The sequence below is a fragment of the Lycium ferocissimum genome, chromosome 2 (genome assembly GCF_029784015.1).
Source record: "Lycium ferocissimum isolate CSIRO_LF1 chromosome 2, AGI_CSIRO_Lferr_CH_V1, whole genome shotgun sequence".
Taxonomy (NCBI): domain Eukaryota; kingdom Viridiplantae; phylum Streptophyta; class Magnoliopsida; order Solanales; family Solanaceae; genus Lycium; species Lycium ferocissimum.
In genome coordinates, this window is record NC_081343.1 from 7,408,722 (window position 1) to 7,480,810 (window position 72,089).

Here is a 72,089-nt window from a genome sequence, read left to right on the forward strand (position 1 = left end):
TCTTATACATTAATATTTAAATTTTATACTTACATTATTATTTATACCAGTATCAGTTAGCTATATTTTAGTACAGTCCGTCCGTGTAGAGAAAATCGGAGCAATTAATTTTTAAACGCAGAGCAAGAATTCGATCAAGTCAAGGTCTTGTCACTTTTAGAAAGGTGACACTTGAAGTGATGGGTTAGGTTCTTCATCCATTGATTAATACATTTTTACACATGGGTTAAAAGGGGTAAAGGGGACAAGGAGGTGTATTCTTTTATTTTTTGGACAAAACAAGGGGCCATTTTGTATTATGAAGGAAAAGGGAGGGGTTAATTTTATTTACAACCTTCTACACAATCTTCCACACACAAGACACACAAAAATTTTCAGATTTTTATTCTAAACAAAAGCCATAGCTATCATTCTCTTCCGTTCTCCATTTTCAGCCCCTACACCGCCCATCTCCCTCTGTTCTCCGCCATTTCGCCGCCGCCGGATTTGATCACCGGACGGACGGAGACAACGAGACAACAACAACCACCACACCACAGTCGCGCCTCTCACTCCCCACTTCGTCTCCCTCTCTCTCTCCCTTGACGCCGACCACTACCCCCACTGTCCAGCTCCGGCGAACCCACGGCGCTGGAGATATCAACGAACCACGGCGAAATAGCCACCACGACCCCCACAAACAGAAAACACTGCCTTTCATCTTCCTCACCACACCCCTCCGTCCAGCCAACCCACACCACCACTATGACGCGGCCAGCCACCACCGCTAAGCGCTGCCCGCCTCACTTTCTTCTCTTTCTTTCCTTTTCTTCGTTGTTTTATTTTTGATTTCATGGGCGTGCCTCCCTTTGTTTCTTTCTTTTCCAGATCTGGCCGGAGTCTTTGTGCTCCGGCGAATGGGTGTCTTTCGGCATCCGCCATGGCTAGTTTCCATGGCCTCGTCCTAAGCTTTTTTTTTTTTTTTTTTCGATACCCAGTTGTTCTTGTCTCTGTTTCGTATAGTTATTTGTGGTTTTCTACAGCTGATTCTTACATTTTTTGCTCGCTTACGGTTGTTTTGGTTGCTGGATTTTAAGCAAAGATTTGGCCGGAGATGCCATCGTGGCTCTGTATAGCTAAGAGCCCGTTTGGATTGGCTTATTTCTATAAGCTGTTTGCGTTTTATAGCTGAAAAAAATAAGTTGGGGTAGTCAACTTATTTTTTTTCCCAGGCTTATAAAAACATGTTTTCACATATGTTCGCTTTTAGATAAAGGTTTCAAGTCAAAATGGGGCAATTATTTTTTTTGAGCTTATTTTAAGACAAAAATGATTTTGTTCTTTACTAAGAAACACCAAAAGCTGAAAACAGCTTATAAGCCAACTTATAAGCCAATCCAAACGGGCTCTAAATGTGTTTTGTTTGTGTGTCTAATGATGGGCTGATTCTCGACTGGATTCACATTTTTGACTTGCTACTCACCCTTACATTTGCCATTTTCAGACTATTTTACATTACTCTTGTTGGTTTATACTCAGAACATACTTCTTCGGTGGCCAATGATGAATACTGGACTGTTTTTACATTTTGGTTCACTAATATCTGGCTTTTTTTTTTTTACTCTGTTACTAGTTTAAGTTGTTTCATTTTCGTTTGGTTTTGTCCCTCCACTAGTTGGACTATTTTGTCTTCTTTGAATTTGATAAAGAACTACTACACCCAATTGGCCGATGAAGAAATTTCTGTCGATTTTCAAGGCCTTCTATGTACAAAAGACGGTTTTTTTTTTTTTTTTTTAAATTTATTCATTATTTCTTTAATTCATTCTATAGTTATTTATTCTCTTAATAACACTTTTACTCAGTGTTTATACAGGTACTCGGAGATACATTCCCAAGACGACACTCGAAAGGAACCCGAAGACTTCATTAAATCACTATTTGTATTTACTTTTCGCATTTTTTTTTATAACTGTACAAAACATAAACTCATAGTATAGTGGAAACTTTATTTTTGGAATGACGGGTTGATATGTTTATTTACTTGTCGCCTTGTTTGTTAAACTTAAAATTGTCATTCGCTTTAGGCAAGACTTAGGCATGAATACTTTCATAACTAGATTAAATTGACTTGGTAAAAATACTTTGTTAAATAAATTCACACTTTTGACGTTTAGGCAAAAATACTAGTTCATCCTTTATTTTATATTCTTTATACACTCTTAATACATACAACTTACATTTTATTGTTTCGTGTACACTAATACATATTTTAATTAAGTTAAATCCACATTTTGACACTAGGCAAATATTAAGTCGTCCATTTACAAATCTTTTATTCTTTAGAGGCATTACACATTTTCACTCATTTTTTATCCACAATTCCTTATACTTATTTTTTACCAATACTTTTTACAATTATTTTGTTCCTTATTCTTTTGATAGGATATTCATTAAACAAACATTCTTTTTAACTAAATGGTAGAAACAAGTCGAATAAACTTCACTTTTCTGAATAATTTCGTTATATAAAATCTTTACACCAATGAATATTCGTAAATTATTTTTACATTCTTTATGCACTAATATACCTAGTTATACAATTCTTTATACATTTTAGGTTTGACGTACACTCTTTTACACTAGAAATATGTTCTTTATATGTTTAATACACATACATTCTTTTAATATACATAGACGCACATTACATAGACGCACCTTCTTTAATTCCTTGATATATATATTTTTTTAGTCTTACATTTTTTTTAATATTCTTAATATAGTTACACATTCTTTACACTAACATATATATACACTCTTTGTACTAACAGATATACTTTTATACTTACGAGGTACATTCTCTTTATACTCTTTTATATATTCTTTTTTTACTATACAATCTTTATGAATACTTGATATAAATACATTTTTTTTACACTGTATATACTTAGTATATTATCGCCTAGTGTAGCTTTTCATGAGGTCATAACATTTTGAAAACAGGTAATAATAATGATAAACACATAGATAATCCCCCTCTAGTGTTCAGTTAAACTAAATCTAAGGACTGTCTTCGGGTAGGCTCTGAGGGATGCTTAATACCTTCCCCTCGGGGTAAATAAAACCCTTATCTAGAATCTTATAGGTTTCATGGACTAAAAATGGAGTAGACACACAAATACATATAGGTTTCCTATTTTTCCTTAAAAAATTAGGTGGCGACTCTAACTTTTTTTAAACCAGTTAGAAGAACCGTGAAGTTGCAAACTATCTTGGACTCGTTCAAAATAGGGCGTAACAACATGTGGTGGAGCACCGGGTGCACCTTTCTCTTCATCTAATCCAACTCTACCATAGTTATTTTTCACCCTTTCACTGAGATACTCCCGAAGATGACCCCTGGCGAGCATGTTAGCCACTTCCTCCCGGAGGTGTCTGCAATCTATGGTTTTATGCTCTGGGGTCCCATGGAACTCGCACTAAACCGTCTGATCTCGAGTACTAGGATCCGACTGCAATGGTCTAGGAGGGCGTGATGCCGGATGGGACTTCAGTATGGACACCATTTGAGCTTCACAGATGGTGAAGTTGTAATCTGAGAGCTTAGGATACTCTATCCCCTTCGGAGCGGTCCTGGATTGATTATTCTTGGGCTGCAGCTCGAAACCGTTCTTCCCGTGGTTTTCCTTCTTGTTTACATTCGGTGCTTCCAACGATCCGGTAGCCTGGCCCGCCACTGGTCGTTTCAGGAGGTGGGTATGGTTGGAAATAATTCTTCGATGAATTTTGATCTGGGCCGAAGCCTTTGTCCGTCTTGGTAGGGGAATTTATTGAGGAAGCCCCCAGTAAATCATACTCGACTCGAATCTTTGACTCATATCTGTTGTACACGTCCCCCCAGGTAGTAGCCTGGAACTCCAGGAGGTTCTTTTTGAGCTTTCAAGAAGCAACCGAACTTGAGGGGTTTAATACCTTAGTGAAAGCTTGAGCTTCCCACTCGTCCGGTACAGCAGGCAAAAGCATACGTTCCTTCTGGAACCGTGTAAAGATGTCTCGGAGATGCTCAGATTCTTTCTGCGCGATATGAAAGATGTCCGCCTTCCTTGTTTTTACCTTTCTGGCACCGGCGTGAGCTTTGATGAATGTATCGGCCAACATGGCAAAGGAGGTACTTGAATGCTCCGGCAGTTGGGAGTACTATGTCATAGGCCCCCGAGCGAGGGTCTTGTCGAATTTTTTTGATTAAGACTGACTCGATCTCTTTCTCCTTCAAGTAGTTGCCTTTCACCGCCATTGTGTAAGCCATAATATGCTCTTGTGGATCTGTCATTTCGTCATACTTGGTAATGTGGGGCATCTTGAACCTCTTTGGGATCAATTCCGGAGTGGCTTCAGGTTTGTACGCTCGTTGAATATACTTTCTTGCCTCGGGGCCTTCTATGACTTGGGGAGCCTCAGGAATTTGACTCAAGCGCCTTTGGAAATCCTTGGCATTCTTCTAGGCCTCCTTGGAAGTTTGATCTATTTTCCCAGTGATTTCTCTCATGAACCGCTTGACTTCGGCTTGGAAAGGATCGTCGGGAGCGGACTCACTGCCGAAAGCATCTCTGTTCCTTCCTATGGTTTGTCCCCTACCTATGGTGGTGGTGTTTCCATTGGTAGGATTTGTCAGGACTCTGCCGGGAATCATGACTTTGACTGGCAGACCGGAAGCGAGGGACACGATGGTTTGTGTCATCTGATCCATCTCCTCCCTCATCGATAATATTGCTCCCTTAGGATCTGCATTGCCTCACCACCAGTCTCGTCGGTGGGAATGTTGCCTTCGGTGGTGCGGCTGTCCTGCCCCCCTCCTGTTGCATCCCCTTTTGGATCTTGAGGATGCAAACAATCCAATGGTACTTGGAGGGCACCCCTTCCAGACCTATCAAAAAGTTATCTGAATTATTTCTAATATTCGTCTTGTCGTTTGCTCCTGTCATACTTGAAATGGATACTTAGAAAAACACGAAACTCAAGAAAAATTAGTAAGACAAACGATGGTCACAATGACAACAACAACTGTCCTGGCTCCACAGTGGGCGCCAAACTGTTTACCCGAAAAACGGTTCAGTTGAATTTGTGTTCGTGGTCAAGGACACGTGGATCAAAATGACCCGTAAATTAGTACAATATGCAAATAAATTAGAATAACATGAAATAAATCAAAGCAAGGTTAAGAATAGCCTGAGCCTCGGTTGAACCCGATACTAGTTCCTCCGGTCAGGCTTGTGACAGATAGCTTAGCAAAATAGAAAAGAGCTTTAAAATAGAGCAATTGTATATGTGAGTATGAATTCTCTTCTATTTCATGTCCTTAATATGGGAATTATAATCTCTATTTATACTAAGATCTAGGGGCACACATTCCATGTATTATGCCCCTGCCAATTATGAACATTAACTGAGTAATAATAATAATAATAAGCAGGGACCATTAAGCCTAATAATACCAATAGATAACGTCCAACTCGATCCTTAACCCGCCGCCCTCGTCTACTCGTTACCCGGTATCTTAGAACTATGGTTGGACTCGTATCGTTAAGTTTTAGTGGAAAAACTAAAAGTTTGAACGTTTTTTGAAAATGGTTGATAGACCTACTTCGGGAAACCATAACCCTTGATTAGTTGGCAATTTGGGAAAGTACCCTTAATGAAAATTGTAGTACGTAGAAATACCTTTCCAACCATATAAGGAACAGGCCTATTAGAGATCGGAGTAGGGAGATATGATTGTCTCAAGATGGCTAATAGTAAGGCGCTTAAGATTCGATAGAATCGGCTAGTTTTCGATACATCTGCCTTCCAGCCCAATTTTGTGAAAATACATTAAGAATTTGAGAAAACTTAAAGCATGAAAGTTGTAGATATTTAAAATAACTTTCCAACGATATATTGTGGAGGCTAAACGGAGCTTTGTGCCAGGAGTTATTCTTATTTTAACGAACATCGTTAGAAATGGCCTAGGGAGACACCCCGGGCGCCGCGCCAGGCCAAAATCAAAGAAAAATATAAAATTCATCAGGTCTTGTAGTATAGGCCTAGTGCGTCGCCCCATGCGATGCTCGGGGCGATGCACCAGGCTAAATTATGACGACCTTTTTTCGAATTTTATATGTACCCAACTCCGAAAAACTTTTTCCACTTCATTCTAAACCGTCTTTTTGGAGAGAAAACACCCTAGGGCTTCCACAAAGCATCCAAGGTGACTTCCTACTCAAACCCCATTGATTATTACATCAATCTAACAAAGATTAACTCTAGAAGCATCATCTATTCCATAGATTATCGATTGAATCTTCGTCTTGGACAAAAGAATCCTAGAATCCGAATTCAAGAGGATTGAACTTCAAAAAGGTAATACTTCTACTGTCTAATCACTTATAGTTGTGAATTGATGAGTTCCTGGGAGAATCGTAAATATGTTTGATAGAGAATATCATATGAACTATGCTAGGATTTTTGGATTATTAACTTAGGATTCTTATGGTCATATGCGTGATGAAGAATGATAATACTTTCATCAAATTGAGATTGTAGAATCACCTAGAAGTAATAGAATGGGAATTGGGAGAAGAAAACACCATTAATGAAGGTTGTGGAGCATTATGCCCACTAAGTGTTTGATAAAATGCTTAGGTGACCAAAGCATGAATATTATTGCTAATATGGAATCCCTTTTAACTTGTGTTCAAAGCAACCCATATATATATACATAAGTCCTCACGGCTACTAAAATGATATACAAAAGTTCAATGTGATCATCATGGGACATCAACAACCCACACGTACGTATCTACTAGCTTCTATTAGAGTACTAGATATAAGGACGGGACAGGACCCCGTCGTGCCCAGAATATATATACACAAAAGAATATGATCATAAGTAGCACCTCCGGAATAATGGAGTGCTCCTATGAATCTGCTGATAAGCTCCTACGGATCCGCACCGTCTCCCTATCTACCTGTGGGCATGAACACAACGTCCAAAAAGAAAGGACGTCAGTACGAACATTGTACTGAGTATGTAAGGCATGAATAATAATAGCATAATAAAGAAAAAGAAACATCAGAAGATATAACCCGATTAACCTTCAAAAGAAACACATGTATACATATCATATACATTCATCATCGTTAACCCGCGTATATATAACCATATATAACGCCCACCATATAGTGGTGTCATGTCCGCGCCATCTAGGCATCCGGTGTAATCATCTCATGCCCGCCACTTAGCGGTGTCATATCCCGCCATCTAGGCATGGTGGAATCGTATGTACCCCGCCTTAGCGGTGAAATGTCCGGCCATCTAGGCACGGTGTAATATCATCATCATATACATATCATAAAGCATGCATAAGAACTCAAAGACAATCTATAACTCTATCGGGGTGACGTAAGGTCGAGAACCCCCGATTCCATTATGGAGTAATCATAATCATCATACCTCACCTCAAGGAACTAACATTATAAGGTGGGTCTAGAAACAATGAACAACATCAAAGAAACATATAAGGATCATTAACTTCATAGAAATATCATATCATGGGCTTTAGGAATCTTTAGACTTAGACTCATCATCATCATTATCATATATTCGTAACATAGCATCTCGTAAAAGCTCTTCATAAACATTGACTCATATTTTCCGGAATGTAAGAAGGTCATGGAGAATAAGGAAAATCATGTCATAAGAATCATGCCTTAGAAAAGAAGGGACTAGCCTTACATACCTTTTCGTTTAGCTACTTTATCACTTGAACGTTCCCCTCCAATATTCACGTTTCTACCTTCAAGAGAGTTCGTACTAATATTAGATAATCGATAACATAAGCATGCTTGAACTAAAGCTAGAGAAAATTGGGCAGCATCTCCTTTGTTTATACAACTTTCTCCATATCATATATCAACTCCCAAATGTCAATAACAATATTCATAATATCATACTCAACAATCTTCATCAACCATACATTATTCAATTCTCCTACTTCCATTTCAAGGGCATCCATAACCATGGTCATAATACAACATTACATTCATCCTCATATAATGTTTCTCCCATGTTCTTAATATCATTTATAACATAACTATACTCATAACATACAAAGAATCATGATTCATATTAAGCTACTACTCAAAATGTCACTATTCTCATATTTGTAACCCATTTTCTATTTCCTTCTATAATCCAAGTCTTTTAACCTCTCAATAATCTAAATAACATGAATTGATCATAAAACTTACCTTTGATAGTGTAGGAATAGCCTTTGGATGAAAATACTTCACTTGAGAAAAACCCTAGCTTCAATCCAAGAGATTTCTTGACTTGTATGAAACCCTAGCTGAGCTTCTTGCACTTGATTTCCTTGGTTTGATGAAGTTGATCCTTAATTTCTCTTGAATTCTTGTAAATGAAGTGTGGAGAAGTTCTAGAGACTTCTTGAGAGTGTGGAGAGTGAGAAAAATGAGAAATGAAATAATGAACTTGGGTCCCTTATTTATAAAACTTAAAAATCGTCCCGTACCAAGTTTATACGGACACACATACGGTCCGTATAATTTACGGTCCGTATGTGTGACCGTATAAGTGAATGTATATTTCCAATGGAGACCTTTCATCCCCCTGGATAGGTTATACGGTCACCCTTATACGGGACCGTATCTTTTATACGATCCGTGTAAAGGACTGTACAATCTACAATTCCCCGAAACTTGTCCTCGTCGACCCGTTTTGCCTCCAATCCTTATGGAACCTTCTTAACACTTGTTTAACACTTCATTAACAATCTAAGAGGCATTATAACTCTTCTTTAAGACATCATTAAGTCAACATTAACTCGGTACTTTGCAAATCCTTTCCGAAACACAATGTATACTTCGCCTTTCTTAATGAACTTTCTTCTCTTGCCTCAAATGTCTTTGGAATCTTAATTAGAACCATTAAGTACCTTTTTTACTTATAGAAACATCATGTACTTCTTACCCTACGTTAGTCTATTCATTGTGCAATGACATGAAATTTTTCGAGGTGTAACACTCTTCCCCCCTTTTAAACATTCGTCCTTGAATGTTAAGTTCTTGGGAATTCTACAAAAATTTCGCCAGAGTTTCCCCCGTAATATGGCTCTACCATCCTGTCACAACAGCCCACAATAACAATGCCTCACAGGGCTACAACACAATAGCAATAAATTATGGCCACACACGACCAAAAGCATGAAAAGAAAGCATACATACCTCATAATGTTGATGTCTCATCTTGGATCTCTTCCGGGGGTTGAAATAAGTGCGGGTACTTGGACTTCATATTTTCTTCCGCTTCCCAAGTCATTTCTTCTCGGTTATTATTTCTCCATAAGACTTTGACTGAAGCTACTTCTTTGTTTCTAAGTCTCCGTACTTGCCTATCTAGTATAGCAATAGGTACCTCTTCATAAGTCAACTTTTCTGTAACTTGAACATCATCTACCGGCACGATCCTAGTAGGATCTCCGACACATTTACGGAGCATTGATACATGAAAAACCGGATGGACTGATTCAAGTTCTGAGGGTAAGTCCAATTCATAAGCTACTTGGCCTACCTTGCGGACAATCTTATAAGGTCCAATGTATCGAGGACTCAACTTTCCTTTCTTACCAAATCTCATCACACCTTTCATCGGTGATACCTTTAAGAATACCCAATCATCAACTTGGAATTCTAAGTCTCGCCGACGGTTGTCCGCATAAGATTTCTAGCGACTTTGGGCTGTCAATAATCGATCTCGGATAACCTTGACCTTTTCCACCGCTTGTTGAATCAACTCAGGGCCTATTAGTTGTACCTCTCCTACTTCAAACCACCCAATTGGGGATCTACACTTTCTTCCATATAGAGCTTCATACGGGGCCATCTGAATACTGGAATGATAGCTATTGTTGTATGCAAACTCAATAAGAGGTAAGTGGTCATCCCAACTACCACCAAAATCTAGCACACATGCCCGTAACATATCTTCCAAGGTCTGAATAGTGCGTTCGGCTTGCCCATCAGTTTGTGGATGAAATGTTGTGCTAAGCCTTACCTGAGTACCCAAACCTTCTTGGAAAGACTTCCAAAATTTAGCTGTAAATTGTGCTCCTCGATCTGTGATAATAGATATCGGGACACCATGAAGTCGCACAATCTCTTTAAGATACAACCTTGCATAATCTTCTGCCGAATATGTGGTTCTGACTGGAAGAAAATGAGCTGATTTCGTGAGTCTGTCCACGATCACCCATATGGAGTCATACTTGCTTCGGGAACGAGGTAACCCTACAATGAAATCCATGTTAATCACTTCCCATTTCCAAGTTGGAATCTCCATTGCTTGCAATAATCCTCCTGGCTTTTGATGTTCAATTTTCACTTGTTGGCAATTTGGACATTGAGCTACAAATTCTGCTATGTCTTTCTTCATTCCATCCCACCAATACATTAGCTTAAGATCGTGATACATCTTTGTCGCTCCCGGGTGAATAGAATACCGAGAGAAATGAGCTTCTTCTAGAATTCGACGACGTAATTTCGCAACATTCGGAACACATAGCCTGTCTCGGTATCTAAGAACTCCATCTATAGAAATTTCAAATGGAGACTTCTCCTTCTCATGAAATGTATCTCTATAGTGGCTCAACTGAGGATCTTCATATTGACGCTCTTTCACCTCCATGTCCAAGGATGAAATAGTTGGATTATTAATATCAATTCCTGCATTGCCTGAATCAATTAGACGAACTCCGAGGCTGGCTAGCTGGTGGAGCTCACGGATTAATTCTTTCTTCTCCGGAGGAACCTCACATAGACTACCCATTGATTTGCGGCTAAGTGCATCAGCCACTACATTCGCCTTTCCGGGGTGGTATAAAATACTCACATCATAATCTTTCAATAATTCCAACCACCGTCTCTGTCGAAGATTCAACTCCTTCTGTTTGAAAATATATTGGAGACTCTTGTGATCTGTATAAATATCAACATGTACACCATACAAATAGTGTCTCCACATCTTTAATGCATGAATAACCGCAGCCAATTCAAGGTCATGGGTCGGATAATTCTTTTCATGTTTTCGCAACTGCCTTGAAGCATAGGCAATGACTTTACCGTGCTGCATCAACACACATCCTAACCCAACACCAGAGGCATCACAATATACAACATAACCATCTGGCCCTTTCCGGGAGTGTCGGATCGGGGAAGTTAATCTATCCTTCAATTCTTGAAACTACGCATTCACAAGCATCAGTCCATTGGAATCTTGCTGACTTCTGAGTTAGCTTTGTCAATGGTGCTGAAATAGAGGAAAACCCTTCCACAAATCTTCTATAGTAACCTGCCAATCCCAAAAAACTACGGACTTCTGTAGGCGTTGTAGGCCTTGGCCAAGTCTTCACAGCTTCAATTTTCTGAGTATCCACTCGAATGCCATCAGCTGAAATAATATGGCCCAGAAAAGTCACAGAATTTAACCAAAACTCATATTTCAAAAATTTTGCATACAATTCACGAGTCCGAAGAATCCCAAGGACAATACGCAAATGGTCTGCATGCTCGGATTCTGTCCGAGAGTATACAAGAATATCATCAATGAACACGATCACGAACAGATCTAAGAGAGGCCTGAATACATTATTCATCAAATTCATAAACACCGCCGAGCATTAGTCAACCCAAATGACATTACCCGAAATTCATAGTGGCCATATCTCGTTCTGAAAGCTATTTTAGGAATATCTTCTTCTCTAACTCTCACTTGATGATAACCTGACCTCAGATCTATTTTGGAAAACCACTTGGCACCCTGTAATTGGTCAAACAAATCATCGATTCTCGGGAGAGGATATTTATTCTTTATCGTCACCTTATTCAGCTGCCTATAATCAATACACATTCGTAAAGAACCATCTTTCTTTCTCACAAATAGAATAGGTGCTCCCCACGGTGATGAACTGGGCCTAATAAATCCTTTCTCAAGCAAATCTTTCAATTGTGCCTTTAGCTCTTTCAATTCTGCAGGAGCCATTCGGTAAGGAGGAATAGAGATTGGTTTAGTATCCGGTAACACATCAATAGCAAAATCAATCTCTCTTTCCGGAGGAAGACCTGGGAGTTCATCTGGAAATACATCCGAAAATTCATTCACTATCGGGACGGATTGAAAAGTCGGTGGCTTTGCTTCGGTGTCATGAACTCGGACTAAGTGATAAATATAGCCTTTAGCTATCATCTTTCTTGCCTTAAGGTAGGAAATAAACCTACCTTTGGGAGACGTTGTATTACCTTTCCATTCAAGCACGGGTTCTCCCGAAAATTGGAATCGAACAACTTTCATTCGGCAATCGACATTGGCATAACATGAGGCCAACCAATCCATACCCATAATCACATCAAAATCTAACATTTCCAATTCAACTAAATCAACTTTAGTCTGACGATCACATACCACAATTATACAATTCTTGTATACTTGTCTAGCTATCACGGGATCACCAACCGGAGTAGATACCTCAAAAGGTTTAATTGGCTCGGGTTTCACCCCAATACGACCAGCAATATAAGGAGTAATATAAGACAACGTAGAACCCGGATCTATCAATGCATAAACCTCATGAGAGAATATAGATAGTATACCTGTAACCACATCCGGGGAGGACTCAAGATCCTGTCGTCCGGCTAGAGCATAAATACGGGGCTGGGTACCACCTGAACTGGATGCTCCCCCTCTGCCTCTACCTCGACCTGCTGGAATCTGGGGAGTCTGCCCTATCGGGCGCACAGACGAAGAAGAACCAGCTGCTGATCCTGTGGGCTGAACCCCAACTCTACCACCTCGAGGGACAATCACGCATCACGTGCCCAGTCTGTCCACAAACATAACAAGCATCTGAACCTTGGCGACATGGGCCCGAATGTAACTTTACCGCACTGACTACATCGTGGGACCGGTGGTCTCCTCTGGCTATAATCACCTCCAAACTGGGAACCTGAGACCCTCGAACTCTGACCCTGTCCTGAATGAATGGAGCGGTCAAATCTCCTGCCTGCAAACCGGGGAGGTGCACTAGTCGCCGACTGGCCTGAGTATCTAGAATATGACTGCCTCGATCCCCCTCTATAGTCGCTACCGGCACCCATAGATCTGGCCCTCTTACTCTGCCCTCTATCAATATCGCGCTCACCCCTTTGCGGATGTTGCTGCTCTTCTAAGTTCTGGGCATGGGCCTGAATACGGAAAATATCCATCCCTTCTTGCAATGAAGCTGTCAAGCAATCTTTAAACAAATGTGGCCCTAAGCCACTCACAAACCTATGCACTCTATCTCCCATATCGGCCACCATAGTCGGAGCATATCTAGCCAATGAATTAAAGTGAAGGCTATACTCCCGGGCACTCATATTTCCTTGTTTTAAATTCAGAAACCTATCAGCTCGGCCTTCGAACCTCGGGTGGCAAATAGTGACGAAGGAAAGGCATCTACAAATTCTTGCCAAACCGGGGAGGTGCATTTTCCTTCCTTGAGGATATCCAATTATTATACCAAAGAACCGCCACATCCCGAAGTCTATAAGATGCCAACTCCACAGATTCGGTATCGGAGGCATGAATAATTTTTAATGTTCTCAACATCTCATCAATAAAACCTTGCGGGTCTTCATCCGGCTTTGACCCAAAAAACTCTGGAGGGTTTAAACTCATAAAATCCCGGGCTCGAGTACTAGTCGCCCTGTCACCTGAACCTGTACTCTGCCGCTGTGCCTGAGCGGCAACTAACTGTGTCAATAAATGAATAGCTTCGGTCATTTGTTGACCCGAAGCAGCCGGTGGAGGAACTGGAGGCATAGGAGCTGGAGCTGAAGCCCCCTCTTGTTCTTCTATAATAGGCGGAGTGTGAGAGGTATTAGATGGAGCCTCATTATGTGATTCACCTTCTTCTACATTAGTTGGCGGCTCCCTTTCTATCCGCCTTTCTGTCGTAGCCTTGCCCTTCTGGGCGGCTGTAGCTTTTCTCTTTACCGGCATTGCTGAAATCATAACACACAATTAGGGAGGAGAAAATCTTATAACATGGCTCTATCGCACGATCTAGTAAGAAGAAGAATGGTCATTTTTCCTAAATGCCCCGCAGCCTCTTGTTTATAAGTGTGGCGCGCTTCACACCCATAAACGAGACTCTACTGGACACGGCTCGTAGACACACCCTAGGACGGAACTGCTCTGATACCACTTTTGTCACGACCCGACTAGGGGCCATGACGGGTACCCGGAGCTGACTACCGAGCACCACTCATTAAGCTAATCATCATACTCAACCTGAACATATATATTCCCCAAAGCAACCCATATCTATACATAAGCCCTCACGGCCACAAAAATAATATACAAGAATATAATGAGATCATCGTGGGACATCAACAACCCACACGTACGTATCTACGAGCCTCTACTAGAGTACTAGATATAAGGATATATATACAGACCCCGTCGTGCCCAAATATATATACACAAAAGAATATGATCATAAGTAGCACCTCCGAATAATGGAGTGCTCCCCGTAAATCTGCCGATAGCTCCTATGGATCCGCACCGTCTCCCTCTCTACTTGTGGCATGAACACATCATCCAAAAGAAAGGACGTCGACGAACATTGTACCGAGTATGTAAGGCATGAATAATAATAATATAATAAAGAAATCAAGAAACATGAGATGAAGATATAACCTGCACTTAACCTTTAAAGCATGCTAACACATGTATAATATCATCATATACATCATCATATATACCCGCGTATAACCATATATATATATATATATATATGTCGCGTCCGGCCTCTAGGCGTGGTGTAATATATATGCCGCCCATTATCGCGGTGTCATCCCCGGCCATCTAGGCATGGTGTATATCGTATCAGCCCGCCTTAGCGGTGGTGTCCGGGCCATCTAGGCACGGTGTAATCTCATCATCATACATCTCATAAAGCATGCATAAGAACTTAAGAAAACTATAACTCTATCGGGGTGACGTAAGGTCGAGAACCCCCGATTCCATTATGGAGTAATCATAATCATCATACCTCACCTTGAAGGAACTAACATTATAAGGTGGGTCTAGCAACAATGAATAACATTAAAGAATCGTATAAGGATCATTAGCTTCATAGGAACATCATATCATGAGCTTTAGGATCTTTAGACTTAGACTCATCATCATCATTATCGTATTCATAACATATCTCTTAAGCTTTATCTCATAAAGCTCTTTATAACATTGACTCATATTTTCCGAAATGTAAGAAGGTCATGGAGAATAAGGATAGTCATGCCATAAGAATCATGCCTTAGAAAAGAAGGGACTAGCCTTACATACCTTTTCGTTTAGCTACTTTATCACTTGAACGTTCCCCTCCAATATTCACGTTTCTACCTTCAAGAGAGTTCGTACTAATATTAGATAATCGATAACATAAGCATGCTTGAACTAAAGCTAGAGAAAATTGGGCAGCATCTCCTTTGTTTATACAACTTTCTCCATATCATATATCAACTCCCAAACGTCAATAATAACAATATTCATAATATCATAATCAACAATCTTCATCAACCATACATTATTCAATTCTCCTACTTCCATTTCAAGGGCATCCATAACCATGGTCATAATACAACATTACCTTCATCCTCATATAATGTTTCTTCCATACTCTTAATATCATTTATAACATAACTATACTCGTAACATATAAAGAATCATGATTCATATTAAGCTACTACTCAAAAATGTCACTATTCTCATATTTGTAACCCATTTTCTATTTCCTTCCATAATCCAAGTCTTTCAACCTCTCAATACTCTAAATAACATGAATTGATCATAAAACTTACCTTTGATAGTGTAGGAATAGCCTTTGGATGAAAACACTTCACTTGAGAAAAACCCTAGCTTCAATCCAAGAAGATTTCTTGACTTGTACAAACCCTAGTGAGCTTCATGTTCTTGATTCCATTGTTTGATGTTTTGATCCTTAATTTCTCTTGGATTCTTGTTAAAATGGTGTGGAGAGAGTTCTAGAGACTTCTTTAGTGTGGAGAGAAAAATGGAAATGAAATAATGAACTTGGGTCCCTTTTTTAAAACTTAAAATCTGTCCCGAATATAAGAATTTACGGACACACATACGGTCCGTATGAATTATACGGTTCGTATGTGTGACCGTATACATTTACTCCAATAGATCCCCTTCTTTCCGGAAGGATTATACGGTCAGATATACGGGCCGTATCTTTTATACGGTCCGTATAAAGGACCGTACAATCCACAATTCCCCGAAACTTGTCCTCGTCGACCCGTTTTGCCTCCAATCCTTATGGAACCTTCTTAACACTTGTTTAACACTTTATTAAAAATATAAGGGGCATTATAACTCTTTTTTAAGACATCATTAAGTTCACGTTAACTCGGTGCTTTGCAAACCCACACGGCTTATACTTTACATTCTTCAATGAACTTTCTTCTCTTACCTCGAATGTCTTTGAAATCTCAATTAGATTCGTTGAGTAGCCTTTCTTACTTATAGGAACATCGTATACTTCTTACCCTGCGTTAGTCTAACTATCATACGATGACATGAAATTTTCCGAGGTGTAACACTAACTCTCTACGTTTGGGAATGTTAATGATTCTCCCTATGACACGTTCGTTTACGACGTTACTAATTGCCTCAGAAATATAGTTAAGCTTAGTTCCTTGAATGGTTGCAGAAATTCTATCCCCTAGTTTCATAATTCATTCATGACTTTCATTCCGAATGTTGTGAGCTCAGTATGTAATCGATATAGACTTGTGTTTGATACTCATGAGTCTCAGTCTAGAATCCTCAGCATGTTTATAAATAGTTAAAGCTTCAGTTCTCATAATCAGTTCATGAAAGCTTCAGTTCTCATAATCAGTTCATGAATACATGTCTGAGTGAATCATTGCCCAGTATGTTAGTGTTGTATCTTTCAGCGTGATTCTCAGTTCTTTTATGTAAATTGTTTAATGATGAACACCCGTGTTGTTAGGCCTAAGGCCGTAGTTATGTATACATATACTTGGGCCTGAGGCCGCAGCTTGTGCACATATATATTAGGCCTGAGGCTGCAAATTATTTACTCAGATAAACAGGTGGTTCCTCATTTAGAACATGGAGTATTCATATCTTTACTTCCTTATTTCAGTTATCAGTTCAATTTCAGTATTTACAGTTCTTTCTTTTAGTTGCTTTACATACCAGTGCAATTCAAATATGCTGACGTCCCTTTTGCCCTGGGCCTGCATCGCGATTTATAGGTTGACGATTCTTCTTGTTAGGATCTTCTTGTATCAGCTGCTTGGTGAGCCCAGTTCTCTCAGGGCGTTATCATACTTTCAGTCTTTATAGTAGTTCTGTTAGTGAGGTATGCCGGGGGCCTTGTCCCGATAAATAGTTAGTAGTTCAGTACTCTTTAGAGGCTTCGTAGACTATAGTCCAGTCAGTCAGATGTTTAGCAGCTTTTGTGTTAGCCTTGTCGGCTAATTATTCAAAAGATTTCAGCATTTATAATATTCCAGTCAGACTTTTAGTAGATCAGCATGTGTCAGTGTTATTTCTGCATTTAGTATGTTTGATATCACATGTTGATTCATCCAGCCAGTTGGTTCGTTCGGTCACATGCAGATAGGCACCGAGTGTCGTGTTACACCCAGGCCATGGTTCGGGGCGTGACACTCTCCTCTAGAGTTATTCCAATAGCCTTCCGAACCAAGCGGTACCTCCGGTACAATGAAATCACTTCCGGTGACATTAAGTGCTAAAATGGGTTTCAGATTTTTATTAAAAGCCATTTTTCCAGATTTATTTAAAAAAAATAATTTTTCAGATTGTTTTTAAAAAAATTACCACGTAGTCACCACTATATAATAAGTTAAATGTTCATGTTACCCAATTCAAATGACCAGGCTTGCTTATGTGGGAATATGTTAGAAATGAGGGGTATTTTTGAAATTTTACTAATGGTAGGGGTATATTTGGCCCTAACTTGTAACGGGAGGGGTAGATTTGGCCCCAACTTGTAACAGAGGGTGAAAGTAGCCAATTTATGAGAGTAGGAGGAGTATTTTTGAACCTTTTTGCCATATATTAATTAGTGAGAGCATTTTTGATCGAATAAAGTAATTGGAGGTAAGTGTTAACCAGAGGCACATTTTTTGGGGACTCTTGGTTAAAAGGCCCATTTAAGTCTTCTATCTAATTAAAAGGGTTTCAAGTTTTTTTTCTTAGTGAAATGACCCACTTTTTAGATTAGGTAAAAAACTCTAATTTAGTTGTGATTTAGAATTTAATTATTATGTCAGATTAGTACCCATCTTTTATGAACTACAAATTGGTCCAAAATCAATAATAAAAAACAAAAACAAGAAAACCCTCCAAAAATCTCTTTCAACGTCTTTTTTTCGTCTTTCTTCTATTGTTCTTCTTCCACTCTCAATCTACCCTCTATGCATATGATTGTGTGTTATTGAGGTCCTAAAACTCTTCTCTTTTTGGTGAAGTTGATTTCAACAAGCTATATTTGGAGAAAGATGGTGTTAAAGTTTTAAAGAAATAGTCAAGCTCAATTTAAATCCGATTAAAGACTGTTTTGGAGTAGCATTAGCCTGGGCTTCTGTTAAAACATTGTATCAAGACCTCAGTTTGAAGGTACACAAATGAATTTTATATATTTGTAGAGTTATTATGCAGATGGAATCTGGTCTGCAATGGACCGATTGTCGATCGATCTGACCGATTATATATCAGTCCTCTATGTTATTCAATAGCTGACCGATCATAGTAATTAGTCCGACAGATTCATTATAGATTTTTTTATTGTTTATTTCCATGTTTGCAATAATGTTTCATTTTACTAGTTTCTAATAACGTTACATTATTTATTGTAGGTAGGTACAAAATCATGACAGGAGTTGTCTTACTTGTTGATTATTTTGGAAAGTGGGTAGATGACAAGAAATCGTGGAGATGGAATTCTCAAAATGATACAGTTCGAACAATGCTTGTGAGCAGTGATGTTACCTTTGATAAATTCATGGAAACTATCATTAGAAGAGGTGAATTGAGTTGCGGACATGATCCTGTTTGTGTCAAGTATATGACTAATGCAGGTGCTTTTTCGAGGGAAAAAGCTCCGCCAGTTGAACTAAAGAATGATGAAGATGTCCAAATTTATTTGAATGATATAAATGGTGAAGGTGGCAGGCCAATGTTACGGGTTTCCTTGATTGAAATTTTTTTGGAAAGCGGCTGTGGTTTGAACAACCAGCAATTTGAGAATGAAAATGTCTGCACGCACAATGATGATTTTCATGGGGGAGGAGAGACAAATACTTTTATTGAAACTAATGAGCGTGTAATAGAAGATGTTCTCCCTTGTGAAGTGGAGAAATTTATGGAAACTAATGAGGGTATAATAGAAGATGTTCTCCACGCCAAGTTGAGAAAGAGGTTCCACTGGATAACGAAGATGATGATGTTCAGTTGCCTGTCCAAAAGCCTCTCCTAGTATAGGAATTGCTTCGAAAGCCCACACCTATATTGAAAACAAAAAAGTACTAAATAATATTAGTATATAAATTTCAGATCGATACATAACTTGTCATGACCAATTAAATTTCAGATCGATACATAATCTGTCATGACCAATTCAATATCTATCTCACCATAAAATTATTTAAGCTTACCATAAAAGCCCAAGGGAATCCTTGCAAGCTATAACCTTTAGATGTGGAATTATTTTCCTTCCATTCTGCAGACTTTTTCTTTAAGTTAACATTTAGAAGGAACTCAACTGTCATCTCAAAAGAACGCCTACCCCAAGGATATGCATTAAAGTAATCCAAGTTTGTCACCATTTTCATATTCTTTATATCAACAGTTCGCTTTTGATCACCAGCCCATAAAAAAGACTCAACAAACCACACCATAGCGATCTTCACTTTGTTTTGCGCATCAAATACTGTCACTCTTTAATATTTCCTTTAAATCATTTCCCGTTAGACTACTCTTTTTGTTCAACACTAGATCTAAAAAATCTTATAACGCCTACTTTACATCATATAAAGCCTTACCGGTGGGAATTTTTCCACGAATTCAGTCCGGTAATCATGTAAACTCCTTATTACCAAATCGAATTGGCTTACCATCAATTATGAACCAAACCTCCTTTTTCTTTAAGCTTACAACACGTCGTTGTAGAAGATAGTGTACGATTTGGCCACAAAAATTTTTGTTCCAATTCTCTAGGTTCACTTTTAATAAGCAGCCAAAACAACTATTCATAAATTGGTTGTACACTTTTTCCTTCTCCAAGTAATATTGTATAATTTTAACAACATCCCACCTTGATAAAATGCTCACAAGTCCATCAAAGTGATCCTCGTCCTCCCGATTCCTTACGCAAACCATATTGGGAGAGGTCTGCGAGGTTTCACGTTACGGTATCAATAATATATCATTCTCCTCGAGGATTCATCCCCATTACTAGATGTCTCGAGAAGACTCATCCATCGTCACTATTTGTTTTAGAAGCATTATCCCCGTCACTAACGGTTTAGAACTCGTCCCCCTCGCTAGATATATCGTGTTCACGAAGATATTGTAACAAATGTAATATCAATTAGACACATAAGGAAAACTAAAGATTGGTGTCAATATTTTAAAGGACTGATTGTAAATCGATCCGACCAACTATTAGTTGGTCCATTATATATTTAGAAAATCAGCCTGATTTTTAGATTGTTCAGATTGATGTACTATCAATCGCACGATTTGGTAAACAAAATATTTTAGCCTTTTGGATGATTTTATAAGCGGATCGATGGTTGATTGAGTAGACCAATTAATAATTGGTCACGTAAGTGTAATGATTTTTACTTGGTCGGATCGATTTATTATCGTCACGCAATTTTATAAAAATTGTGATTCCTTTCTCAACGATATGAGAAATTTAAGTTGAAAAGCTAAAAAATGAAGGTGCCTGATTCTCCTCTGGCTTCGCGACCAACGTTTTTAGGATCGACTCGCACTTCGCAAGAATTCTTCAAAGAACAAGTAAAAGTTATGATCAAGAAACAACACCCACAAAGAAAAAGCAATTACTTTAACTATAACTTCATATAAACTTTAATTGTATATCTATTACTACAATGGTTTTTTTTTACAAAATAAGATTGATGCTAGAGTTAAGGGAGAGTAGAAAACTTACAATTTAGAAATTCAAGAAGAATACTCAAAAAGAGAGTTCAAAAGATGAGTAAATTGAATAAGCAATCTGTCTTTAGCAAGAAGGGAGGAGAAAGAGAGAATTGCCTTCAATGGACATAGCAAATTTCTTTGAATGTGCCGTTGCAATGGAGAGAGGCATAGCAGATTTGAATTGTTGGAGGAAATATTAGGGATGTGCGTTGCAAATGGGGAGAGGCATAGCAGATTTGAATTGTTGGAGCAAAATATTAGGATTGTTGGAGGAAATATTAGGGATGTGCGTTGCAAATGGAGAGAGCCATGACAGATTTGAATTGTTGGAGCAAAATATTAGGTTTATATATTTAATTTATTTACAAATAAGTCCCTAGCTTGTCTAATATTTTAATTATAGTCCAATTATTCATTAAGTGCCTTTTCTCATTTATTTTGATATATTTTAAATTGAATAAATAATAGAAGGCCATTTTGTTAATTGAGGACTTGAATGCGTCTCTCAGCCAAATTTTCTCCATTTTTTGACCAAACTATTAAGGAGGAACATTTTTCCGTTGAACTAAAAGGATCTCGTTCCAATAAATGAAAGTAGAGTGAGGTGGTTGGGGAAATTTGGTCGGAAAATGAGGGATAATAGAATGGTTGTGCTTGTAGTGCTGCTATTGGCGTTTGTTGTAGTTGCGGATGGTGAGGAATGGGAGACGGTGTCGAAGCAGAACTACTCTTCCCACATTCGCCTCCATCCTCATCTCCTTCTTTTCGTTACTCTCCCTTGTAATCCCTCCTCCTTTCTTCTTTCCCTCAATCAGCTTTTTGTCTTTTTTCAAATATATATTCCTATAAATCACAATAATTAACAACTTAAAATATTAAGAAATTCCAACTGTGCCCCATAAATTGGGACAGAGGGAGTATCATTTATCGCTTGAAATGTTTGTATATCAACTATAGTTGTTATGGTAAGAAGAGGAGGTTCTTTAGCGTCCGTGTTTTGAGCTATTTTGTTAAATTTACTTTGTGAATGTAGAGTGCTGCAATGTTAAAATTGTGGGAAATGATCTCGTTAGATTAACCAAAGTTCATGGTGAAAAACTCAGGGTACATTCAGCATCTTTTGGTATAGAAAGTGGTTTTGCCATCAGATGTCCAACTTCTGCTAGGGTATTCACATTGCATAGTTGTAGTTCTTGTTTGACTGTGTTTTAGCGATTTTGAGGGGTTGCTAAAAGAAACAAGAAATAGAAAGAGAAAAAAGTAGTACTTGAGTGAGTTTTCAAAATAGTCATGGATTCGTCTAAATTCTTTGAAAAAAGATAGTAAGTGTGTGAGTTGAGTCCTCAAGGCTTCGGTTCTTTCATGAGATGTGTGGTAGGGCGTACATCATGAGTTCAAAGGAAAGAAAATTTGTGGAACACTACACTAACAACTAATGGTGGACTGTGTGGATGGAAAGAAGTTGGAGTACTTTGAAGGCAAAAAGTAAAATAGTTGTTCTTCAAGACATAGATATTAAGCTCTCTTAGCCTTTTGGTGTAAAAATTAGAATGTACAAGAAGTAGATAGGATGGCTAATTTCCTTACTTCTTTTCACGTGTAGTTAGTGTACTTCGATGCGTATTGCTGGGGGTTGTACTACTCATCTGTTGCACTCTCTGGATGCTACTCTGTAATAAAAAAAAAAATATTATTACATTTTCGAAGAAAATGATTGTGCAGAATACTATTCAGCTTTACTTCTGGGAATTAAAGGGACGTTGTCAACTCAAGCTTTATAGTTTCAGTTCAGTAAAGAGAAGAAGTTTTGAGTGGTGTGCAAGGTGGCTGCTGTGCAATGAAACTGGATATAGTGCTAGAAATTAGGTTGTCATTGTTCCTTAGTACTTTCTTTAATGGACTTCTGATTGTCACTTGAATCTAGCTATAGGTGCAAATATCTTGTATGCTTTCATCCTCTATTTCCTTAAAAGTGAAACTTAAGCTCAAGTTATCAGATAAAAGTCCCTAAAGAGCTATAAACCATTTGAATCATCCATCAGTATCAAATGTGGGCCGGAATGTAACATGATAACCTGTCAAATCCTTAATATCTTTTTGTAGGTTTAATCTGACATCACTAGACAATTTAAGGTTCTAAAGGGGGCACTCGGCATTAGCTGTGTAGAAGTTCATTACCTATCTGGCTTAGCACCCATGGTTCAGTTGGTTCTCACTGCTTTGATACTATTTTTTATGAGTTGATTTAAAATTAGTGAATGGCTCCTGTTTTAGACTAATTTTTATTACTTTTGTACAATTTTCCTCTTTCTATATTTTTAGTTTAATATTTGCTCCTCTACCCATCCTTTAGGTCTAATAATACATAAAGCTTTCTGTTGGAGACATGGTAAATGGGACAGCTGGGTGCAACCATATTTCATTAGATTCTTATGCATCTCTGTATATTGTCTGATGAGTTTGCTTATTGATCAGGGTCGGGTGAGTCTCGGTCCCTTATGAAGGAGTTGGCTGATGTAGTTTCTCATGATCAAGGGAGATTTGGTTCACTGAAGCTGATGGTTTTATATAGGAGCAGTGAGAGAATGCTGGCAGATGCAGTTGGAGCTGATGAGGGAATAACAATATTATATTATCATCACTCACACTCCTACAAGTATCAGGGAAGACTTCGCGTGCAGAATATATTGTCATCTGTCCATTATGTTATGTCTCTGTTGCCAGAACAGCTTCCCTTCAAAATTCTGAAGACACCCGAAGACTTAGAAATTTTCCTCGGTTCAACTGACAAGGCGTTGATTCTTTCTGAATTTTGTGGATGGACCCAGAAATTGCTAGCAAAAGGTGGCAGTAACAGCAGTAAACATGGTTTTGGTAACTTGTGAACTTCAATTCAGGTTTTTATTGCTTTATTTCCAGTAATGGAAAGGTGAATAATCCTTAATATTTAAAAAGTAGAAGAATAAAAAACAATTAAACTGTCTCATGGAAGATTAGTAGTAGAGTCATGCTCTGAAATGATTTCATTGACCTTTCTAATTCAATCAAAATTCTTACTTGACTTAACAATTTGTAGCACTTAACAAACCGGGTTCTTTGAAATTTCAACTGAATGATTGGTTCTGAACATATTAAGCATCCACAGAAAACTGTTCCTCAGTGACATAGTACGATTGACTGCTCCTAATTATACTTTAATAAAGGTGGGAAAGTCATTGACATCCTAGTGTAAAAGATACTTCTATCATCATTATTACTGTTGTTGCTATATCTTAAAAGTCTAGTAGTCATTACATATTTACGTATCAATAGGGGCTTAGTTGGTCATGGGTAACATAATTTGCTCTGCTTGAGCAATAAAGTAACATTCTAAATTGTATGCTATGCACTTCTATGTCTAAGCATTTAGGTTCCAAAAAGGACATGTGTCCGTGCTGGTGTTTTGAATCTGGGAAAGTTATTCATTTCCTGCAATGTTGTGATTGAAGTTGCTATCCTGTCTATCTACCACCTACTTATTAACATGCTAAAAATCTCCTGCTTCTAGAACTATTGCATGGGGGCCACCAGAAGGGTCCAACTACTTAGAGCGTTTACTATGCTAAGTCTTTGTGGGCCTTGAAGTGAAACGATGCTTTTGTCTTGGGTGGTACAAGACTTATACATAATCCATTGTTTCTAGTATCTTGTAGATGTCTGTGTGATTGTTTGTATCATTCTTGCTTAGTAACTAGAAATTGCTCCTGTGAAATGCAAATAATATGCGATTAAGCGGGGATTGCTCTATCATGTGGATAAACATTTAATAGTATGATAATTTCTCTTTGCATTTTCTTTCTTCTTCTATTTAGCGCTTGAATGATGGCTTGGAAGTTCTAAATTGATGTGCTTATTCTGAAACAGGATTTCATGAACAGTTCAATGGAACAATTGCAGCTAAAGAAAATGAAAATCAGGTGGCAGATGGTAGCTTCTTATTGCTTATGACTATGAAGCTATTGTTGGATTTGTGAAATCCATATTGCGTAATGAATTTGCCTTTATTCATTTCTAATAATAGGGGATGGAAAATGCGAAGATGGATTGTGGTGGTGACGATCTGTTTAGTGACATGCCTTGGCTCAGTGAGTTTACCTCAGCAAACAGTAACGCTTTCCTCGCGGCTGAGAATATGAGTCTTAATAGTGGGGCTTCCTGTAAAATTGATGAATTCCAACGTTTTGAATCATTCTTACCAAAGTTTTTGACGGTTTCGAGAGACTTATTTCTTCCCCCTGAAAGGCTAAGATTTGGTCTGGTTCCGGATAGAGCGTTGCTTTCATCATTGAACATTGAGGATTCTGGATCGTGGTTGGTGACATTGCATTTTGCTGGATGCCCCAGTTGTTTGAAGGCTCTCAGAGAAGGTGATGATCTCAAAGCTTTTGCCAAGATTCAAGCTTGGCCAGTTGCAGAGGCAAGTTTCTGCTGTTTCCTTTGTCCTTAAGTTGATCCAGCAATTTATGGGACCATTTGGCTATTGCATAAATTACTGGAAACTTGTGTTTTACATACTTGATAACCTTTGTGTGAAATATCACTCTAGAGTTTCCTAGTTACTGACATTTGAATTTTCTTGTAATGGGGGTATTACTGATGATAGTATAGGTAATTGTTTGCATTTTCCAGAGAATTGTATTTTTTGTCTACCTTTCTGCTACATCCTTTATGTAGGGTTTCCCTGCCAATCAATTAAATTTTCAAGATTTCATTGAGATCTTTTTTCCTTTCAATTGGGGAAGTATTTAAATTGCGCTGAAATTTGGCATATGAGTTTCATCTCTACTTTGTCCTTTGTCTTCTATTTTTACATGACAGTGTGCTTCATTGGCAGCCTTTTTAACACTTTTGTGAGATTGATTCGTCTGCTTGCCGAGTTTGGGAAATCTCTCCTTCTATCAAGTAATGTTTATATTTGTCGAAATGTGTGACCATCTCATTTAAAAGCTTAAGCTGTTACTTTTATTTATTTAATATATCTTCAACCCGGCCCTTCATGTGTGGGCCTAATTTTTGTTTGACCGAGCACATAAAAATTCTCTTGATGAAAGGTGGCGTTGAGATTTGAACCCAGGATCTCTACCATCTCTTCTATAAGCTTAAGCTGCTAGAGAATACACTCTTATGGACTTAATTATATCTTCAACAGTTTTCATTTAGAAAAGTCAAATCACAGATTTCCTTTCTTATCGTACTACGGATATGAAAGGCTTGGATTTTCATGGAGGATTGCTTGGGGAGATGGGACGGGGTTCTGGGGTTCGGAAACAGTGTTGTCTAAAGCAAAAAGCGTGAAAAAGCTCTCGAAGTCTATCGGGCTTTAAGAGCAAAGTGCAATTAAAGTGTGGAATAAGGCACAAAGAAGAAAAAAAAAAAAAAAACATAGAGCCCGTTTGGCTTAGCTTATAAGTGGCTGAAAACAGCTCATATAAGCTGTTTTCAGCTTTTTTGAGTGTTTGGCTGGCCAGCTTATAAGCCCAAAAAAATAAGTTGGCCCGTTTGGCTTAGCTTAAAAAAGGCAGTTTATAAGCTGTTTTCAGCTCATAAGCTGCTTTTTTTAAGCCCATCCAAACAGGCTCATAATATGTAATGGAAGAAAAAAGTACAACGTCATTCGTTTCCAGAATAATTAAAAAATCTATTTGCCAATCATATACTTATTGTTTAGTAATGTTCTATTCAAGATAGAACTTATGGGCAATAAGGCGCATGCCTTAGTTTCTTGCCGACACTGAAGCGCAACCTAAGTGACACGAAGCACCTACCCTGAGCTTCAGGGCTTAAACACGCCTCGAATGAGCCATTGACAATGCTGTTCGGGAAATGTGTGAGGGTGTAGTACGAGCAAGGTCACAAGAGTTTGGGGCTAGGGAGGGGTCACAGGGGTGGGCATGGAGGCAACTTTGGAGGCCAATTTTGTCAATATAATATTGGCTCATGTAAAAAACTCATTCTTGAAAGTATAGGGGGCTATATGCTACCTTTTTTGTTAGCTTTGTCAGAAAAGCTTTGACAGTTTCACTTTGGTCTGTAAGCTTTAATTTGTTTTGAGCATATTGAGAAACTTAGAGGACTTTTAATTGTTATAAACTGAAAAGTGGAACAGGTGAAGTTAATTTGAGTCAAGATAAGTGAATGAACAACTCTATCTTCATACAAGAGAAGGCTAAGTTGTGGACGTGTGAGTTGTCCTATAAGTACATCCTTTATCACTCTGTATCAAGAGAAGACTGAAAAAATTGTGGCTAAAAGAGATCCCAAATGTCAAGAAGCACTGTGTCATTTTGTGTAATCAACATGCCTTAATTTATAGAACGAAAGCAACTTGGTGTATGTTATCTTGGTGTTTAAACTTCTCCACTTGGGGATTCATAAGAAAATGAAAATAGAAAATAAGTCAGATATAATCACGCAAGTTGGTGTTGCAATGCTTGAAGCTGAAGATCAAAAAAATGAAAGTTGATGGTAAGAGATGGGTGATTATTGGTACAATCATATTATCATATGCTCTTGGTGAGGGAAGAATTGGATTTTCCTTACTTATCGGTTTGGATACTCAGAGCTTTTTCACTTTACTGGAGCAAAGGGAGCAATCTTGACAACTGAGACAAAAAGGAGGATTACAAATGTTAGCTGGTGCTTTGTGTGCAAATGTTTAGGTGAATATGTGGACCACCTCCTCCTTCATTGTCAGGTGGCAACTTGTTTGTGATGTGAGATTTGACATGGTTCGGGTTGTAATGGGCAATGCTAGGCTCAGTGAAGGAGGCACTCTGTAGTTGGAATTTAGAAGGAAGAGAAGTCGAACAATGTGGGATGTTGCGCCATTGGTACTTATGTGGATCTTGTTGAAGGAAAGAAATAAGAGAGCTTTGAAGGAGTAGAGAACTGACTATGTACAGTATCACTAAGTTTGTATAGAAGATTGGGTGTCGTTCTTCGAGAATCATATTGTTGTAGATTGTTTACTTTTGGTATATTGCTTGTACACAGAGATTTTCCCATAATTTACTAGTTATTCTCGTTATAGGAAAAGGAGACAATTCTGGGAAAGAACGGAGGACAATGTTGCAGAGAGATGAAGTTTTGACTAGCGAGGCTATAGTTGGCAGGGCAGATTGAGGGAAGCCAAACAAAAAACTAGGAACAATAGGACTTTGGATAGTCATTTCTTTTTTGATAGAACTATGGGTATTAATGACCTGTTGAATTGTAGTCAATCATCATAGCTAACAAATTGATGAAAGGAACCTACTTAAGTCATGGTCCTAGCATATAATGCTTGGCGTCAGTTTTTTTTTTTTTTTTTTTTTTAAATCATGGTCCAAGCAGATAAGTCATCAGTTTTAATATTTGTATACTGTATACATGATCACATATTTCTTTGTGCTGATGTGGTTGCTCTCTCAGTTCATTATTTATCATTCTGTATTGATTCATAGATATCCTACTATGCAGCTGGAGGATGATGTGGATGATCTTGAGAATGCTCTTCCAGCAAATAAGCCATCTGTTGTTCTTTTTATTGATAGATCATCTGACTCCTTGAAGATCAGAGAAAAGAGCAGGAAGGCTCTTGATTCTTTTAGAGAGTTTGCCCTGAAAATTCAGATGTCAAATGAAATGAGTGAACCAAAAGCATTCAAATCACAAGAGACATCTCTTAAGGGTTCCCAAGCATCAAGAAGTACTTCCAGACACCCTAAAGTGGGGCTGTTGCCAGCATCTCAAAAGATAAATATCAAAGACAAGATGTCAATTGTTGTAATGAATCAGGGGAAACAAGTCATCCTAGAAGATCTGGTTTCAGGTTTACATGGCAGTACATTGCATGAAATCTTGGCATATGCACTTCAGCAAAAGAAGGAAGTGAAATTGAGCTCACTTGCGAAAGATGCAGGATTTCAACTTTTATCTGAAGATCTTGACATCAAAACTGCCCAAGCTTTACCAGGTCAAACAGAATTTCAGTCAAACAAGGCTTCAGAGATCCTTCTGGAAGGTGTTTCTGAAGGTATTATTGATCCAGATAGGAAAACAATGTTACTTGAAGATACCATTTTGGAGAAGCAATACAATGAACAATCTGAATCAAATGAAGCCAAGTCTTCTCATGTTTGCCCAAAAGATGCTGAAACTGTACTGGCTCATACAGAACTTCAGTCAGATCAACTTTGTCGTGTAGAAGATGTTCCAGAAGGGCCTACTGATTTAGATAAGGATCAAATGCTGCACGTGGAGGACGGGAAGCAGATTGAAGAATCAAACCCCCTTAACGCTGACTTGCCTCAGCAAAATGATGAGAAGAATTTTCTTGAAGATGAAAGTTCACAAATATCTGTAAAATTTGGTCACGATGATGTGAAGAAGGTTGCTAATAGCCCTACTGCCGGGGAAACAATCAAGGAGCTGGATTCGCAGAAGGAAAAGAAAAACTTCAGAGGTTCCTTCTTCTTTCTCGATGGTCACTATAGACGTCTTAGAGCTCTAACATCAGGTTCAAAAATACCATCTGCGGTAATTATTGATCCCACTTCACAGCAACACTATGTTTTAAGCGAGCAAGCAGATTTCAGCTGCACTTTGCTATCTGAATTTCTTGATAGCTTTCTCAATGGAAGTCTTCTCCCATATCAACAGTCTGAGCATGTTGTTCCAAGCATTAGGGAGGCTCCAATTCCACCATTTGTTAATCTGGATTTTCATGAGGCTGATGCTATCCCTCGAGTGACAGGGCATATGTTCAATGAGCTGGTCCTTTATAATCAATCTGATTCCAAAAATTCTGGTAGTTCTCGAGATAGGGATATTTTAGTGCTTTTCAGCAATAGCTGGTGTGGTTTTTGCCAGAGGATGGAACTGGTTGTTCGTGAAGTATACCGTGCAATCAAGGGGTATAATAAAACCCTGAGGAATGGGTTTAAGAATGAGAAACTGTTGTTGAATGGGGGTAAGAAGTTCAGCCCATTTTGCTCTTCCTTGGGTTTCCAGCCAACTTATATACTAATTTATTTATAAGATACCCTATTTTTATATAAAAATAGGTCTGAGATTATGATTGTAAGCATGTATAATGGTTAAAGTCGTTTTTAAACTATCATATCATTTAAAACATAAAATCCTTATGATTTCATCTCATAGTAGAAAAGATCTATTTTCTGCTTGAAATTACTAAACAAATGTTCTAAATACTTTTTAAAAGTTGAGAAGCTATTTTATGTTATCCATGCCTATCCTTGCTCTGAGGCCATGTGAAAGAAAATAATAGACATAATAATATTCGGAACAAGCCAATTTCAGTTTGTTCTGTTGATATCCTGCATCAAATTAATCAAGTTAGTGCAAAAGCTTGGCTATATCTTGTCTTTTCAGTGATATTGTGCACATCTTTGCCGAAATCTTGGTTCTGGTAAAAAGTAATGTTGATTTACCATTGTGATTACATGCTTGGGGTTTGCTTTACTTTAGTATCCTTTTATTGACCAGTTGTTAAATTTGTGGCAGACGAGGTGAGAAATGAGATCCCGAAGTTTCCAGTGATTTACTTGATGGATTGTACATTAAATGACTGCAGCTTAATCCTGAAATCAGTGCTTCAGGTGTGAACTAGCCACAGATTAAAATTTTGTCATTTTGGCATTGGTATACTTGTTAGGTTTTGTGCTCCTGCTAATTACAAAGTATATCATCCTAAGGTCACATTTAGAGTAATTATGTTATGCTTCATTTCTTGAACACTCTGATTTCTTTTGAACAGTAAACAAGTGGTATAATTTGATAAGAACATATTAAGGAGATGCTGAAGCCACACAAAGGGTATGGGATGGAGGCAGAGAAATACGATAGCGTTTGAGGGTATTGAAAATGATTTTATACATTTGAAAACTGAAAGTTTTGGTATCAGAATAGTATGTTCTATTCATTAAAGAGTAAACAGTTTATAGGAGAAAACAAATCAATAAAAAAGGAAAGTAATCCCTTAAATCTAGATAGTCCAGAACTAAGGGATAATTCTAATCTATTAATCCCTAAAAATCTGAAACTTTCTTAGCTTATTTGATTTGAATTGATCCCATGCGATCATAATCAGATAATACAAATCAACACTCCCCCTCAAGTTGGCATGTAGATATCTAACATGCCTAACGTGAACAACCACTTAGTAAAAATATATGATGTTTGCTGATCAGTTGGCACAAATGGCAAGCACATGCTTCCACCTTCGGGCTTCTCCTTGATGAACTGTCTATCCACCCCAATGTGTTTTGTTCTATAATGTTGAACTGGATTGTGGGCAATGCTTATGGAAGCTTTTATCTCAGTATAGTTTCATCGATAGAGTTAGGTCTTCTTAGTTCCTCCATCATTTTCCTTAGCCAAATCATCTAACAGATTCCATGAGCCACGGATCTGTACTTTGCTTTTGCACTTTTCGTGCCTTAACACTTTACTTTTTACTCTTTCATGTCACTAGATTTCCCCAAATAATTGTACAATACGCAGAAGTAGACCTTCTGTCAGTAGAGGACCCTGCCCAATCTGCATCTTGTATGCCTCAAGGCTTCTTTGATCACTGATTTGAATAACATTCCTTTTTTTTTTTTTTTCTTCTGTGAGCCTTTCAAGTATCTCAAAACTCGTTAAACAGCCACTTGATGTCCTTTTTGGGGAGAATGCATAAACTGACTGACCTATCTTACTGCAAAAGTTATGTCAGGATGAATGTGCAATAGGAAGATGATTAACATCCCTACCAATCTCTAATATTGGCCTTTGCCGGTGGATCTTCTTTATTCACGAACTTTATGTTTGGATCAAGAGGAATTTCTGCTGGTCAGCACCCCCTCATCCCTGTTTCTTTCAACAGAACCAATACATATTTCTTTGAGACACCATTATTCCCTCCTTTGGTCAAGCCACTTCCATGCTTAGAAAGTACCTCAAAGGTCCCAAGCCTTTGATTTCGAGTATTGATGCTAACTCATCCTTCAGGTTTTTCATCACAGTTGAGTCTTCTCCCGCAAATATAATGTCATCAACGTACACTGATTTTTATTTATCCTTGTAGTGAATGACGACTTAATATGGTGTGATCTGCTTGTCCTTGGAAGTATCCTATCCCTTTAACAAATTTGAGTAAATCTTTCAAATCAGGCTCTAGGAAATTGCTTTAATCTATGTCATAAAAAAAAATTGCTTCAATCTATATAGAGACCTTTTAAGTCTATATACCTTTGTTCCGAATCAGTTTTTGAAGCTTGGTGAAGGATCCATATAGACTTCCTCTTCAAGTTTCCATTGAGGAATGCATTCTTTACATCTGACTGTTGAAGGGTCTAGTCAAGATTAGCAACAATTGTAAGGACTCTGATAGAATTCAGCTTGGCTACCGGAGGAAATGTTTCAAGGTAGTCGATGGTGCAGGTTTGAGTAAAACCCTTAGCTACCAAGGGGCGCCTTATACCTTTCCAATGACTCATCTGACTTGAATTTGGTGGTGAAACCCATTTACAACCCACAATTTTCTTTCCCCGTGGTAAATCCATCATTTCCCAAGTTCCATTCTTCTCTAGGGCCCTCATCTCATGTAGAATTGCCTCTCTCCATTCAGGAACATTTAAAGCAACCTGCACATTTTTTGGCATCTTCAAACCAGATAATCAAGATAGAAAGCTGAACAGGAAGGGGACAACTTTTTATATGACACACAGTTTGACATAAGGTGTTTACCGGCTTCTCTCACACCTTTTCTTTTAGCTGTAGGAAGATCAAGATCTGAGAGAACACGAGATGTATCAAAACAATAGTCGTTTTTAAGGAATTACCTGGAAGTTTATTCTGGCCTTGTGGAGGGGATGACTGACCATGTGGAGAGTTCTCGGCCTCTTTTCCCAGAATCAGTTTCTCCTTGTGCAAACACGCAACTCTTTTGTATATTCACCATTCTCATTACTGATACGCTCAAATTACACCTTTTAATAGCGTAAAGCGGACGATGTCAAATCTAGTAACCCAACAAGGTTGGGGTCGAATCCCACAGAGAATATGGTGTGAAAAGTTTACTAAATAAATATTATACTAATCTTGCCGTCCTGGTGTATTCCCAAAAAAGGGTTTTATAGGAGTTTTGGTTTGTGAACTAATTTAAAGTGACTAGAAATTTAGAGTTGTAAATATATGGGTAAAAAGAACCAAGGTTGTGTCCCCGTCAGATAAAGTGTATGATCATGGGTATCGATCTTGATATACTTCTAATGGATCGTTTGTATGGATGCACACCTCTATGTGACTCTAGACTATTTCCCAATAAGAAAAGATTATTCCTTTCTATGCTTTTTCCAAAGATAAGAAAGTATGCACGAAGAACGGTTAACTATGCCAAGTAAATTCCTCCTATTCCTAAGTGGATTTATTAAACAAGGTTTAAAGCCTTGAGTTCTTATTATTTGTTCTTACCTAACCCTAGTTATTTTCCCAAATAAACCAAAGTTTATGGCGTTAGCTAATGTTTGCAACCACTAACTATATGATGAAAACGAAGAACAAATAAACCCTAACAATCCATTATGCGTATATCAATCACAATCCCCAATCACAAAACACCCATCCTTGGGTTCACAACCTTAGTAAAGGTGTTTAGCTACTCATGGCAACAAGAAAACAATAAAAGATTGAAGGTTGCATAATTGAATTTTTTATTAAACTTACGAATAAACTTGAAAGTAAACGAATGTAATTGTCTGGAAAATCTTCAATTGTACTAAAAACCCAAAAGTAATTACTACAAGTCTAAAACTCCAGATGTCTGAAAAATAAAACCTAAACAGGTATTTGGTATTTATACAAGTTAAACTCGGAATAATTAATCCCAATCCAGTTCCAGGTCGGCTTGCAACTCGACGGACCGTCTTTGCACATTGACGGTACCGTCGAATGTCAACGATGCACTTCGACAATCTGATGACAATTTTCATGCTACAGAAACTCCACCGTCCTTGTACATCGACGGACCGTCGATCATGTTGACGGTCCGTTGACCTTCTCGTTGTTTTACATCAATATATGGCAGTCTCTGATATTTCACTCAGTGCAATTCGACGACCAACTTGACGGACCGTCGAGCATGTTGACGGTCCGTACAAGTGCAACACAGTGCCTTGTCTTCAAAATTCCTTGTTTTCAACTGTTTTTGCAATTCCGCTTCTAAATACCTGCACATACACAAAACACATCAAACTAACACAAACTTACTTGAAAACAAGTAAAGCGTAGAGTCAAAAAGCATTAGATGTGCCATAATTTCACGGCACATCAATTACTAAATCAAATCATGCTTTGATTTTACATGCCTAGAATCAGAGCCTTTATTATCTATAGCATTTTCATTCATTATCTTTGCTAGATCACTATCACCCACATTTAGCTCACCCTTGTTTATCAGGTAATTTGGATCTCTTTGATTTTGACTCATTTCCTCATTATTGCAAAACGAATCTTCTTCTACAAAATTTCCCCCTTGAAGATGAGTTCCAAAGAAAGGCTGGGACCCAAAAAAAGTAACAACCATTGTAACCACAATCTTTTGTGTATTCGGATCATAATACTTATAGCCTTTTTGACTTGGGAGCATAGCCTACAAATACACTCTTTCTTGCATGAGGTTGTAGTTTGCTCCTTTTGTGATCATGGTTGTGATAAAAACACTACACCTGAACGTTTTTAATCAAATTAGCAGTTAGCCTAGATGTAGTAAATTTCTCGTTGAATAGGTTAAAGAGAGTTCTAAAACTATGAACCTTATATGGCATCCTATTTACCAGATAGGTGGTACTGTGTTAGTCAAGGGAGCTTCTCCCATAAATTTTGTGGTACTCTGCTAGTAAGAATACAAGCCTTAATTTACTTTTAATAAATGCCTATTCTTTCTCTCGGCAACCCCATTTTGTTGGGGTGCGTTAAAGCATGAACTTCGATGAATTATCCCCTTATTTTGAAAGAAAGTTCCTAATTGCTTATTGAAAAACTACCTACCATTGCCACTCCTACCTATTTGGAATTTCTCTTGAAATTGTGTTTCAATCTTAGCATAAAAGACCGCACACATTTTTTACCTATGTTTTATCTTTCAACAGATAAACTCAGCTTAGCCTAGTGTGATCATCAATAAAACTCACAAACCACCATTTTCCGTTATTTGTCAAAACCCTAGATGCCCCTGAAACGTCACTATGGATAAGCTTAGATGGTTTTGAGGCATGATATTGATGAGGGAAAATGATAGAATGTCGATGTTTTTCGAATTTACAAAATTCACTCCAAAAAATAGATGGGCTTCTATTCATGAACAATTGAGGTAACAAAAGCTTTAGATAATAAAAACTAGGATGACCATTCCTATACTGCCAAAACGTAACCTTATTCTCAATAAAAATAGAGTTCAAACAAATAAAATTATTGTTTACTGAATTGTTGCCATCCTCAAGAAAATAGAGACCTCCGACTCTTTAGCATTGCCAATCCTCCTCCTCGAGACCTTGTTCTGAAATTCACAAGAAAACGGGTCAAATGTTGCACGATAATTGAGCGATTGGGTTAATTTGGTAACAAACACAAGATTGCTAGTCAATTTCGGAACATGAAGGACATCAAAGCTTGCTGGGACTCTTCACTTTCGGTGCCGCACCCGTGTCGACCCGAGATTGGTGTGGGATCCATACCCGATCTGGTCAACCAATTTTGGGTACTTTGACCAAAATCGAGGGAGAAATATCAAAGCAAAAGCTATGGTCAAGTCGAAGAAAATGGAATAACTTGTATATAGAAATTTCTATGTCACTCCTTTTTCTTTTATCTCCTTTCGAGATTCTCCTCAAGTTTTCCACATAATATCTCATAATATAGGTTTTATAACTCTATTTTTAGAATTTTGAATTATTTTTTGCCGAATCCCTGCACCTGTATTCGAACCTGGATCCGTACCCACGAATCTTAAAATTTAGATCATGACGAATCCGACCTATAGATCCACACACGTATTCCACACCCACACCCGAGTCCGAGCAACATAGCATCAAAGAGGGTCAAGGAAGGTGTCAGTTTGATAGTTCCTTTTCTAATCATTGCTGAAAAAGATCCATCAGCAATTCCATTTCTTTTGTTCCCTAGGTGACTAAGTAGAGAACAAATGGGTATTTCCCGTCATGTGGTCACTAGCTCCTGAATTGATGATCCAGGAGTTTGCACCATTTGAATGAGTACTCAAAAAAGCGGAGGGCACACAATACCTAAAAAGAAGAAGAGGGATTGAAACAACTTGGTTTACTGGGTTGGAGTTGATTTTGGAGAAGCTTGTGCAAGAGTTCTAATTGCTCCTTAGTGAACGGAGACACCTCTGAAGTTCAACCGGTGCCCCTGCTCTTTGTTGGTTATTCGGAATGCTTGGCTGCCATGATGTCAGCATCTCCTTTTGCAGCCACCATTGCAGAAGAATCTTTTCATTTTGAATCTTGATTAGGATCTGATTTCAACATGCCATCTCCTGGCTTCTTCTCTTCTTCTTTCTGAGTATGTCTTGCGCAAAGAAGGTAAGGGTTTTTTTCCAAGCAGTGGCGTACGCAGGATTTTTCGTAAGCAGTGTCGACATTTAAAGAAGTGAATAAATGAATAGATCAATGTAACAACACCATGATTTAGAAAAACACAATTCAAGTATAATATTATAACTCTCCTCGACGAGTTTTGCATCCATAATAGAATCATTCAAAATATTACTAAATACTTCGTTTTCTATATAAGACAACAAACAACCACTCAAAAGCTTATTATCCATTAAATTCCGTAAGTCAATCTTAATCAACTTCATCGCCGAGAAAACATCTCAACATTTAGATACTCTGAGGTAAAGAGCAAAATAAAGTATCTGGCAGTCAAACTAATGTAAGAGATGCTGGTCCATTTGGTTTTGCTACTCCATTTTAGGCAGAGTCGAGGGATCGAAACCTACTGGCTACAATAACTTTTCTTCCGAAGAAAGCTAAAAATGATAAAATAGATGACCTTAACCAGCGCGCCAGCAGAGCCCGTGTTGACAAGCAGTGTCACTTATATTTTATTATTACTGTTTCGATGCGCAGGCTATATTTATATATAATAATAAAAGTTTCTCGGCAAACGGTGTTGGATGACACCACTTGCCCCGACGTGCGTCTGCCCCTGTTTCCAAGGATCCGGATCTTCATCGAATTCTCGGTTTAGTCTTGCTAGGAATAGATAAACTTTTTGATTTTCTTTTTTCTCTTCATTGCTTTTACACTATCCGTCGGACATCCTCATTCATCATTGTAGCATTGATCTAGCTCTTGCCGTAATGAAACTATTTCATTGTAATAGATGGTCACCTCTCTCTCTCTCACTACCTAGCCTTTCAAATCTTAATTTTTAATTTAAAAATTTGAGAAGCATTTTCTACATCAGAATATGTTTCTTTAACAAACTCCATACATCTCTTGCAGTAGGCAAAAATAAATAGGGTTTACCTATTGTTTGGTTCCGTACAGTTTAGAAGCCACACAATCTCACCAATGAGTTCTCGGACCTCTAGGCGTTTATCTTTGGATCTCCAGTTCAGGTTTCCTGATTTCACCAGTCAAGTGCCCAAGTTTTCCTCGGACGTCAATCGCTAACCGGTGACATATTGTGCCCTCTACAGATACTTTTTTGGCCATTCAACCTATGGGACGCTAGTCAAAAGGATAAATGAGATGAATTGCTGCTTTAAATCATGGTTGTTTCGCTAGGGACTGCACTAACAGAACTCTCGGCTTCTGTTGTTGCCGCTGGGGTTCATGCTCATAAAGGCTGCCTTAGCCATGAACAGATGAAAAAAGGCTACTGCCCTGATACCATGAAAGTGTTGGTGGCGGAATAGTATATTCTATTAACTCAAAGTGTATGGAGAAAACAAATCACTAAAAAAGAAAAATGATTGCTTGATTCTATATAGTCCAGAATTAAAGGGATAAGTCTAATTTAAATCTGAAAGGGGCATCCCGGTGCACAAAGCATCCCGTGTTAGCAGGGTCCGGGGAAGGGCCGCATCCCAAGGGTGTGATGTAGACAGCGTAACTTAATGCAAGCATTAGTGGCTCTGCTTTCACGGCTCTAACCCGTGACCTATAGGTCATACGGAGATAACTTTACAGTCGTCTAATTTGAACCTAATCTCTAAAAAGCTGAAACTCTCCTAACTTATTTGATTTGATCCCATCTGATCAAAATCGGATAATACAAATCAACAAAAACCTTTATCATTTGAATTTCTTTTTTATATCTGAGGAATAACCTGGTTGTCTTTGATTGCTTTTTGGTGCTCCCATGAGATTCCTATTTGTATAGATGATTGGGTGTCTTTTGTAGAGAATCATGTTTTGATGAGCTTTTCCAATATTACTAAAATTATTTACCTTATGAAAAAAAAGGGATGCATAAGCACAGAAGATGAAAATTAAAGTTTGAAAAGAAAAATTAAAGGAACAAAGAAAAAAAAGAAGAGGGATAAGATCTTGAAGGGATCCTCATTTAGACAAAAGGAAATCTAGGAACTGACATGATTTCGTGAAATTTCTACAGTTTTTGGTTGTCCCCCTTCACTTGGTTAGGCTCTTACATTAATCTGCAAATTATCTTAGACTAAAAAGGTCTGGCTTTAGTAGTGTTGATACTCAATTAGTCACCATCTGAATATTTCCGTCCTTACTAACTTTTAAAAGTTACTTTAAACACTTTGAATGCTAGTTGATAAGTACTTTTTTAGTATTCATGGACCTAGAAAAGGGGAAAAAAGGATTCCCATATATAATCCAAGAACTTTCCCTGTATACAATGCATTTTGACTTCCCAAGATAGCTTTTTCAGCTGATTACATGTAGAAGTATTATATTCCATTGTTAGCAACATACTTAGGTGGCTGCCAAATGGTTGGCCCAAAGGCACCCAGATAATAACTATCTGCAATTTGGATTCTCATCCTTCTTTTCACCCTTTTGCCAAGAGATGCCACTACTTTTACTATTTCACACGGCTGGGCTGAGGTCTTCTTTGTATAGTTAGAGATCTGCCAAGAATAAGTGCTTCCCATGCTCAGATGTTCTGAAATAAAATTAACCTAATTCAAAAAGAGCTTTGCTGTTGGGTGATCCTGTTAATCAAATAAAATTAATGGCTGAAAATCATGCACTTTTGTGCCTTCTAAACAAAATCTTGCACTTTTGCGGCGAAATCTTGTTACAAATTTCTTCCTGTCATGTGAAATGCAGGTGGAAAATTATAAGCTTCTTTAGTCTCTAAACTCTAATGCTTCCTAACTAAACTTAAGCAGTCCACAGTCATGCATCCACTTGTGTTTGAGTGTTAATCTTGTGCTTGTTCATTGCAATTTTGCAGAGGGAACTTTATCCATCTCTACTCTTATTTCCCGCTGGAAGGAAGAAAGCTATCCCTTATGGTGGAGATATGGCAGTATCTAATATCATTAACTTTCTTGCTCACCATGGGAGCCACTTTTACTATCTTCTTCAGGAGGAAGGTGAGTTTCCTGATTTACTGTTGCTCACCACCCATCTGAGTGAAGGAGGAAAAACGGAGGAAAGAGGGAATTATTGATTTTCCATATTATTCATCAAAAACTTTGATACGTGTTTTCTATCATTGGTATAATACACTTAGGGCTTAATCTGATTAACTAAACATATCTTTTATATGTCCAGGATATTGTGCTTGTTTCGTTTTTTTAACTCTTTTGAAGTAAGATAATTGTTGATAGTCAAGATTCACTGATATACCTATCAGTTTGTTTATTTGCAAGTTTGATAACCTTACATAAATCGCTATTGTCTCAATCGGCCAATATCATTTTAGATGTTACGTGCCTTGCTCTTAGAATTATCTCACTGGATAGTTCCTATAAATCTATAATGGAACTAGGTGATTGTAAGCCCGTGCTAGCACAGACCTAACATGACCAGAAAAATGGACCACTGAGGGAGAAGTTGTCCTTTCAAAAGCTGACACAAGGTTTTGGAGAGCGAGAAGTGGAAAAAAGCGACGAGGCCTCCCTTCACCAAAGCGTGAAGCGAAGCGCGCGCTTTTTTCATGTGAAGCGCAATGTAATACAAAAATAAAAAATATTAAGTAGGCATAGATAAAGAACCAAGAACTCAATAAAAATAACATATTGGCTTGATGCCATTAAATAAAAAAACAGAATTTACTACAATCACAACAAAAAAATAAGTCAGAACAGTGAAACAATTGCAGAACAGTCAACAGAGATGAAAAAAACAGAACAAAACAGAGAAAAACATTACAAAATAGAGAGAAATCGAAGAACATAGACAAAAAAAAAGAAGGGCAAAATAGTGAAAGAAATTACAAAACAGAGAAAAAACAATTGCAGCCCAGTCTAAGAACTGAAACAAGTAGAAAAGAAAAAGAGAAAAAAGAGCAATCCAGTGAGAAAAAAAAAAAAAAGAGAGAAAAACTGGCAGTCCAGTCGAGTAGCAGCAGGTAAAACAGAGAAAAGAAGAAGAGGAAAAGAAGAGAAAACTTACCTTGAAACTTGAAAGAGGCAGTAAAGAGATGAGGAGAAGCAGTCACAGCAGTAAAAAGAAGTCCCAAGTCGTAAGAGTCCAAATAGAAGAGGAAGAGTGTTTTAACAAATTCTTTTGAAAAAAAACCTAGGTGCACCATGCTTAAGCGAGCTTTTATCGCTTTTGTCGCTTCTCGCTTCTCGGCCTAAAGCGTGCGCTTTTTAACCCATGCCTCGCTTTAGGGCAGGGAAGCGCAAAGGCTGCGCCTCGCCTCGCTTCTCGCTTAAAGCGCAGAAGCGAGCGCTTTTCACAACATTGAGCTGACACTTCAAATATTATTGGGCTTCGTGTAAACAATAAATCCGGCTAGGTATTTATATGAAGATCCTATTGTTTTTTCTATACTTGCTTATGAGGGAGGAATTCCGGGGGATTTGCCTTCTGGGTCGAGCTTGTCACACGGGGCTTGCCTAGTGGGGGTTATCTCTCCTGTGTAGTTTGCAAGCTATTACACAAGAGCTGGTTTTACCCTGTGCGCACCCGAAGGGTAGCGGTTGCGGGTTTCCATGTCATCAAAAATATGAGGAAGGAGTTCCATCGAATTGAATATATAACAACATTATCCACTTCAATATCAGAATGATTCATGGATGGGTAGTTTTTATTTTATTGCGTCAAAATTGTTAAACTACTTTTTGTAGCAAACTTTACCTAGGTATTACGGAAATTGTAATTTAGACAATATTCAGCGACCTTTCGAATACAAAAAAATTGTTTAGTAACTTTGACGCAATAAATTGACAGTTAAGTAGCTTAATCTCATCATAATTTCTTACTTCCTTGCAGTCTTTAATGTATTCGCGTGATATTCTTTAAAACTTAATTCAAACATTACCTTATGGTACATTTTACAATTACAAGGGAATGACATAATCTAAAACTTAGTAAGAACGTGTTTATTGGAGGCTTAGAGTCAAAGAAGAAGACCGATTTAATTGACTTTCCATAACCCTCACTGTGTTACCACTTACCACTAATCCTTATTTAAAACATAATTAAGAATCCAAAGCTATAGGAAACATCAAAATGAAATACAATCTTCCACATCTAAGTATATAGGTTATTGAATTACATAATCGAAAAACCTTCTAATGAAACATTCAGTTGTTTTTTTTTTTGAGTTTTCTCTGAGAAAATCCTAACAGAACTTTTAGTAAAGATCCCTTTAAGATCCACTTTTTTTTAATAACTTTATTTTTTGGATAATTTATTAAAGCTACAACAAACCAAAACTACATGTTTATTAGCCATAAAACTTTCCCAAACCCTATACAAAATACTTCTCTATATAGACTTTTTAAAGAGTTTACCAAAACAATCTGCAAATGAAATGTGGTTAGAATTAGCTTTTGTTAAACAAGTGAGAAAATCAAATGAAAACATAAAGCATCAAACATGGAAATTATCGTTTTTAATTACTAAGCATGCCTTTCTAAGTAATCCGAATGTAACTGATATAAATAGAGTAATGAAAAACAGAGGAAGAGTCCATCTAGGAATATTTTGGCTTTGTGGATTTTTTTTTTTTCATCTGGATTGTGTTTTACTATGTATATTTAGTACAACATCTATACAAAGAATTTTCTAGAATCAAATTAGCTGTAGTAAAAGGTTACTATATGCAAAAACTTGTCAGCCTCAATCACAAAGAGAAGTGAGCCCACTGAGAAATACATTTATGGACACATGTAAGCTTGAATGAAGGAGATTGGACGTAAAAGGAATTCTTTCAAAAGGGTTTGGTTTTCTTGGTAAACTGAATCAAATGTACACAGCCAGAAGATGCTGCATGTACCATCGAAGAAATCTGAAATTCCAATATTGTCCTTGGTCGTCATGCTCTTCACATTTCTATATAGTTGAAATGAAATGTATGGCTGGTGTAATGAAACAGTGGTGAGGAAAATGCAATTTGGCCGTAAATTTACTAATAAGATTTATGCACAATTATTTAGACAGGAGGAATTTCTAGGGGCAAAACTTAAAAAGTGAAGGTGTTTGAAAAAATTTGACGTGCTTCATAAATGATCACACATGTAAAACGAGGGGGAGAGAGAAAAATATGTGTGGGGGGGCAGGGGTTGGTAAGATGCATAAAGAAGTGTGTAAAGGGGGTTGTTTTGGGGGGGGAGGGGGGTTTGGTGGTGGTAAGATGCATAAAGAAGTGTGTAAAGGGGATGAATGAACCGAGTAAAAGAGAGTTGAAGGATGTGGAATTGGTGTGTCTACAAGGAATAAAAAAGGACGACATACTAAAATCTATTATTAGTAAGTGTGTTGGGATGGAGGTCATACAGAAGCGATATACTTCCGGCCAGAGAGAGAGCGGGAAGGATTTTAGAACTTTGGGATGAGAGAAAATTAAAAGCTCGAGAGGTGAGAGGGGTATTACTCTATACCCAAAATATTCAAAGACACTAGTAATAAGAGTTCAATTTTATGGGAGTTTACAATCATGTAGGTGAGAGATCAAAAAGGGAGTTTTACAGGAAATTAGAGTGGATGAGAACTACAGAGCCACCTTGGTAATAGGGGAGATTTTAACGCTATTTGGTTTCCGGAAGAGAAAGTGGGATGTGACCTTCTAAAGGGACATGGAGGGATTCTTGGACATCATCACAGCTCGTCAGTTGATTGATCTTCCACTATATTGTGCTTCCGTACACTTGGTCTAGAGTTGAGAGTTGAGATCGAAATCAAGGCTCAACAAGTCCCTTATCTTCACTGAATGGGAGGAAAGCTCATTCATTTTCCTATCCTTAGGTTGGCGTTTGATCATTCACCTATGTTTACTGGATAGCAGTAGGAAGAGAAGACGAGCACATTATTAATAAACGCACAACTTCAAGGAGTTATCAAATCATAGGTGCACCATCTCTTTGCTTGACAAAAAAGCTCAAAATTGTGAAAAAATGATTTGAAAATATGGTGTAAAGATGTATTCTGGAGGATGGAAATAGAATTGAAAAACGCATGAATGAACTTGGGCCATTAGAAAAGAAAGAAGGGTAGGATGGTTTAACCGAGGGAGAAAAAAATATGACAAATGACGATTTTGTTTGTTGGGGGGGGTGGGGGTGGGGGGGAGTTATCAAATACAATAATTGCCTAAGGCATTAATAGAGAGCGAAATGTAGGGTGTTGTGCCTTAAATAAAGGATTATAATACAAACTTCTTCCATTTTTTTTCTGTTGTGCTCAAGTATATCCAAAATATCCCAATGGGTAACACCTAGAGAAATCTTTTGAAGAGGATGGCACAGGGGCCACTTAAGTTTTTGCAGTTGTATAATGACTATGTGGAGTGAGGCCGAGGCTAGAGAAGTGAAGTTCAACAATATTGGAGGGAGGAGGATGTGAAATAGCTGGAGAGAGTTTGAGAAGGAAGAAGTTTGGGAGGTGGTTAGGAGTATAGGAGATAAAGTGCTGGGTTGGAAATTGCTTCACAATGGCATTCGACATCAATGCCGCAACAGAGTTAAAGAAGATGTCATGACTGCTATAGACTATGTCTGTTCCACGAGGAATTTCGAGAAGTACCTCAATGCATCTTTCTTAGCACTGCTGCCAAAAAAAGTAGAGGCGAGAATATCAAAGATTTTTTTAGAAGGTAACATATGTTGTATATATGTAAAACAGACTGCACTAAAAACATGTGCAATCACCCATAATTACAGTTTGGAGTACATGAAGGATTCCCAGTGCTTTGTCTTCTTACAAGGATTGTAGACGTAAAAAATAGATTCAAGATCTTCTAGGTACCTTGTTTACACCAAAAAATAAAAAGGACTAGACACTTCATCTCTAGCTTATGTAAAGCACCTTTGAGTTCTTTCTTTCCAAGTTGTTCACCAAATACAAGCTGAGAAAATCCTCCGCCTCTCTATCTGACCGAAGAGGTTACCATATATGTTTCAACAGGCTAGAATTTCAGGTATTCTCCTTGGCATAGCCCACATAATTCCCCTCAGGTTGATAAATATCTTCCATAGTTGATCTGTCTTCTTACAATGCATCAATAGATGATGGATTGTCTCTGCCTCCTCTCCGCTTAAGTAACATAACATATTTGGTGTCCCCTCTTAATAAGATCGTCCTTTGCCAATATTACCTCTCTTGCCAAACCAATCTGATTATTTGATGTGTTGTATTCTTTATATGCTGACTTAACAGAGAACTTGCCTTGCTTATTTCCTTGTCACTTCATATAGTCTTCAGTAGCAGAGGTCCTTTTGAATTGTTCTAGGATATTGTAGAAATTTACCAACCTGCCCATCTTCCAATCAGTTAATATTCTTCTGAAGCTGAGGTTCGATCCCTGTTTTGTCCATACCTCTCCCCAATTTCTCCTGCGGACTCAACTTATAGACATCAGGAAATAACTGCTTCATTGGTCTTCGACCTAGCCAGTGTCTTCCCAAAACATATTTTCATTCCATTTGCTACTTTGAATCTGGACTTATTTATGAACTCAGGCCATAAATTTCTGATGGACTTTAGCCCGATTATATTCTTCCACAATGAGCAAGCCTCCATAGCTACTTCATCATCAAACCTTGGTTCTGAGCTGTCAGGTTTCTAATTCTAAGTCCCCCTTCTTTCTGTGCTAGTTGTTAGAGAATTTATTGCTGTTACGTGGCCAGAAGATGTTCCTCCTTGGTATATTTATTCTTTCACTATATTTGCAGGAATTGAAAATAAATACATCATATAGGTAGGCATAAGTACACCAATAATTAGAACTAAGCAACCCAACCCCCCCCCCCCCCCCCCCCCCCCCGGCTCCGTGTATTGACTCTCAGTTTGCTAATTTTTTTTTTTTTTCCACATTTCTCCAAAACACCATGCTGCAATTCGTCTATTCTTCCTCCAAGAATTAAAGTCAGACTCTACATCTCATTTACCTCATTAGTTGGATACATGTGGCTCTTGTTCCATGTATAATCATTTCCATGGAAGGATTAAATGACACGCTGAAAACGCCACATACAATAGCTTGATGTTTAAGTCAGTGTTGTCAAAGGCGCGCTTAAGCCCTGAAGCGAGGCTCAAAACATGATGAGCGCTTCGCTTGCTTTATGTGCGCTTAAGTGTCATCATCCAGGCTCTAAGACATACTTTTCCTTGCCAATGAGCCTCTCTTGAAGAGATGACACTAGATAATTGATATTTCACTTTATCGTTTCTTTGTCCATATATTTGTTATTCATGCTTATTATTATTACTCTTGGACTAAACATATATATGTTTGTATTTTTGTGCTATTGCGCCTTTTTTTTTTTTAAATTAAAGCCCACACTTTATTTGCGCTTAAAGCCCCAGCTGACCTTAGAGCTTTTTTGCGCTTTTTGCTTTTGATAACACTGGTTTAAGTGGAGAAGGGAAGAGTGGTGGGCCCATTATCCACTGAGTTTCGAACCGTGCACCATTGAGTCTCGGGGATTTCTCAGTTATAAAAAAACTGTAAATGGATTGGATTATTTCGTTGATTGAAGGTTCCAAAAATCTACAGAATTTGAAATTCTAAAAGAAAAAAAGGAAGTTGAAAAAGTCACCTATCTGGTATACATAACTGCCTCTTAGTACACCAAAATAACCTTTAAGTAAATTAAATGCATCATTACCATCTAAAATTCCAGTGAACCTAAAAAATACACGCCTTTTTAAATGTCAGCTGTATCAGTACAAAATTAGATCTTAAAATGGAAATAATATTAGGGTGATAGAACAAGCATATTATTTGGCTATCAAATGAAAAAGGTCCGAAATCATTGGATGCACTATAATAGGATTTCCGGTGCTGATTTTAAAACCGTTAAAAGCTTTCAAAACTCGGAGATAATGGGCTGGCTGCTCTATGCTTTGCAACTTAAATACCAAGTTCCGTTATCATGGGGCAGGGCTCTAACCTATGACCTAAGTCACAAGTCCCTCAACCTTTGTCACTTGAACCAAGCCCTGGGAGCATATAGTAGAATAGATTCTTAAAATAGTTAACTACCACTTACCAGAGCTACAAGAATATTATTGAAAACTGCCGACCATGTTTAGGAAAGAAAGTTAGTAGCACCTGTAGTAAATTTGGCATTGTTTTCTCTTATGCTTGAAAAGTATATATGCTTAATCCTCTATTGTTCTTATTCCTTAGGTCGCTGGTTTGCATTTCATGTCAAACATTAATAAGACTATTCCTATAGTATCTGGTGGAATAAATTAAAGGAAAACTCCTATAGCATCCAGTTGAAACCTATCGTCAATAAGTTTTTTCTATTGATTTGCTTTTTCAGTGCAGTTAGCCTATATAGTTGCATATCACTAGTTCTTTTTATATGTTTTCAAGTTTGTCTTTCCCTTTTCCTACATCAGGTATACTGTGGACTGGAGGTGAACCAGGCATAATTCATAACATGAATTCAGAGGCTTCTCCATTTAAGAACTCGCCACATGAAATTATACTTCAAGGAGGACCGCCAACATTAGATGCTCAGTTCAACCAAATTAGAGCTCCTCTTAGTAGCTCCGCGAAAGCAGCCCCTCATGTGATTGTTGGCTCCGTCCTTGTTGCTACAGACAAGCTTCAAAATGTTCATCCTTTCGATGGATCCAAAGTAGTTATTGTGAAAGTGGATCAAAGCACAGGATTTCAAGGTCTGATTGTCAACAAACATATCCGCTGGGACTCTCTTGATGAACTTGAAGACGGAGTAGTACAGCTCCTGAAGGAGGCTCCTCTATCTTTTGGTGGCCCTGTCATGAAACGTGGAATGCCATTTGCTGCGTTTTCCAGAAAGTATATAGTTAACCAGTCCATGGAAGTGCTGCCAAATGTATTTTTTCTTGACCAAAGGGCCACAGTAGGTATCGTAGAAGAGCTAAGGTTAGGAAACCAGTCTATCCATGACTTCTGGTTCTTTTTGGGATATTCGAGTTGGGGTTGGGGCCAGCTATTTGATGAAATTGCTGAAGGAGCTTGGATTGTAAGAAATCATGATGAGGACCAAATAGATTGGCCTTGGAGATGACCTAGATCGGATTAAATTTCTGAATCTATTATTAGGTATTTATTTCATTTAAGAGCCAGCCAGAGTACAAAAACTATTAGTTCAACAATAGAATTTGATTTTCAATAGGCAGTGTATAACATTTTTGTTGGATAAAGCGACATTCATATCCTAATGCAGCCTGTTTATGTACCATATACCCTTCATTTAACTATGACATCTCAGTGAGTCTCGTCTGTCTTCCGTCCTTACCCCCCCTCTGTATACCCCTTCACACATATGAAGTTGGGGGTTGTTTGGTTCGCGGACAAAGTTTTACATAGATTATAGTACATGATAAAAAATTGCTGGATTACTTAGTGTATATGATCTTTTTTGGCAAATGCTTGGTTTATTGGTTAAAATTGGATACTCTCTGAACGATATAAAATCTTACAGTTTTACCTTTCCTTTTAAAGTAAATAAGAAATAGGAGGATGATATCAGGGTTTTTTTTTTTTTTTTTTTTTTTGATCTTTTAAGAGTCTCATCTCTGAAAAACTAATCCTTGATACTGTTGCCAGCAACAAAATGAGCCATATAGTACTCAAATCAACTTGCAACTGATTTTCAGTTGAACTAACATTCAATTTCGAAGACTATAGTATAGTGTATGAAAACTAGGAGTTTCAACAAAAGGAGAAAGTAATATGTTTATTTTATTCCTAATATATTCTTTTTACAGTGATACATTTGCCTTGCCTTCTATTGCTATTGAGATTTCATGACTTCTTGAGCTCCAATAATCTGGACCACCTCCTATCAATTGAAGCAGTATTCTGTTTACCCAAAGCTGCAATTATCCAATTAAAAAAGTAAAGGATGTTAATATTACATGAATTGTTATAGAAAATATATTTCTTTTTGCCAAATTGATTTCCTAAAAATTATACCAATCAAGTTTAAGTCTCGGATACGCTCTGCTCTAAAAGCTAAACTATTTAAGAACAGGAGTAACAGTGTTTCTTACGCAGTAATTTAGGTTCAGATTTCTCACATGATTCTGAACAAGTCTCCTGCAAAAATTAAGCAATGTCGATCAAATTATGCCATTTTTTTTCTCCTTTTCCCTATAAAGAAAATGGAGGGAGTATAAAGAGAACTTGTGTACTTTTACAGAGGTAGCAAGTCTAATGGTATCTTGTATTAAAGAATCAAGGTCAGCTTCAAATCCTGGTTTCACATAGATAACCTGCAAAGTGCCAAAAGGATAATTCTTATAACTTTCTTAGTTCATTAGCAAGAGAATAGAAGAGTCTTAATTTGTATAAATTCTTACAGATGGATCATCCCCACCAAGCACTGGAAGTTCATCTGTAGATCCTTTCTGTCTGCTTGATGGTAATACCCAAACTTTAAAGCTTGTATCAATCTGATCAAAGTGGAACAAATTGTTCAGATTGATCAAGGAAAAAATACGAGAAATCAAGCACAAGAATTACGGTATTTGGAATGGGGAAAAATGTTAAATTTGTCCCTGTATTATTCAAATTTGAGTAACTTTGCAATTCATTAGACTGTTGGCCTAATATCAATAAAATTGGACCTTTTATTTCTCGAACAATTTGGACACATAAAGTCTATCCATTTTGTACTGAGCACCATCAATGACAAGAACAAATACAAAATGATTTACTAATGGCAAGGTATAGATTGACCAAAAGTGTAACGGAAGAAAAAAAAAATTAAGCTTTTCGAGTAGTACAGCAACAAATTTGGAGTCCGGAGCCTAAAGGGTATAAAAATACACGGTATTTACCAAAAGGGGGTGCCCAAAAATTTATATACCAAAAGGGGTATATCGTGGGCTGATCCACGATATACCCCAAAATTTTTTTTTCGGCTGACACAAGTCAACGAAAAATTAAAAAAAAAAAAATTTAATTGTATAACGTGGACTGATCCACGTTTTACCTCTAAATTTTTTTTTTTTTTTTTTTTTTGGCGAGCACTAAAAAAAAAAATTTAGTAAACTTTTTTTTTTTGTAACACTTAGTGTGTTTTTTCATACTTTGACCAATGATTAATCGTGTGTGAAGACTCGAAACGTCAATATTTTATATAGAACGATATTTTTTTTCGCGTACAATAATGTAGGCTCAATACATCAAGGATACGTAGACGTTCGGATCGTCATTTTAGGGGTTGAAAAGGTGCCCGAAGTAAGTTTTGTTTTCTCAACATATAAAGTTGACTAAAATAACCTTACAGTCAAACACTAAGTTTTTCAAACAAAACTTACTTCGGCACCTTTTCAACCCCTAAAATGACGATCCGAACGTCTACGTATCCTTGATGTATCGAGCCTACATTATTGTACGCAAAAAAAATATCGTGTTCTATATAAAATATTGACGTTTAGAGTCTTCACACACGATTAATCATTGGTCAAAGTATGAAAAAACACACTAAGTGTTACCAAAAAAAAAAAGTTTACTAAATTTTTTTTTAGTGCTCGCAAAAAAAAAAAAAAAAAAAAAAATTAGAGGTAAAACGTGGATCAGTCCACGTTATACAATTAAATTTTTTTTTTTTAATTTTTCGTTGACTTGTGTCAGCCAAAAAAAATTTTGGGGTATATCGTGGATCAGCCCACGATATACCCCTTTTTGTATATAAATTTTTGGGCACCCCCTTTTGGTAAATACCGTGTATTTTTATACCCTTTAGGCTCCGGACTCAACAAATTTGGACCTTTATCCTTATTTACTTAAAACAACCATTCTAGTTATAACAAAGTGAAAAACAATTTCAAAATATTAAAAAGTTACGTACAAGAACGTGATAGAATACAGAGCCAGAGCTTATAAGATTTAGAGTAGTAGAAATACCTCTCTGCAGTATGGGGAAGAGCAGTTGCTACATTTTCTGGTGAAAGATGTCATAATTCTTCCATCCACCGATAGGCCGAAGCCTGCATGCTGCTCATGGATAAAGAGTTCTTGTATCAAATGCTGGTGAAACAATAATTTCATTTACCGAAACTTAAATTTCTTGAAAAAGTCAAATTTATTTTCAAACTCGATTGCAATATTAAGATACTCCTTTTTCGACTTCAAATACCTTTTTTTTTTTAACCTCAGCCATTGTCTAAACGCCTATGAAGTACATATATCTCTGAGTAATATCATCAACATAACAATGCCACTATTGGCCATGAAAATAGGATTTGACGGTATATATCAGCTTTATGAATCTTCACTGATCATATTACTTCATTGAAGCTCATCTCATGTTAATATTATGCACGTAGTCACTGTATGCATCCTCACTGTATATATTGATAGTGTAGAAAAAATTTACACTATCAGTATGCTTTAACTTGGTGTAGCATATAACCAACAACCTTTATTTTTCAGATTACTAATCCTATTATTTGTTGACGGTTGATTACTTGTAATTATTTTATAGCAATAATTCCGTTTATAAAAACTAAACTCAATTTATATATGATCAGCCTATATTTATTGAACCTCTCGTAGTTGTGGTCACAAGGGTCAGTATGTATGGTTGACATAATCAAATGGACCAATCTTTGGTGTTATTTCATGTGATAAAAAATGAGCAAAGAATAGTATGGATGAGACCTTGTGGATAGAGAGATTAATTGAAACTTGAGTATCTCTATGAACATCTTCAGCTAAATCTTCAAGTTGAAGATCTCTAAGAGAGAAAATGTAGTCACTGTTCCATTCCCCATGCCATCTGCCTTCTGAAGTAGAAATCCTCACCAAACGCTTAGAACCCCTTTGGCTTCTTTTTGTTATCTTCAACAATTGGAAATATGTAACCCAATTAAAGAAGAAAAACCACCACTTGAAGTCCATATAGAGTATAGCTTATATATCGATAACGTACTTTTTTTCTTTTACATATCAAGTTACTTTTATTTGCTGTAATGGGTGATTTATCATTTTTTATAGGTTACCAATTAATAGAGGTTTGCTACAAGAAGTTGGAAGTACCTAACTTTCGAGTGACATGATCCGAATAGTGTAAAGATTGCTTACTCTATCAGTGTATATAACAAAATAAGAAAAAGAAATACTTTATAGCTTCATTACTAGCTAGAATTACTAGAATAATAATAATAATTTACCAATGAGTAGTCATTTCCTTTTAATGAAGCTTTGGTGTTGTTGGTGGCCCTTGGGGGAAAATAGACGAAAGGTTTAGTAGGTTCTCCTCTTGGTATAGTGTTTATGCAGCTTCTTGATGATGATATCCAACTTCCAGCTTTTGCCATGTCCTTAATTCCCCTTTCTCTTACCTTATCTTCTATAGTGCTTCTTAACTCTTATGGTCTGCGTGGCCTTATTCTCACAACAGGTTGGGTAGGCAAAATAGGTGGAGATAAGATATATATTTCTTTTTCTTATTCTTTCTGGATTTTTAACTTTGATAATTTGCAAAGATATTTCTATTTCTGTAAGAATCCTAATACTCCTTTTGTTCAATTTGTTTGTTTTATTTTCCGTATAATCTATTTAAAAAATAATGGCTCATTTCTAATTTGATAACTCTTTAATTTAATATTCGGCCGGCACATTTAAGACCAAAAGATTTCCGGGCATTTTTATATCTTATGTATATCTTTTATTTAAGACAACCTAATTCAAAAATCTTTTTTACTTTCTGAAACTTTATGACAAGTCAGACTAAGACAAACAAATTGAAACGAAGGAAGTGCGTGTCTTGACTCAAACAAAAACGTACATGCGCGCATATTATACACGCTTATCTCAAATACAAACGTACGTGATCAACACGTAATAGATAGGAAATTTTTCAAGAATATACAACCCACGTAGTTATACGTCTAGTTTACACCAGTTCTTTTTTCACAACAATGGTTATACATACATATACATTATCACGGAGTATATAATATTTATACACATGTATAAGCAATTATCTACTTTGTATAAAGGTATATAATATTGTATGAAAATATATCAACATTGTATAAAACTGTATGACAGTGTATAACACGGCACTAGTTACCGCAATGATTTGTTTTTTACGATTTTCAATTGCAATTTTTGTCCAAACCTTGCCCAAATGACTTCAAATTTTGTCAACAACATCTGTAGACTATTTCCAACGAGTCTAAGTAACACCTACTCTATAGTTACACAAAATAAAATTCATATTTCAAACCCACTTTTTTAAGCTAGTTCAACAATGGTGAGTTACTTTTCTAATATAATTTTCACCATTCAAATCCAGCAAAACCAATTTCTAACCACGATTTGAGCTCTAAATTCAATAATAAATTCAAGCTTGTCAATTAACAATCAATAGGATTTGCAACTTTTGGATTCAACTTTAAAGAAATAAACTCAAAAATCTCAATAATGGAGATTCTGACATTTTCTCCTCCTAATCCTAATCCAATATATTTTTTTTTTTTTTTAAACACGGATGAATTCGTTTCTTGTATACAAAAATAAGGTAATATTTGCAAAGAAAAGAATAGAATAGAAGAGAAAAGAGGAGGAAAGAAAAGAAAAGGAGTACGCAATTATGTTTCTTAATGCCTTGTCAATTATAAGTGAAAACATATTTTAAATTGTATACAAAATGGGCTGAATCGGGTAAGATCTAAGAATATGGGTCCATTTTTGTTTAGGCCGAATAATACCTGGGGTAAAAATCTATTCTATATACTAGGATTTGGAGATGTGCATTGCGCACGTGTACTCTACTTCAATGATTTTTTTACAGAAAATTACATAGATATCAGGGAAAATTTCGTAAATACTCCTTTCATTCCAAAATAAGTGTTATTTTATGCTTTTTATTTTGTTCCAAAATAAGTGACACTTTAGGATTTCAAGGGGAAATTAATTCTATTATTTCAAACTTACCTTTATTTATTATCAAGAATCATTAAATAACTTTTCTTTTTCTAAGCATTAATTAGGGGTAAGTTGGTAAAAACACTCATAATTTTCTAGGAATGAGCAATTTTTTAAGGGGTGTGTATGAGCTAAAAGAGACACTTATTTTGGAATAGAGGGAGTATAGGAAAATAGGCCGGTAGTTACGTAAAGTAGCTGTAGAATTCAATTTTCAAAAAGTAGCAACATAAGCACAACAGATTCTATACAACACAATGAAAAAGGATTGGATATGCAATTTATGGTAAAATCAAATAACACAAATCAGGGGTGAAATATGTATCTCCCATGATTCAATGCTAAAAAGTACATGATCATCCTCCCGTGATTCCTTTATTTATTCCACAAACTTATCTACATGAAAGTCCTCCGAAAATTTTGTTGGTTTTTAACAAAGAAACGTAGAAAATAACAGAGAAAAAATACTAAGAGAAAAATATACTGCAATGCAATCAAAGGGAATTATATTATTTAGCTATGTTTAGCTCTGCATTTATAGGAAAAAAATAACTAAAAGATAATCATAAACTAACCTAAAATATCTCTGCAGAGTATATCTTTAACTAATCAACATAGCCTAGAATATCTCTGCAGAATATATTTCTAACTAACTAATTAAAACAAAGTTACTGTAGTCCAAAAGCAAATATTCTAACACTCCTCCTTGGTTTTGGAACCGCAAACCTGCATTTGGGAATTGACTTCGTGAACAAATCTGTCAATTCATCTTTGGTCTTGAAGTTTTCTAGCACGTGTTCATCTTCTGTTGGATTAAATGAGAAGTTTTTACCCCTCATTTTAACTCGTAAAATCTCCTGCTTAGTGGCATCAAAGATTCGATAGTACTTATCATCGAATAATAATTTAGATCCTTTTCCACTACCGGCCAACACTTACCGTATTTTGATCAATATCGCACGTAAAGAACATCCGAAATTATTTTTGTACCCGAACGTGTTTTGATTGCGTAGTCCCTTTTCCTTTTGGCAGAATATAGTCACTATTCCCGATTCTGACTTTCTTATTTTCCATTGACATAAACTCTTTAAAAATATTTCTATCATATGTCATGTTGTTTGTAGAACCACTGTCAATCATCCAAAAATCAAATTTCTTGGTTGAAAAATATGTTGCCACAAACAAGTGGTCTTCTTCTTCTTCATTGGCGACTTGTGCATCTGCTTCAAATTTTGGAGAATTATTTTTGCAAATCACTGCTTCAAATTTTGGAGAATTATTTTTGTAAATCACTGCTTCATGACCAAGTTGGTTGCAAATCTTACATTGTGCATCTGATCTCTTCCAACATTTAAATGGAGGATGACCTTTTTTGCTACAATGCCGGTAAGGTAGGTAATTTTTCTTTGAATTATCATCTTTGCTTTGAGTCTTGTGGTTGGCTATCAAGGCTCCTTCAGCCATAACATCTTGCCTCATAAGTCTCCTTTACTCTTGTGCCTGCAATGTATTTAGCAATTCTACCAAAGTAATCTTGGACAGATCTTTTGTGTTTTCCAAGATAGTTATGGATACTTCGTATCTTTCAGGCATCGTAACAAGAATTTTTTCAACGATTCTTGAATCTTTAAACTTAGTGCCAAGCAACCTTAGCTTGTTAACAATGCCAAGAAGTTCGGTCCGAGTACTCTTGACTGGCCTCGCATTCTTTATCTTTTGCAATTCGAATTCCCTTATTAAATGCAACACCTTCATGCCTTGTATTCTTTTTCATCTCCTGTGTATTCTTCCATCAGATAGTCCCAAATTTCTTTTGCTGTATTGAGAGCCATAACGCTTGCGAAAATTGTTGCAGATACACCAGCAAACGAAGTTGCTTTCGCCTTTGATTTTCTGATTTTCGTTTCTTTTTGGCTTTTGATCTGGGCCAGGGTAGGATTATTTGGCAGCGGAAGAACATCATACTCCTCTTCCACGGCCTCCCAAAGATCTAAAGCCTCAAGATAAGGCTCCATTCTTACTGCCCATAGATGATGATTTTCACCATCAAAGAGAGGAGAAGCTATTTGAGAAAAGCTATTTTTAGAATCCATCTCACTCACAGGTCCGTCAAGAAAATGGCTCTAGATACCAATTGTTGGTTTTTAACAAAGAAACGTAGGAAATAACAGAGAAAAAATACTGAGAGAAAAATATACTACAATGCAGTCAAGGGGAATTATATTATTTAGCTATATTTAGCTCTGCATTTATAGGAAAAAAACAATAAAAAGATAATCATAAACTCACCTAAAATATCTCTGCAGAATATATCTTTAACTAACCAACATAGCCTAGAATATCTCTGCAGAATATATTGCTAACTAACTAATCACTAACAAGAAACAAAATTTATTCAAAAACAGTAAAACAAAGTTAGTGCAGTCCAAAAGCAAATACTCTGACGGATTTAAATTAAACGACAACAATCACGACGTGGTTGGATTTTCTTTTTTGATAACTGAGTTTACTTGTGATAATAGTTGCTGGAAACCATTAAGTGACTATTGTTTTGGTGAATTCAAAAACGTGGAGAACTAAACCCCCATTGATGATGCTTTGAAGCCCGAATCTGAAATTTGGGTTTGCAAAAACGAAATCATTTTTGATTGAGTATTGTTCCAAGAGTTTGAGAGCATCTTCAGGAGCGTATATCTCATGTGGGATGATATGATGTTTTAGTGAGGTTTTTAATCGAATTTCAGATTAAACTTTGAGGTTGAAGAAGAACAATCTCATGTATGTTGCTTGTATATCATACGTATGTCACTATATACATAAGACATACACTTGACATACATATGTATACAGTGGGGTGTGTGTGTGTGTATCACTTGTCTTTCGTATTGTGTCATGTGTATGTCATGTAGACGTGACGTACCTAGGACATATACATGAGATACAATAATATACATGTGACATACACTCTTTCCCAGAATAAGAACCTTGATCATAACATTTTCGATTTTCAATTTTCTTTCCCCAAGGCAGAACCTTGACCATATCATTTTAAAATAACTCTTAACCAACTACATATACTCTTTTACGTATTTGTTGAATATTAAACATATAGTATTTGTAGACGAACTAATTATCCATGTTATTATGTCAAAAGTTAAACAAGTTGATAATCAAATAGTACAAAGCGACAAGATATTTGAAATGAAGGAATTTTTATTTTTCCGTAATTATTCTCTTCATTACTTTCAATTATCAATTCCACTATTGTTCCTTTTTTGTTGCACCAACACGGTTGCTAATGTTGGAATTTAGTGTATTTCTGTCTTTCCCTTCTTCTTGAGGATCTTGTTATAAAACTAATAAGATCTTGTTAGTGTATTTCTGTCTTTCCCTTCTTCTTGAGGATCTTGTTATAAAACTAATAAGATCTTGTCAGTTGGAACTAAACCCTGACAAGTTTTCATAGTTAAATCAAAATTAAATGGTTTGGTGAAGTTGAATATATTTAGTTCAGTAAAATCAGTTACATGAGTTGTACAAATCTAATAAATAAAAAATTTATGGAAAATGATGGAAAGAAGATGGCTGATTTGAACTAGGGAAAATAAATATTGGACTTTGAATGTAGTGGATGTCAATTTTTACTTGTGCACTATACTAGATGGATGTCAATGTTTACTTGTCCAGGTTGAAACACCAACAGATATTTATCACTTAATTCCTAATTTACCCTTATTATTAATTATAATCATTTCGTAATGCAATTCCCACCACATTGAATTTATTATGTTTAAAGGGTAAAGTAAATTGGTCATTTTATTAATTATTTCTTAAGGGGTGTGTCAAGTCAAATATGAACAAATAAAAATGAACGAAGAGATACATATATGATTTTTTGATAAGAGAGTAGGCCGGTGAGAGAAGTGCCACAATTTTTCTTTTCCAAATGTAAAATTGATTAAATGCCTTCCACCACAAAAAGTATCTGCAACTATATACTCCCTTCAAAGCAAGAAGAGTGTCCACTTAGCCTTTTCTTCTTGGGTAAAAAGAGTGCACACTTATCAAATTAAAAAAGAATTAACCTTATTTTTTCAAATTTGTCCTTATTAAGTGTTATATGATCAAATCCCAATACTTATTTAATTAGGGGCATTTTAGTCAAATTACCTATTTTTGTTTAAGAGTTAGTTTTTTATTTTTTAAGGGGCGTGCAAATGACTAATGAACTATCTTTTTTTATCCGGAATGAGTAATAGACATAGCTAATAACTCTTCATTTATGATTCTTTTGTATTTTGAAGGGAAAACAGCAAAGACCCCCCAAGGATTTGAACTTGCACCACATACATTTCTTTTTATTTTGAATATTACTTACATCTCTCTTCTTATATCTCATATCATATACTAACAAAACTATACATATTAGTAATATGAAAGAGACAAATTTATGCTTTATTAGTTAAATGCGTTTTTTTTGTTTTTTTCTCTTTTATTCAACATTTCTACGTGTCATTCAATAAATTCATACTGCCTCTGGATCGAGTTGGATCGAGTATCCACTTAGCCATTTGCACATCCTTTAAGAAAAATATTAATTGCCAGACAAAAATAGGTAATCTGATCAAACTGTCCCTAATTAAATAGATATTGAGATTTGATCACATAACACTTAATAGAGGCAAATTTGAAAAAATAAGGTTAATTCTTTCTTGATTTGATAAGTGGACACCCTTTTTGATCCGGAGGGAGTACTACATTTCTATATATGTCATTCAAGTAAGGGAAAAGGGTCAAAGTGTACCTCTACTTTGGGAAAAGGGCTAAAAATATCCTCCGAACTAATTTTAGGTCAAAAATACCCTTCCCGTTATTAAAGTTTTCAAATATATCCCAGTCGTAACGGAAATCCGCAACATAACCGGATTTCATTTTTAAATCCGCTCCATTTAAAACCGGCCCAACTACATAAAAAATGCATATGGGTTGCCCGCTCCTGTGCCTAGTGGCTCCAGATGTAGGACTCGGGAACAAGTTGGTCGCATATGAATTTTTTATGCAGTTGGGTCCGTTTTAAATGGAGTGGGTTTAAAAATGAAATCGGGTTATATTGCGCATTTCCGTTAAGACAGGGGTATATATGAAAACTTTAATCACGGGAGGGGTATTTTTGACCCAAAATTCATTCGGAGGATATTTTTAGCCCTTTTCCCAAAGTAGAGGGGCATTTTTGACCCTTTTCCCTTCAATTAATTCATACTACTCAATTTCGTACAGTTATATCCAAGTCCTTGGCATTTTGCACCCCTAATGTGTATTTTTTTTTTGTGATTTGCACCCTATCCTATTTTTTTTAGTGGCCCTAATCTCTTTATTTTCTTGCAAAACAATAAAAACTCTCTATCTTTAGTTATCCATGAGGACAAGATAGGAGAAATACAAATAAGAACAAAAAAAGATATGATTTATAATTATAAAGAACTCAAGTTTTTTCTTAAAAGATATCTTGCCCCTTTTCCCTCGAATCCACCCCATCAATAGGAATAATCTGTTCAATTTAAGACATTTGTGGTCTGTTGTGTTTAATTCTTTTTTTTTTTTTTTTAAATGGTGTTTTGTTTACATCTTAAGAAAAGCATCTATTTGTATTTGTACTTCACCGGCGTTACAATTAGAGTAGAGAACACTGTAACTTGTGAGAGAGTAGGAGAAAGAAGAATTTTTCTTTCCCCTCATGGTAAGAAGAATTTTTCTTTCCTGTCATGGTTTTACACATGTAGGCAGATCACTATAACTTTTAATTTTTAAGTATTATTATTTTTAATTAGTATTACAACGATAAAACACCATTACTGTCAAACAAAAGAAAAAATAAAATTTTCAAAACTTTAAAACCAATTAACGAACTAAAAATCATCCAAATAGAGTCTGATGTTTGCACAAGAGATATTAACTTTCAATTTTTTCGTTCTTCATTTTACCTTTCAGTTAGGTTTCAACTTAATCTTATGTTTCCATTTTGGTTAAGTTTACTGCTTAAGTAGTTTAAATTTGATTTCACCAGAGAACAACGGTAGATGACAGGAAAGATTTTACCCAACTTTCTTCACATAAGCAAAAACTTTAGGAATTTGTTAATTGTATTTTTCCTATATTGCCCTCATGGATAACTAAAAAAAGAGAGTTTTAATTGTATTGCAAGGAAATGAAGAGATTAGGGTGTAAATAGTTTTAAAAAAATAGAATAGGGTGCAAATCACAATAAAAAAATAAAAAAATACACGTTAGGGGTGCAAAATGCCAAGCACTAGTTATATCCCAAATAAAGAAACAATGAATTGAAATTTTCACTATTGGCAGGTCGGCTATGGAAAATGAGAATTTGCAGGATTGCCCTTCGCTGGTGGTGGTCTTTAATTTTTGCCCCTCAAATTGGTGGTCTTTAATTTTTGCCTTCTGACTTTGCAATTCTGCCTTAAGGCAGAATTTTGCAAGGCAGAATTTTGTCCATGCAAAATTCTGTCTTAAGAGCCTTAAGGCAGAATTCTACCCATGCAAATTCTGTCTTAAGGAGTGCGGGGGGTAAAGGCAGAGGGTAAAAGTTAAAGACCACCAATTTGAGGGGAAAAACTTAAAGACCACCAATTTGAGGGGCAAAAATTATGGGGGATTTGGCACACTGTGTTAAGTGTTAGACTTAATTGGCATATATTAGCCAATCTGTAATAAGTTGGCACAAAAAGGCCAATATACATGTTTTGGGTCAAATAGTTTAGCACACAATGACCCATAATTTTTTGAGAAAAAATAGCTCCCACCTTCTCATTCTCTCTCCACATTTGTTTTCTTTATACGATATTTTCTGTCATTTCTCCAAAACCCTAACCATTTTGAACTAAAACTGCAAAACTGTAATGAAATATTTCTTCAAAAGCTTCGGAATAAACATTAGAAAAGACCCAAAACCGTAGGTTGAACAAGTCTTCTTGGTTTGAATTGAAGAAACAAACATGGAGTATCAAAAGAAAGTGGTATGTCCTGGGAACGAAGAGTTAGCATTATACATGTGGAACAAGAAGGAAGAAATGGCTCAAAGCCCTAAAGGGATTTCGGATAATATCTTAAAGACTCTTCACAAAGCCTATACTAATCTCTGAAAATCCAAGACCCCTAATAAGACTCTCGAAGAGTTTAATAGATTCTATTTTTTCTTGTGATTTCAATATTTTCTCATTCTCTCTCCATTTCAACTCTCACCACTTTTTTCTCCTAAAATCAATCAATTAGAACTCCTACTACAAGAATCTCTCACAATAAACTCTCATAATAGCCGTAAATTTTCAAAAAAATTATTGGGGTTAGTAGAGTTCAAAATAGGGATACACATTCGGATCAATTTTGGAGGCTTTTGTTGATTTATACTACAAATATATGGGGAAGAAAAGTTCTTCAAAGAACTTTAGCAAGAATCGAGCTTCTGTTTCTGATTTTGAACATTCCAATTTCGAAAATTCTGATTTCAAAAATTCTGATAGGGATAATTCTGAATTTGAAGATTCTGATTTCAAAGATTCTGATATGGATAATTCTGATTCTGAATTTGTTTCATCAAATTCATGCATTGGATGATGAATGCAGTTTTGAGTTGTATACACCTAATGTATACAAAACAAGTTCTTGTTTTTTTAGTGATGCTGTATTTTTATACATATATTGTATACACCTTCTGGGTTTTTTTTTCAGGTTGTTATAGTCACCTAGTGTATACATGTGTTTGGTTATTGTTTTTTCTTGAATCTGTACAAAACATATATTGTCTACACCTTTTGGTTATATAAACGAAATGTATACACATGCTGGGTTTTATTGCATATGTTTTGTCTACATCTATTGTATACACGTGCTTGTTTGTTGAATACAGTTGGTTTATTGTTTGATTTTAGTTGGGTTTGCATAGACATATTGTATACACCTTCTGATTTGGATACATATGGTTGTGCACATAACAAATTGAACTCATTTTTCTAAATTATAAAAGAATACATCAATTAAATGTATACATCAAGTATTTTCTTGCGATGACTACATGTATACATAAACTATTCTTGAAGAAGGGAAAAAAAATATTTTTTATTTTATACATCAAATGTATACACAAACTATTCTCTGTAATCAAATACATGTTACTTCACAATATATGTCAGAATGTATACATGATACTTCATAGTATACCTCAATATGTATACATGGTACTTCACAATATACATATCAGAATGTATATATGGTACTTCATAATATATACATATCAGGATGTATACATGGTACTTCATATTATATACCAGAATGTATACATGGTACTCTTCTACTGCATCGAATTCTCAGAATGTTACTTCATAATATATCATGATAGATTTTCAATTTTGATCGGAGAAATTTAAGAATATGGAAGAGAAGAGAGTGAAAAAATGAATGAGATATACACAGTAATGGAGAGATGGAAGAAATAAGAGAGAAACATTTAAGAGATTTCTTTACTGAAATTTTCTATTTGTTGGGTTCCTGGATCCCTAATTTTAGAGATATCACGTAACAAAATAAAAGGAAAAAATTGTATCCCTAATTTTAAGGATACAATTGCTTGAAATAAGGAAAAAGAAAGGAATGCTCCCCTATTTTTGCTCAGGCAAACTGCAAATTCGGCCGTATGCTCCCCTATTTTTGCTCAGGCAAACTGCAAATTCGGCTACATAATACCAATTATTTTAGGCCTAATTTTTGCTAAAGACTTTTGGATTAAATGCCAATCTTATCTAGAACTTGTATCTATATGTCAATTTCCCATATGAGGGACAATCCACACAAAAAAAAAAAAAAAAACCTAGATACTTAACATTACTGTATGATCGTCTTTTTTTTTTTTTTTTTTGGCAAAAGTCATAGATAGCCTCCTAAAATTTTTCACATATTCCTCATGGCTACCTAAACCTAAACTTGTTCCAATTTAACACCTAAACTATTCTGGATTTGTACCACATAAGCACCTTTTGCCTACATGGCACCTCGTCTGCGCTGCACTCAAACTGGGCGCGTGAAGGAGTAATTTGTTGCATACATGGCAACTTCCAACATTAATATTAACGTTGGTTAATATTTGTCCCCCAAATTTAAAACCCTTTATTCCCCAAATTCTCTCTTCTTTCTCCCCCGTTTCTCTCTCTTCTTTCTGTCCCAATTCTGTCTTCCTTCTCTCTCGATTAGCTATTGCTGCTGTGTGTATTCTCTCTTGTTGCTCTATGGTTTCTCTCTTCTTTCTCTCTCGGTTCTCTCTACTTTATAGAAATTTCACAAAATTCAGGGATTATGGATGAAAATGCTATTTGTAATTGCGATAATTCTTGTAATGTAAGAACTTCGAGGACAATTAACAACCCAAGTCGTAGATTTTTTGGTTGCAAGATGCCAAAAGTGAGTAGCTACTTTCAAAATTTGATTTTCGGCCTTGATTTTTTTTTTTTTTTGTTCATAATTTTCTTTTCATTTTATGTAGGATAAGGGTGGATATGGTTATTTTAAATGGATTGATCCTTCTCCCGAGGTTGAGCTTTTGAAGGAGAAGCTTAAAGAGGTTGAAGAAGAGAGGGATACATTGAAATACAAAATGAAGGAACTTGGAGGCAAGTTTGATTCATTGAAATAAAAATTGAAGGAAACTAAGCAAGAGAGGGACTGTGCAAAAGCCAAATTCAATAGGCTTGTCATTGTTCTTCTATGTTTATTAGTTGCAAAAATTCTCTTTGGTATTGTCTAATTGTATCCTAGTTACTGTTATGTTGCTAATGTAGTAGTTAGGCCAATGTTGTGGTGTTTTGGTTATTAGATTTTGTGAATTACTTGGCTTTGTGTTTGGCGTTGTGAATTAGTTGCAAATATGACATGAAAAGAAGCTGCAAATATAAATCAGCAAAGAAACATAGAATTGTTAATTAAAAGGAAAACGAGCATCATACATAAAAAAGAAAATAGAGACCTAGTCAATAACTATGATCTCTTCCTTCTTTTGAATATTGAATCCTATGCTCTTCGCACACTTACACTCATAGACCCAAATGCAGAGTGTATCTCCCTGACGGATTCCACAAAGTCTTTCCACCCGAGACAGAGGTTTCCAATTTTGTAGGTCATAGGGTAACGTCTATCAAAGATAAGCAACAACGGCATAGGTTTTTGTGGTTGGTAGAACGTCAAGAATGTTATTAGGAAGCACCTGCAAAAAAAAAAAACATGAAAATTTACTAAAACTATTGCAATAAAAATAGCAAATGAAATAGGGATGCTAAATTAAAAACGTACGAAATCATCACTTTCTATGTATTAACGTGCTAATTTCTTCTCAAAGTATGCCAACATTTTTGAGGTTGTATGAATTTGTTTTAAGAAGTGAATGGGTTTTATAGATGGTTGAGATGGAAGATGAAGTGAATTGGATGAAGTGAATTCAATTCGGTTGATGTGGTCATTCATTTATGGCTAGGTTAATTGTATTTGACTCCAACCGTTTCATCATTGACAATTAGTTGGTGGTTGAGTATTTTGACCCATTTATTGTGATTTTTTGACTGAATTGGCACAACTGCCTATATTCTCTCACAAATCTTAATCAAACCTGTGCATATTTGACTCATTGGCACAAATTCAAGAGTACTATTGGAACAAATCGAAGAGTACTATTGCTAATGTCATTGGCAAAACTGCCAAATAGCAAATTAATGCATAAGTCTAGATAGACAAAATGACTACAGCTCAAAGCACTGCTGCAGTTTACATATACTAAAGACATTGTTTCAAATATCCTAAATGTGACAAATTTCCTACATTAACTACTTGTTGGAGCTTCCTTCTGCTGAAGATCTGCTTGCTACTGATGCAACCTATTGGTTTTTCTTGTTGGCTCTCATATGGGATAGTTTTGATGTGGTCATTGCATCTTTTCCTTGCCATTTCAGTCCACGAGCTTTATAACCAATATCAATATTTATTGGTGAAGCACTCTTCAACTTTGTTGCACCATGTAGAACCCTCTCACTTGATGTACCGGGCTTCAATTAAAATGTGAAACATTAGTAAATTGTGTTGAACAAAGATAAAGACAAATCATAAAGTGAACTTACATTAAAGACTTGTGCTCCAGTAGCAGGATTAGAGTATACACCAAAACCAGTTGTAGGCCTACTATTACTTCCAGTAGCTACAGCAAAACCAGCAGTAGTGTATGCCTTTTTGTGGCCTGATAATGGTGTCAATTGACTTGAAGAAGACTCTTCTCTTGCACTCACAAATGGTACCCCTCTTGCATTTGTGACCTTTTTCCTGCCCCTTCCCCTGCCAACTCCAACTTGAGCCCTCTTTTGTAGAGCTACTGGCACAACACTTGTGTCACCACAAATTGAGCTTGACTGTGTAGTTGCAAAATCTGAACTAGCAGTAGCACATGCAGGACCCTTCATTCTAGACTATATTACACAATTAAAAATGTAAATGATCCAAAGTGTATAAATTGTACAATTTAAATGAAGATGTAAATGACTTTTAAAAGATATACTTACTGCTGGTGTTAGAGCAACAGTTTGGGCATCTCTTGGCATAGAACTTGTGTCACTACAAACAGAGCTGGACTGAGTTGGTGGAGTTGGTTAAGATTGACTTCTTTGCCTTGCAGTTGAGGGTATTGGTTGAGAAGGGCCACCCATTCCATGCTAGTAAGCAGAAACAATAGGATGAAAATTAGAGATTTATATGTAAGAAACTAAAGTTAAGAATATCACAAATTCAATTGTACTTACTCTTCTTCCACAGACAGTCTTGTTATGGCCAACTTGCTTGCACAATGAACAAGTCATCTTCACACCTTTCTTTGACAACTCTCCATATTTCTGTGGCTCATCTTGTCACACCCCCGATGAGGAGTATGACAGGCTCCGACCCATAGGCCGAAGTCACCTGACTTAACCGTTACTTGGACTTCACGTGCCAGAACTCAAAGAATATTTGCTCGCGGAAAGGAAAGGCAACATAGAAAAATACTTAATAATTCAACACACATGTACGTAAGTGACCGGCAAGGTCGCTATACATAAAGTATATCATAAAGCCGACAAGGCTATCAGAAACATATCAAGAAGCCAAAACAAGGCCGACAAGGCCACACATAATAATTACATATCCCACAATGTCCATGAGCCTCTAAGAGCATACTTATATACATATATTAAACTAACGAGAAAGTACCCAAAAGAAAGCAAGCCCGGGTAGTGGCACTTGCCAACACCGCCGGATCCGAGAGTCCCACCGGGGTTGCTCCTCGATAAATCATTGAGTCAACGAAAGACGAAATGCAGCGTCCCGTGCAATGGGACGTCAGTACGGATAAAAGTACTGAGTATGTAAGGCAGGAGGGAAACAACATAATTAAGATAAAATGTGACATTAATATAGGCAAAAGAAAACCAAACATCTGGAAATGGCACAAAATGCAATGCATGACAAATTCATTTGTATGCTCATATATATGTATATATATGTATATCTGTATGTAATAGATAGTATCCATGCCCGGCCGTAAGGCTCGGTGTCATATATGTAAAATCATGCCCGGCCATTAAGGCTCGGTGTTATCATCATTAGCCCGCATCCGGGGCAATATCATAACATGCCCACTGCAGTGGTGTGCGCATCTACACGCCATGCCCGGCCGACTATAGCGCGGCACGGTGTAGTAAAATAGTGAAATACATTTATTTTTATGTATATACCATGTATGAGGAGTCAATGATCTGACCTTGGCCTTTCGGAGTGACATAAGGTCGGTAGCCTCCGAATAGCTTATGGAATTCGTATCGAGTCCGAAGAAGTAATCGATGATGATAAGTAAAATAATATTTTAAGAATCAATAAAATAATGAGTCCTTAAGATTTGAAATACAAAACATGGGAATGGAGTGGATTTGTTATGGAACGCTCGTGTTTATGTACTAATTGGATTCGCGCCAAGGGAAGAGGGAAACGAAGACCTTACATACCTTATCCGCCGAGCTACCACTTAAAGAATTCCTTATATCGAGGCTTGCCCTTCACCCGAGACTATATATATATATCAAGAAATATATCATTAATCATATTTTCATCGCCTTTCCATCAACTCATAAGTACTAATTATGGAAGACTAAATTTAGGTTTCGACTTCCTCCAAATGCTAAAACAACTTCCAAACAATACCAACAACATTAACAACAACATCCTCAACATTCCACAAGACAATTATATATATTTTTCATACAAATTTCTCTTCAAACTTCATCCATAAGCCAACAACCTCAACACAACAAACTATGACTTTTATTCTTACAACTATTCCTTGATTAAGGTTAATAAAGGAAGAAATTCAAGGATTCATACCTTATATTTACTAAAGTGGCAAGATCTTCAATAATCACTTGTTCCCAAGCTAACTCTAACACAAAACGATATGATAATCGCGACTACAAGTTGTCCGGTCTTCGATTAGTACTCCGGAGCTTGAATTTTGCTCAAGATCCTCACTTCTATGTAATATTTGAGAGCCTTTTGGAGCTGAATTTTCTGGAAATTTTTGGATGAAAAAATGAGGTTTTAACCCTTTATATAGGGGGGCGGCCACACCGTAGCTACATCAGCGCGCGCTTCTGTTTCTCGCTTTATCACTCGCTTTGTAACGTCTATAATTCTCTACTCCGATATCCTATCGACGAGCGGTTTGTTGCATTATAACCTAGACTTGACGAACTTCATTTTTGAATTTTGAAACACCTTAAAACTCCTAATACACATGGAGATATGCCCCTCCAAAGTTGACTCAAAATCCTATTTCAATTTTTTCAACACACTTAATTCCCTTGATTTGCTTGGTCCCCGAGTCTTCCATAGATTATTATATGAACTCAAACCCTCGTAACCATGAGATGAATGTCACACCCCAACTTTTGATAGGGCATGATGGGCACCCGACCCTTACTTAGGGCCGAGCGAACCCGCTGATCCTCGTGATACTCATAATCTTACTGGACTCTTAAATCATGAAACGAATGCATAATGTAAGCTTTTCAAAAAAACATGCTTTTCGTCTTTCTCAAATCAAGTAAAACCGTAATCATATGGAATCCGTAACATAATGCATAATGATACATCGACTTCTGAGAGCCGCTTACAAGATCGACATGTTATATACGTGACTCGTCCGCAAAGTCTCTAACACAAATCAAGGTACCACAACATAGATACTCCGACTCGGAAGACTCTTAAGGAAATGGAGCTCGCCAATCCGAACCGAACATCTTCTACCGATATCCTCTACTCATCCGTATACACTTACGTGGCATGAAACGGCCCGAAGAAAGGGGGTCGCATGCGGAATATGTACTGAGCATGTAAAGCATGGAATGTAGTAACAGAGTCATAACTGAGATAAAAGTACAGAAACAAGGACGATAACCAGAATATCCAACCTGCTTGCTCTTAAACACAAATCATACATATCAATATCATATCCAACCTGTTATGGGACTTAGTGACACAATCAGACAATCATTCTGCACATGTGTATACATATAACGTGTCCCGGCCCTCTAGTGAGGGGCTCGGTAAATAAGATCATATCACCATCATATATACATATATCGTGTCCCGGCCCTCTAGTGAGGGACTCGGTGAATAACGTGTCCCGACCCTTTAATGAGGGACTCGGTGAATAACGTGTCCCGACCCTCTAATGAGGGACTCGGTGAAGGAGATCCTGTCTCCATCATGTATACCATACTCGGCCCATCCTGTGGGCTCGGCACCATTATCGTACCATTATATCATCATATACATATACATCTAACGTGTCCCGGCCCTCTAATGAGGGACTCGGTGAATAATGCAGTAGAGCTGTGCACGAAAACATGTCCTGGCCCGGGACTCAGTGAAAGATGTAACAATCATACGCACGAGCAGAGTAGTAAGTAACCACATACACATAAATCATCCTTTTGAGACTCAATAGATAAGTAGACAAATCAACGCTCGAGTATCCGAATGATAGTCATACTCAGTACTCTTTGGATATCATTACGAACTATATCAAATAACGTCTCGGGGATCATGTATCAAACCAATCCGAGCCCGCCTATGAAAGTTACGGACATTATTCATCAGAGAACACTTTACGAACATATCAAAGCAATCCGAGCCCATTTATGAAAGTTATAGAACCCCTTTAGAAATAGGGTCTCTTTAAACACCATACACTATCCAATCATTCAAAGACTCGAGGGCAATAGCTCGACTACATTAAGAATGCAAACATCAAGAAGTGAATAAGAATCGTAGACATGCTCGAAACTTAAGAATGGAGTTACCCCAGGGCTCGTATTGTCATGACCCAACCCCGTAGGCCGTGACTAGTGCTCGAGCTGGGCACCCATACACACTCACTAACCAGAATCGGCATACAAACAACTTATACATATATAAAGATCATACGTGGTTCCAAACTGTCGCCTACAAACATATATACTGCACGGAAGCCGGCAAGGCTGTCGTAATATACATACACATCGAAGCGTATACACGCGGTAATTACACGCTTTACGGCGAATGGGCCCAAACACAAATCAAATGAACACAACCGGACAGTAACTAATCACAACCCACATATATGTCTACGTACTCTAAGAGTAACAACAATCATATGACGGACGGGGCCCCGCCGTACCGAATAAATGTACATATATACAATGTAGAACTCGTACCAAAATGTGAGCTCCGAACAAGGAGCGCCCAAAGTAGTGAGTAAGTATCCTAGACGGGCGGGTCACCAAATCGGGCGTCCGCACTGCGGCATGAAACGCGCCCCCAGGCGGGGGGGGGGGTCAAGACGAAATACGCGAGTATGCAAAGCAAGAGTATGGTGAACAGGATCTCATCCGAAGTAAGGAGGACAAAAAGTGAACATAATAACTAGAATGCCAACATGCTTGCATCTGAAGTACAAATCATACATACTAAATACAGAAGAAGTATAATAATCAGAATGTCAAAATGCTTACTCCTGAACATAAATCATGCATGTCAAAAACATATATCATATGCGGTCCATAATGGGACCCGGCGGACGGAACATGGTCGCCCCTCCTATCTCGGGCGCCATAACTCATCATACTTCGAAATATTGCATATCTCCGAGCACATCATACTCCGTATCACCTCATACTTCGTAACACATCATACTTCGGAATCACATCATACTTCAGAAACTCATCATACTTCGGAATATAACATAGTGCGCACGATAACATACGTCCGGACTCGGCGGTGAAGGAAGTAACAATAGGTGCATGAGCGAGTAGTCGTGGAAGACTATATGCAATGCAAAACATTTACAAAGTCCTAATCGAATAATCAAAATGAACTATCATTTATAAGCCAAGACAATAGTCAAATCAGGTTTCTTCCGAATGTCACTCGAGAACACATCAAATAGAACTTTAGAAATCATAGCTACGTATCGGAATCGTATGCATAGCAATCCTTATTTCAGACTCAGCAAATAAGTAAGTAATCATACTCGGAGGTCGGGACGATAAACATATTAAGTTCTTTCAAAAAGCCGTTAGAACTATACAAAGGAAAGTCGCGGGACCCACGGACGAGCGTCAACCCAATCCGAGCCCGCCTATGGAAATTAGAGTCATCATACGCTACGGAACCTTCTACGAACATATCGAGGCGATCCGATTCTGTCTACGAAAGTTACAGCCATTATTAGACATAAAATCTTTTAGGAACAAAATTCTTTATGCAACATTGAATCCAATCATACAAAAGACATATAGACCATGGCTCGACTACACTAAGAGTACGGATATCAAGGAGTGAATAAGAATCGTAGACATACTCGGATCGCAAGAATAGAGTTACCCCGAGGCTCGTATCATAGCCTACTTATAACTAAGACATGCCAAAAGAAAGAAAGGGTTAAGCTTTACATACCTCGTCCGCGTCCTAAGCTAATCCGAACTCAAGTCTTGGGCTGCCCACGATCTACAACAACATCGTTATATACCAAACATTAGCTATAGATACTTGAAACTCCAATCTTAAACTAGCACTTAATTCTACCGAAATTTGGGCAGCATTTCCCCTGTAAGTACAACAACCCCGAGAATTCAACTCGGCCAAAATCATCAACAACAACACCAACAACCATACTAACAACATCAATAATCAATTCAAAACGCATTCTAACATTAGTAACTCTTTTCTACATACTTCGACAACATTTCCAATTATATTCAATTCAACTACATACATTCAAATCAATACCATTGATCTCACATTCAAGTACTAATCCGAACCCATTCAAACAAGATTCAAGAACGCTTCAAACAATCCGCACAATATCCAAACAACCCAACCACTACGCCATTCCACCCGAAACTTCCAAATGAAATAAGAACAACAACAACACATTCTTTTCTTCCAAATTCATGAATTACGCCAACAATTCACATGTTAACAACGTTATTCTCATAAATTCAAGAAACTACATTAGAATCACATTGGCTTCTAAAATAGCCCACAAACAATTATAACTTCAACTCGAATCATTAAACCTTCATTAGCATCATAGAATCCACAACACAACGACCAAAATACTAAATAAAATTTGTTCAACATGCCTACACCAAATCAGCCCATTTTCGGCCACAACATCAACATGCAAATTCCATAATTTTCATCCATTTCTACATCCTACAACAACTCCCAAACATACGAAATACAATTAATTCATTACTCCTACACAACACAATATATATATATATGGCCACAACACAACCCACACGGCTACAACACCAACACCATATTTTTATGAATTTCATTCATTTCCACACTCCACAACATACACAAACCATGCATAACATATGAAAATAAAGATTAAACCTTACCTCCTTCACACAATTCCTCCACTCGGCTAGGGCTTGTTCTTGCAAGAATGAGTGTTTTGTTTGTTCCAACAATTACTCCACGTTGTAGAGGACCTTCCAATTAGTAGAAAAACTAGAAGAAAATATTTCTTTGATCACTATTCTTGGTCTTCAATTTTTCATTGCCA

General features: G+C 36.9%; 3 protein-coding genes and 1 long non-coding RNA gene across 7 annotated transcripts; 2 read left to right on the forward strand and 2 right to left on the reverse strand.

Annotated features, from left to right (window-relative positions):
- The first annotated feature begins 18,278 nt into the window (after nucleotides 1-18,278).
- LOC132047395 (uncharacterized) lies at nucleotides 18,279-19,625 on the forward strand. Its single transcript, XM_059438446.1, has 2 exons — nucleotides 18,279-18,766; nucleotides 19,006-19,625. Exon 2 carries the CDS (start codon nucleotides 19,020-19,022, stop codon nucleotides 19,623-19,625), a length of 606 nt encoding a protein of 201 aa, XP_059294429.1. The 5' UTR covers nucleotides 18,279-18,766; nucleotides 19,006-19,019.
- A 2,312-nt stretch (nucleotides 19,626-21,937) lies between these two features.
- On the forward strand, nucleotides 21,938-48,230 carry LOC132033403 (uncharacterized). 4 transcript variants are annotated; one of them, XM_059423376.1, is made up of 8 exons: nucleotides 21,938-22,096; nucleotides 23,792-24,190; nucleotides 25,220-25,272; nucleotides 25,377-25,772; nucleotides 28,814-30,305; nucleotides 30,860-30,954; nucleotides 39,797-39,938; nucleotides 47,368-48,230. In XM_059423376.1, the coding sequence occupies exons 1-8, from the start codon at nucleotides 21,946-21,948 to the stop codon at nucleotides 48,021-48,023; spliced, it is 3,384 nt and encodes a 1,127-aa protein (XP_059279359.1). In that variant the 5' UTR covers nucleotides 21,938-21,945; the 3' UTR covers nucleotides 48,024-48,230. The 4 variants fall into 4 exon arrangements, with proteins under 4 accessions (XP_059279359.1, XP_059279366.1, XP_059279374.1 ...); XM_059423383.1 differs by having other exon boundaries at nucleotides 23,792-24,160; XM_059423391.1 differs by lacking the exon at nucleotides 21,938-22,096 and adding an exon at nucleotides 22,443-23,182.
- On the reverse strand, nucleotides 33,813-39,827 carry LOC132033432 (uncharacterized). Its single transcript, XR_009408740.1, has 3 exons — nucleotides 36,640-39,827; nucleotides 35,850-35,894; nucleotides 33,813-34,566 (listed from the first exon to the last, which is right to left on the reverse strand). It is a non-coding gene; the product is annotated as an uncharacterized LOC132033432 (long non-coding RNA).
- A 378-nt stretch (nucleotides 48,231-48,608) lies between the features above and the next one.
- On the reverse strand, nucleotides 48,609-52,368 carry LOC132033436 (large ribosomal RNA subunit accumulation protein YCED homolog 2, chloroplastic). Its single transcript, XM_059423415.1, has 7 exons — nucleotides 52,141-52,368; nucleotides 51,629-51,808; nucleotides 50,873-50,962; nucleotides 49,321-49,413; nucleotides 49,153-49,233; nucleotides 49,012-49,057; nucleotides 48,609-48,834 (listed from the first exon to the last, which is right to left on the reverse strand). The coding sequence occupies exons 1-7, from the start codon at nucleotides 52,285-52,287 to the stop codon at nucleotides 48,764-48,766; spliced, it is 708 nt and encodes a 235-aa protein (XP_059279398.1). The 5' UTR covers nucleotides 52,288-52,368; the 3' UTR covers nucleotides 48,609-48,763.
- Nucleotides 52,369-72,089: the final 19,721 nt, after the last annotated feature.

What these genes read in the sequence shown, in the direction of transcription:
- LOC132047395 (XM_059438446.1), top strand. Translation starts at nt 19,020, where the DNA reads ATGACAGGAGTTGTCTTACTTGTTGATTATTTTGGAAAGTGGGTAGAT.
- LOC132033403 (XM_059423376.1), top strand. Translation starts at nt 21,946, where the DNA reads ATGAGGGATAATAGAATGGTTGTGCTTGTAGTGCTGCTATTGGCGTTT. An exon ending in CAGCAGTAAACATGGTTTTG is followed by an intron (nt 24,191 to 25,219) that starts GTAACTTGTGAA and finishes ATTCTGAAACAG; the next exon opens with GATTTCATGAACAGTTCAAT. An exon ending in TCCTGAAATCAGTGCTTCAG is followed by an intron (nt 30,955 to 39,796) that starts GTGTGAACTAGC and finishes GCAATTTTGCAG; the next exon opens with AGGGAACTTTATCCATCTCT.
- LOC132033436 (XM_059423415.1), bottom strand. Translation starts at nt 52,287, where the DNA reads ATGGCAAAAGCTGGAAGTTGGATATCATCATCAAGAAGCTGCATAAAC. An exon ending in CTTCCCCATACTGCAGAGAG is followed by an intron (nt 49,414 to 50,872) that starts GTATTTCTACTA and finishes CACTTTGATCAG; the next exon opens with ATTGATACAAGCTTTAAAGT. An exon ending in TTGGTGGGGATGATCCATCT is followed by an intron (nt 49,234 to 49,320) that starts GTAAGAATTTAT and finishes GGCACTTTGCAG; the next exon opens with GTTATCTATGTGAAACCAGG.